At 38.7% G+C, this 72,089-nt stretch overlaps 3 protein-coding genes, 2 long non-coding RNA genes and 1 pseudogene across 7 annotated transcripts; 3 read left to right on the top strand and 3 right to left on the bottom strand.

The window, feature by feature from the left end:
* Positions 1-16,731: 16,731 nt before the first annotated feature.
* LOC110925719 lies at positions 16,732-18,715 on the top strand. Its single transcript, XR_002584688.2, has 3 exons — positions 16,732-16,763; positions 16,870-16,971; positions 18,606-18,715. It is a non-coding gene; the product is annotated as an uncharacterized LOC110925719 (long non-coding RNA).
* Positions 18,716-20,109: 1,394 nt separating this feature from the next.
* LOC110921741 lies at positions 20,110-21,080 on the top strand. Its single transcript, XM_022166088.2, has 4 exons — positions 20,110-20,292; positions 20,371-20,454; positions 20,568-20,756; positions 20,867-21,080. Exons 1-4 carry the CDS (start codon positions 20,143-20,145, stop codon positions 21,029-21,031), a joined length of 588 nt encoding a protein of 195 aa, XP_022021780.1. The 5' UTR covers positions 20,110-20,142; the 3' UTR covers positions 21,032-21,080.
* A 1,119-nt stretch (positions 21,081-22,199) lies between these two features.
* On the bottom strand, positions 22,200-26,375 carry LOC110925528 (annotated as a pseudogene).
* Positions 26,376-37,943: 11,568 nt separating this feature from the next.
* Positions 37,944-40,235, top strand: LOC110922020. Of its 3 annotated transcripts, none has more exons than XR_004886919.1 (8): positions 37,944-38,061; positions 38,170-38,252; positions 38,328-38,599; positions 38,771-38,861; positions 38,968-39,235; positions 39,416-39,552; positions 39,722-39,791; positions 40,017-40,235. It is a non-coding gene; the product is annotated as an uncharacterized LOC110922020 (long non-coding RNA). The 3 variants fall into 3 exon arrangements; XR_002582785.2 differs by having other exon boundaries at positions 39,722-39,932; XR_004886918.1 differs by having other exon boundaries at positions 38,968-39,286; positions 39,722-39,932.
* A 231-nt stretch (positions 40,236-40,466) lies between these two features.
* Positions 40,467-41,708, bottom strand: LOC110924072 (uncharacterized mitochondrial protein AtMg00810-like). Its single transcript, XM_022168114.1, has one exon. The coding sequence runs from the start codon at positions 41,706-41,708 to the stop codon at positions 40,467-40,469; it is 1,242 nt and encodes a 413-aa protein (XP_022023806.1).
* A 25,823-nt stretch (positions 41,709-67,531) lies between these two features.
* On the bottom strand, positions 67,532-68,464 carry LOC110924073 (zinc finger MYM-type protein 1-like). Its single transcript, XM_022168115.1, has one exon. The coding sequence runs from the start codon at positions 68,462-68,464 to the stop codon at positions 67,532-67,534; it is 933 nt and encodes a 310-aa protein (XP_022023807.1).
* Between the last annotated feature and the right edge of the window lie 3,625 nt (positions 68,465-72,089).

Here is a 72,089-nt window from a genome sequence, read left to right as displayed (position 1 = left end):
TCAATACACACTTTTACGTATTCAGTTCGTTTAAACTGATTGTTTGTTTGTTTGCCGGTGATTCAAGGTGATTTCGTTTGAGCAGGATAATTTCGTTTGAAAGTAATCTTGTTTGAAATCTGTTACCGAAACATGGATAGTGATGACGGTGATACTGAATACTATGCTAAACAAACGAGAGATCATTTGAAGATGATGGCTGAGAGTGATAGTGAGGATGAGAAAGCCAAGAAGAAAAAGAAAAAGGTAAAGACACCGGTAATCAGTGATGATGAAACAGTACCGGTGGTAAGAAGAAAAGTAAAAGAAGTTCCAAAGTTCGAGATTGATGAAGAAGCTGTTGCAAAGAAGAGTCCAGTAACTTGTGAAAATTGTGAAACTATAAAGAAACAAAACAATTCATTGATCCACAATATGAATAGATTGAAAGAATCATATGATGTGTTGAACAAAGCGATGAACATGTACAATGACACTAGTGAAGAGCAAGCTACAACAATGAAAACGCTTCAAGGAGCATTCATGATCAAGCAGAAAGTTGTGAACAATTACATCGAGAAGTGTGCTGCTTTGGAACAAAAGCTTGAGTTACAAAGAATTGAAACTGAAAGAGTTAATCATTTGTTGAAAAGTTACTCATGTACTTCTTATGTCATTGACAGGATCTATCCTACCATTGAAGGAATGAAGGTATTTGAAGAAGATGAGGTAACTGAAGAGCAGAAGATCACTGATGAAAAGACTCCTGAAAAGAAGAACAGTGACACGAACAAAAAGTCTGACAAGAAGAATTCTGGTAAGAAACAAGGTGTCAGTTACAACAAGTGTCCACCCCCACTGGAAAATGGATATTTGCCCAGAAATCCAAATTCTGAAAGGGTCAAAAAAGCTACAAACTTACAATGGGAGTCAGAGTGGTCAGTCAATTTGCTAGAAAACATTGATGTCATTTTTACATCATCTGACAATCTCAATTGATGAAGAAAGTAGTGGATCATGTGTTAGATAACGATGAGACAGAGGAGTCAAATTCGGAGTCTAGTTCAGAGTCAAAGTCTGAGTCCAGCATTCCGGGTCAAACAGAAAAACAGGGCAAAATAGTTTATAACAAAGAATTCCTGTTATCAAAATCTAATTTGGATGATGAACCGTCTAAAGTTGCTTATACTTTGAATGATTCGGACAAATTATATTCTGATGAGGAATTTCTAATAAGAGGTGTCAAAACTGAAATGATTAAAAAGGTTTTCAAACTAACAGAAATTAATATTTCTGAAATAAAAGATTTAAATCTTACTGATAAACCTAAAAAATACACCTCAAGAGTACAACAAAGATTATTCAAGAAAAAAGGTTACAGTTCTGGTTCTTCTTTTCACAAGAAACCAAACCCTAACCGTAATTTCAAAAAGAAAGGTCTTGGTTTTACTCCAACAGAAAAACAGAAAAATGAAAAACATGTTCGTGATTTTAAAGCAAAAATGACATTTATTTCAGGAACTAGCTCAAAAGAAGAAGAAAAGAAAGAATTCTGGAGGCAGTCAAACAGTGAGTTCCTTGCAAAGAAGCAAGATGACATGAAGAAGATGGCTGAGCAGAAGAAGGATACGAGAATCTGTTTCCAATGCAACAAAGTTGGATATATTGCCAGGGAGTGTTCAAAATCAAAACAGGGAGTATCTCGTAAACTAAAAGAAAAAGTGGTTGAGTTTGAACCACCAATTGACAGAACTAAATTGTTTAAGAATTCAAAATTTGAAATTGGTGAATGTTCAAACAAGTTTTACAAGAAAAGAGCTAAATCTGACAACCAGAAATGGGTTGTTAAGAAGTTTGGTGGTAGCTCTAGCGATGATTCTGATAGGTCAAAATCAGAGGAGCTATCTTCTGGCAATGAATCTGATTCCACAAAATCAGAGGAGCCACAGATTGTTTCAATAGGTGAAAAATCAGTTTCGACTGTGGATGATGAGAATTTTCCACCACTTCGGGCTGAAAATTTTAAAAAGAAAATTGGTAAAGTTGAGATATCAAATCAATTTTATGATGAAAAAAAGGTTTTTGATGTTGAAAAGGCCTTTAACCCCAAGGTAAAACATATCTTTGGTAAAATGATTGATCGAAAAGTCAAAGGGGTTAAAGAGTTCTATGAGAAGAAGAGGAAAGGTAAGAAACCGAGTGATGATGACTCGGTAACACCCAAGGCTGGTCAGGCTTGGGTGGATATTTTCTTTGAATAGAAAAACCTGACTTGCCGGAGCTCCCAGGTTGGTAAGCGAGGAGCAGGAATCGACATCTTTCTTGAGAAATTTACTTCGGTAATTTCGTTCGTACAAGTGGTACAAAGGTTTGATTGTTTTTACATGCAAATGGTAAATCAAGGACATTAATCTGTACTTGCATTTTCCTACAAATGATTGAAAGACGATATGATGAACCACATCCCCGAACCTTCCCATAGTATACCTACAAGTGGTAAAATCAACCAAACTTATTTTCCGGAAAAATCATTTTGATTAAAACAAACTTAAGTGTTTTGAAATCTAAATGAGAAAATAGTTTGTTGACAGGGGGAGTTCTGATTGTGTATGCCAAGTGAATGGCGAATTGAGGCGATTTGATATCGGTTGTCAACTTTCTGTATAGTTTGTTTTAAATTTGTTTCTACTTAGTGGGTAAAGAGTTTAGTTTTTGTTTTCAAATTTCTTTAAATGTGTTTGCATTTTAGGAGGAGTAGAAAATTTCAGAAAATCCAAAAACATTAGAAAATTTAAAAAGCCAAAAACATGATAAAATCAAAAATGAGTTTTGTTGTAAAAGAGGATATGATAGTACATCAGTGGACTGTCACAACATGCTAAAGAAATGGAAAGTTAAAATGTGATAAACAATCTCACTGCGGATATGTCAGTAGGTTTTTATACATTTAGTAGGTTGTGATGAGATATAAACCTAAATTCAAACTTGCTTATATCGTGGGGAACAACTTCTTAGATATATGGGTAACCCCCGAAATCTTGTTTGAAAGGTCCCTCTTTCTGAGATACTAGGTCTTTATGCTTAGTGATATCTGGGGTATTATCCCGGGACTTCTGCTGAATGGAAATTCTGACCTAGTCCCCGCATAATACTTTCTGCAAATGCTTGAAACATAGCGCCACCCTCAGCAAATTGACGAAACAATAAAATTGATAGTCATTGCTGTTGAAACAAAAGATCCTCTAAAGGGGACACACCTAAAGTCGAACCGTCATCTCTCTGCTGAACGGAAGTTCTGACCTGAGCTCTCACGGTTTTGAACCTAACCCCTTACATATATCATCTAGGTATACTCACTTGTAAGACTGAATATTGGGATCTGGATACGGGAGTATATTCAAGTAGTGGGACACGCGAATAAGTTTAAGTATCTAAGACATTAATATCGTATCTCGGATCAGTTGAACTTTGTGTGAAAATTTAAGTGGATCAATATACTGACAATCTAGGTGAATTGTTTAGAACTTAAAATGAACTGAAGCTTAACGGTGTTGGTGATTTGTCTCATAAACTGATATGATCCTCTTACACAAACTCACAAAAATATTGCCTGTAAATATTTTTTTTACTGCATTTCTTTCTAAACAAAATTCCAAAAATATTTTTAGTGTGTTTTAGCATAAATTTTGAAGAATTTAAAAAGATTTTAGACAACTGGTGTTGGAGAGCTGATTTTCAAAATTCCGAGTGCTGAACATGATGAACAGGTTTGGGAATGTATGTTTTAAAGTTGTGTGAAAAGAAAATTTAATATACATGCAAGTGGTTCATCAGATATTACTAATGATTAATCATTTTCAGATTGTGTCTGAGTGAATTAAAGGTTAATATCATAAAACTTATGTTTTGGGTAGAGAATTTGCAAGTGAGCCAGGTTACGTTGCTTGAATCTGTAAATTGCCAGACTGCGATCCTGAAGCAGATGATGCTGATGAACTTAAGGAATGCCAGCACATTGTTAGGGGGAGTCTGTTGATGTTGATTGGAAAGAAAAGCCTAAAGATTGATAAAGACTGAAGATGAAAAGACTCGACACTGAAGACTCGTCACATCTGAGGGGGAGTCTGTTAGTGCATACATCTGTCGACTTCGTCTTGTATCGAGTCTTACACTAGATATGTTAGATCGAGTCACGTAGTTCAGGAAAATAGGGTTTTAATGTTGATTTCCCACGAAATGGTGATTTCCCACGAAATGAACATTGCATTTTCGTGGGGAATCAGAAACTCTATAAATAGGCTAGTGATCATGTCATTTGGTGGGGAATCAGGATATTGTACCGAAGTGCTGCCGATATTTCTTGTAACTGTAAACTCTGTCAATTCAATATACAAGAAGGTTAAAGTGATATTCAAGTTGTTTCGAGTCTATACGTCTGTTTCCGCCTTTCGTATAGTCTAAGAACTCTTCTGAATAACTCGGTTGGGTCACAAAATTTTGCCCTTAAGATTTGGAGACATTACCTTTATGGTAGTAAGTTTACAATTTTTACAGATCATAAGAGTTTAAGGTATGTTTTTGGGCAAAAAGAGCTAAACATGAGACAAAGACGCTGGATGGAGATTCTTAATGATTATGATTGTGATATCCAGTATCATGCAGGAAAGGCCAATGTAGTGGCTGATGCTTTAAGTCGAAAGTATCACGAAAAGCCGAAAAGGGTACGTTCTCTTAAATTAAATCTGCAAGTAGATTTAAATGATCAGATAAGAGAAGCACAAGAATCGGTAATCAAGGATGATACTGAAAAATTAAAATGAATGATTAAGGAATTAGAACAAGGAACAGATGGAATTTGGAGATTCCACAAAAAGAGAGTATGGATACCTAAATTAGGAAACCTACGTCACCATATATTAGAAGAAGCCCATAAATCTAAATATACAATGCATCCAGGAAGTGATAAGATGTACCAGGATTTAAGGAAAAAATTTTGGTGGATAGGAATGAAAAAGGATATAGCAGCTTATGTTTCTAAGTGTTTGACCTGTTCACAAGTCAAAGCTAAACACCAGAAACCCTCAGGATTGCTGCAACAGCTAGAAATGCCAGTTTGGAAATGGGAATTGATAACAATGAATTTTGTTACTAAATTACCCAAAACAAGAAAAGGTAATGATACAATCTGGGTGATTGTAGATAGGCTAACCAAGTCAGTTCATTTTCTACCAATGAAGGAAACTTTTAGTATGGAAGAATTAGCCAAATTGTATGTAAATGAAATTGTTTCATTACATGGAATTCCTTTCTCAATTGTTTCTGATAGGGATAGCCGTTTTACCTCTCATTTTTGGTCAAGTTTCCAAAAAGCAATGGGAACCAAGCTAAATCTAAGCATCGCTTATCATCCTCAAACAGACAGACAAAGCGAAAGGACAATTCAGACAATGGAGGACATGCTTAGAGCTTGTGTAATTGATTTCGGAGGTAATTGGGATGATCACTTACCTTTAATAGAATTCTCTTATAATAACAGTTATCACACAAGTATCAATGCTGCACCATTCGAAGCACTTTATGGACGAAAGTGCAGAACCCCAGTCAGTTGGGCAGAAATTAGGGAAAAGCAACTATCTGGACCTGAGATAGTGCAAGAAACAACCGACAAGATCATTCAAGTCAAGGAACGACTGAAAGCAGCACGTGATCGACAGAAGAGCTACGCTAATAACAGACGTAAGCCATTAGAATTCCAGGTAGGTGACAAAGTATTGTTAAAAGTCTCTCCTTGGAAAGGAGTGGTAAGATTCATCAAACGGGGAAAGCTAAGTCCCAGGTATGTTGCACCTTTTAAGATTATTAGAAGAATATGACCTGTAGCTTATCAGCTACAACTGCCAGAGGAAATGGCAGGAATACATGATGTATTTCATGTATCAAATCTCAAGAAATGCCAAGCTGATGAATCACTTGTAGTGCCTCTTAAGGACATAGAGGTAAATAAGCAATTAAATTCGTAGAAAGGCCTCTACAGATTGAAGACAGGAAAATTAAGAATCTCAAGCATAAGAGATTAGTTTTGGTCAAAGTGAAGTGGGACTCCAAAAGAAGATCTGAGTACACATGGGAGCTTGAATCAGAAATGCAAAGGAAATATCCACACTTGTTCCAATAGATCTCGAGGACGAGCTCTAAAACAAGGTGGGGAGGATATAACAACCCTAAATAAAACCGACACCCTCATAATTTTTCTGACGTCTTAATATATTTTAAAATATCCCATTACGTCCCTAAAAACACCCCAAATGCGAAAACGGGCCCCGAATACCTTAAATATTAATAAAACTAATTATTACTGATTTTTGGGGTTTAGGTGGGTGATGTAGGGTAAAATATACATATTTGTCCCGTGTAAAGTGTATAGTTTTTGTATAGTTTTTATTTGTATTATTTAGTTTTTAGTACTATATTCCATTATTTGGTGTTCTGGCAGGTCCTGGTGCAAATGGAGCAAAAACGAGTAATATGGAAATGACCAGCCAGTTGGGCAAAGTGGTGTGCCATGGACCGAAGTAAAATTACCGTCTGAAGTTTGGGCTGCTAAGATATCCATTAGACGACGAAAGCTGCCATTGGTATTATTATTATTATTATAAATCAAGAAGTCAACATCACAAACAAAGTCTTGGACGAAAAGGAACATGGCAGACAATCATAATTAGAAGAATTCTAATTGGGCCGTATATTCAAAAATATAAACACATCAGACTTGGGCCGTGAGAATGTTCAGCAAATTTCAATTCAAAACATGCTAGTGGGCTTTTTACATTGATGGCTATTATGATTATTGTTTTCGAACACAAGAGGAGATTGGCCTATTATTTTTAGGTCTGACATACATAAAAAAGGAGGCGGCCCTATTAATTTTGGTGGCAGATCTTGGAAAAGTTACATGGCCCATCACAATTAGCCAAGGGAGGCCCTATGCTACCTACTGCCGTAAGAGACAAGAAAAGAAAAAGTGGGGGGAGACGCAAATAAATTTGGAGGGCAGCAGCAACAATTGAAAAAAAAAGAAGGAAAGAGGCAGCAAGGAAGAGAGCCGCACGAATTAACAGGGGATTGAACGACAACATCATCTTTCAAATTTGAAGTTTCAGGCGACTAACAGAGGCTGTTTGAAGATTTTGGGAGTGCTCGGAAGCAAGGAATCATCTAGGAAGCTCGGGAACACTCGGAGTTGAAGATTTTCGGGTTCTATACTTCCGTTTATCTTTCGGTTTCGTTTATTCTTAGTTTTTAATTATGAATTCTGAATTAATATTGATTGTTGACATGATTATTGGCTAAAACTTCATAAACTACCTAGGTGATGACAAGACTTAAATAAAGTTTGAATCTTCATTCGATTTTTGGCGTGGTTGTGGATTTTTCTTGTATTGTAAAAGCTTTGGGAATTTAACTTGGTGCGTATGTATGCTTGTGATTATTTTATTATTGTTTATTGCTTCGTTCGATTCTTGGTGACGGTCTTTATCACGGAATAGAGTCGGGCTAGGGTTTTAGGTTTTGGTGAGTGTCTATATCACATAATAAATCTTTGATCCTTTAGGGTGAAAATCGAGTAAGTAACCTTAGAAGTAATAATCGGTAATTAAATAAAATCAAGTGTTCTGCTAGACTTGTCGCGGAAAGGCTCGAGGATATTAATAGGTCTCGGTTTAGTTATAAGGACTTAACATTCCATTGTCTATTAAGCCAAGATTAAAACCCGTAGTTGCTTTAGACGTTCGCGCGGCAAGGTAGAGCGTCTTACATAGGCACTTTCAAGAAACTAGAGGACGGAAAAGAAATCTAGAAAACCGGTAAGCGTAACAGCCTAGGTAGTGCCACAAGAATGGCCTTGAGAGTGTTTGAGGGGCTTAGTGGTGTCTTAATAGGTTTAGTATCTAAAGATCCCGGTTCCACACCACAAAATCATCGAATAGAATCCATTCTGAGTTTAGCTTGCGTCTAGCCTAGGTAGTCTTCATTATCTCTGGTCAAAGTCTTCGTCCACATTCGGGTTTAGTCTTTTCTTTGATTTTTCTAGTTTAATATTTTATTATATTTTTAGGATATTTAGAAACCCCCCCCCCCATCAAATAAACAATTAGTTAAAGTCCGTGTCAGTCTAGGTCTAGATCGAGTCATTAGCGTAATTTAGTAGAGTCTCTTGGGTTCGATACTCGGACTTCCTTAGGCTATACTACACCGATCGGTACACTTGCCGGTCGTGTGGTTTAGGGTTTAGAGAGTCTTAGTTTTATAAATTTAAAACTTAGAGAGTCTAGTTTAGGGTTTAATTTAGTTAATTTAGTTAAACCACTTTCAGCACATCAAGTTTTTGGCGCCGTTGCCAGGGACTCTTGGCGATTGCGTTGATTACTTTGTTTGGACTTAATTGACACATCCGTGCTATTTTTCGTGTGTTTGAGTCGTAGGAGTCTAATTGTCCGTGTCTTTTTTTTTTCTTGAGTCTTGTAAATATGTGTGAAATTTGTGGAGGACCTCATTTTACTGTTAAATGCCCCCAATATGAGGGGTCCTCTACGCCATATTATGCTAACCCTTTTGTGCAGCCGCAACCATATTTTTCACAGGGGTATTCTCTGCAAGGTTATGATCATCAGCCATATTACAATGATCTGTATCAGCAGCCGCAACGTAACCTGGTTCAGACGAGCGATAGAGGTTTTGAGGGTAGTATGAGTAGGATAGAAGAGATGTTCGCTCAGACAATGACACAAATGGCGCAGTTCATAGCGCAAAATCAAGCTACCCTGGAAAGCATGGCTGAATATACGGAGAGAAATAAAAAGAGAGTAGAGGAGTTAGTTCGAGAGCGGGGTGAGCTAGAGGAAGTAGAAGAAGAGTCAGATGAGGAGATCATTCCAGTCACGGAGACGATAATGGACGACGAAGTCCCACCTCCGGTCCAGAAGGGTATTATATATGACTTCGGGAGTGACTCTGATGATGAAATAGACGAAGAAGAATGGGTGGCGTATCAAAGATCGTTAGTGAAGAAAAAAGTAATTGAAGAAGAAGTGGAATTGGGGGATTCCACTGGTTGGATGTTTGATGAAGTGGAAAAAGAAAAAGTGATAGAGGAGGAAGTAGAGTTAGGAGACTCAATAGGGTTAATGTTTGGTGCAGAGGAAGAAATTGAAGAGGTAGAAATTAAGTCGTCTGGGGAGGATGAGTTTTTAGAGTTAGAATTAGATGGTTTACCGGCCTATGAAGAGGTAGGAGTGTTGGATCCTGATGGGGATATAGCATACTTTGATGCTCTTCTTGAAGGTGAATCGACAGAGGTGATCGAACCTGCCCCAGACGAAGAGACTAAGTGTGGGGATCGTTTTTTGAAAGTGGTGGAGGAAGAAGAACACCACAACTGGCCCATGGTATTAGTGATAGGTGAACCTGAAAAATCAGAAAAGCCACGGGAGAAGGCAAAGAAAAGAAAGAGAAAGGATCTAAACCGGAAGAGGATCGAAGGTTGGGGCGAGATGGAAAAGAAGAAGCCATTACAATTCACGCACGATCAGTCTTCTCCCTACATGTCATGCATTCGGTTTCTTCCAGGTAAGTATAAAGTTTGGTGGTCTGACCCGTTTGAAAATTTTAAAATATTTTATAATTCCACCAATACATTTTTGAAATTTTTTGAGGTTCGGGTGGAATTAAACGGGTTGGACAGGGTCCAGGTCAAAGAGAAGCCTCCTGATTAAATTCAAGTGTGGGGAGGTTTTGTAGAGTTTGTAATTTTATATATTTGGTATATTTTTGGTAGTTTGTATAGTGAGTAATTTATTTTGTATATTGAGTCTAATTTAGTAGTATTGAGTCAGTCGTTTGTGTCAAGTCGGTATTGCTTTGGTTTTTGCTTGTTTTTGTCTATGCAGGTTTAAATCGTACCACCCGTACTCAATCTCCATTCGGGTGATTTTGGAGCTGTTTATTCAAATTTCAGGCATTTATCAAGTATACTAGTTAGAGTCAAGCCGATCGCGAATGAAATGCTATACGATCGAGCTGGATTGGACGAGAGTTTTGGAGCTTATGCGTCATATTACCAGCTAAGTCCTTTCCAATTTGCCCTTGGTCTTTTATTTCTTATTTATTTTTAGTCTTTTGAGTCGGTTTCCATCTTACATTGAGGGCAATGTAAAATTTAAGTGTGGGGATGGGAACTATCGTTTAGTGTCTAGTTAGTAGAGTCTTGAGTCATAAAAAATAAAAAAAAAATACAAAAAATTAAAAAATTAAAAAATCCAAAAAAAATTGAAAAAAAAAATCAGAAAATGTCTTTTGAAATAAGAAGTTTGCAACTAAAAAACGGAAAATGATAGAAAAGTCGAGGTTTTTGTTCGGGTTCAAATAATGATAATATGAGATGAAATAATTGAGCTTGTGTCTAGTTTGGGATATGCGGGTAGGCCTGGTTCGGTTTTGAGTTCCTTTGATCTTAATATATTTAATGTCGGTCTACTAGTGGGTTCTCATCTAGGGAAAGTGGGGAAATTGAAACCGCCAAAAATAGTATAAGGGATGCCGTTATAAGCTAAGATCATTAGAGTTTTTGGTCATTATCTCGTGAAAAAAAGAAAAAAAAATAGAATAAAAGTGAGCTAGAAACTAAATGAAAGTAGCCACTTCTATGTAGTCTGGGTTGGGGATAGCAACTCTACAGCCGGATTACCGCTAGGGTGTGTGAAATCGACCGTGCAAAGCAATAAAAAGAAAAAAAATAATAAAAGTACCGAAACTAAGTAGTCTGTGGTTGGGGATAGCGACTCTACAGCCGGATTGCCTCTTGTGTCGGGAAAGCACCGTCTAGACTCACGAAAGAAAAAAAAAAGAAATCTGATTGTGAACTTTCTTGGTTTTGATATAAGACGGTTGGGAATTGGTCCAGTGATTGTTCTCTTTGTCCTATAAGTTTGAGGTGTGATTAGATGGGCCTGTGATTTCTAGTGTGAGACCCTAGGTAGATTGACCGCACTTGAACTAAACATGCATGATAAGGGCTTGGAACCGGGTTTGGGTTTAAGAGGATCAAAATACCTTGCAATCGCGGCTAACACAAGTTTCGGTTTTAATAAGTAATTTAAGCTTTTGTCCCGTTCGACTACCTCGACTATGATTCCGTTTGCATAATTCTTTTTCGGGGACGAAAAAAGGTTAAGTGTGGGAATATTTGATGTAGGGTAAAATATACATATTTGTCCCGTGTAAAGTGTATAGTTTTTGTATAGTTTTTATTTGTATTATTTAGTTTTTAGTACTATATTCCATTATTTGGTGTTCTGGCAGGTCCTGGTGCAAATGGAGCAAAAACGAGTAATATGGAAATGACCAGCCAGTTGGGCAAAGTGGTGTGCCATGGACCGAAGTAAAATTACCGTCTGAAGTTTGGGCTGCTAAGATATCCATTAGACGACGAAAGCTGCCATTGGTATTATTATTATTATTATTATTATAAATCAAGAAGTCAACATCACAAACAAAGTCTTGGACGAAAAGGAACATGGCAGACAATCATAATTAGAAGAATTCTAATTGGGCCGTATATTCAAAAATATAAACACATCAGACTTGGGCCGTGAGAATGTTCAGCAAATTTCAATTCAAAACATGCTAGTGGGCTTTTTACATTGATAGCTATTATGATTATTGTTTTCGAACACAAGAGGAGATTGGCCTATTATTTTTAGGTCTGACATACATAAAAAAGGAGGCGGCCCTATTAATTTTGGTGGCAGATCTTGGAAAAGTTACATGGCCCATCACAATTAGCCAAGGGAGGCCCTATGCTACCTACTGCCGTAAGAGACAAGAAAAGAAAAAGAGGGGGGAGACGCAAATAAATTTGGAGGGCAGCAGCAACAATTGAAAAAAAAAAAAGGAAAGAGGCAGCAAGGAAGAGAGCCGCACGAATTAACAGGGGATTGAACGACAACATCATCTTTCAAATTTGAAGTTTCAGGCGACTAACAGAGGCTGTTTGAAGATTTTGGGAGTGCTCGGAAGCAAGGAATCATCTAGGAAGCTCGGGAACACTCGGAGTTGAAGATTTTCGGGTTCTATACTTCCGTTTATCTTTCGGTTTCGTTTATTCTTAGTTTTTAATGATGAATTCTGAATTAATATTGATTGTTGACATGATTATTGGCTAAAACTTCATAAACTACCTAGGTGATGACAAGACTTAAATAAAGTTTGAATCTTCATTCGATTTTTGGCGTGGTTGTGGATTTTTCTTGTATTGTAAAAGCTTTGGGAATTTAACTTGGTGCGTATGTATGCTTGTGATTATTTTATTATTGTTTATTGCTTCGTTCGATTCTTGGTGACGGTCTTTATCACGGAATAGAGTCGGGCTAGGGTTTTAGGTTTTGGTGAGTGTCTATATCACATAATAAATCTTTGATCCTTTAGGGTGAAAATCGAGTAAGTAACCTTAGAAGTAATAATCGGTAATTAAATAAAATCAAGTGTTCTGCTAGACTTGTCGCGGAAAGGCTCGAGGATATTAATAGGTCTCGGTTTAGTTATAAGGACTTAACATTCCATTGTCTATTAAGCCAAGATTAAAACCCGTAGTTGCTTTAGACGTTCGCGCGGCAAGGTAGAGCGTCTTACATAGGCACTTTCAAGAAACTAGAGGACGGAAAAGAAATCTAGAAAACCGGTAAGCGTAACAGCCTAGGTAGTGCCACAAGAATCGCCTTGAGAGTGTTTGAGGGGCTTAGTGGTGTCTTAATAGGTTTAGTATCTAAAGATCCCGGTTCCACACCACAAAATCATCGAATAGAATCCATTCTGAGTTTAGCTTGCGTCTAGCCTAGGTAGTCTTCATTATCTCTGGTCAAAGTCTTCGTCCACATTCGGGTTTAGTCTTTTCTTTGATTTTTCTAGTTTAATATTTTATTATATTTTTAGGATATTTAGAAAACCCCCCCCCATCAAATAAACAATTAGTTAAAGTCCGTGTCAGTCTAGGTCTAGATCGAGTCATTAGCGTAATTTAGTAGAGTCTCTTGGGTTCGATACTCGGACTTCCTTAGGCTATACTACACCGATCGGTACACTTGCCGGTCGTGTGGTTTAGGGTTTAGAGAGTCTTAGTTTTATAAATTTAAAACTTAGAGAGTCTAGTTTAGGGTTTAATTTAGTTAATTTAGTTAAACCACTTTCAGCACATCAGTGGGCCGCGTAAGCCACCCCTTAAGCTTACGGCGGGCCGCGAGAACTTAAAACTTGGCGAAACCCTGGGGCCAAGTGGCCCAACACCCGGCAGACCTATAAGCTGACCCAGCCAAGCTACACCGTTGACCGGGTTTGACGCGCGCCACGTAAAAGCTGTAATGTGGCCCTATATAAGATGGCCTCGGGATTTCACTTTCCGTCGCTCAAATATTTCTTTCTTTCTCTCAAATCTGAATTGTAGGCATAATCTACGGGTATTATACACCCCTAAATAGCGAGGTTCTGCTCCAATGTAAGTATCATAACCCCTGGAGACGTATTAGATACTCTGCCCGATTGATCTAGGGTTCCGTAACGGCTGTCGTGGTTCTGCCCGACGTAGTCGTTGGAATGCCGTCTCCGGGAGGGTATTACTAATGTTAAAATGTGTTATTATACTAACACGCGTGCATTTGTGTAATTTATAGATTATCACCAGGAAACCATAAAGGATAATCGAAGACAGCAATGTGAGTAATCCTCTTTTTGTTAAATGTTTTTACAAAACCTCACTTAATTAATTATATATTAAACAGTTATTGAGTATTTGTAAGGATACAATTATCATGAGTATGTTGGGGTTTTGTATACAAAATTTGTTACCACCTAGTCAAGGAGTAACATTTCCACAAGTTGAGTATGACGATACCATGGATGTTAATTGGTATAACTTGGAAACAAATGTAATTGCGAGATCGCCCTCAATACTGTACAATGGTTTTTATTAAAACTTGATTAAACTGGGATTCACTCACCAGTATTTCCCACTGACAAAATGTTTTTAAACGCATTTCAGGTAACAAAAGGTGAAAGCCAAATAGAAGCCAGCTGGACAGCACTGAAGGCTTGGAAAAGTGGCATTAAAGTTACCTAAAAATAAATAGATGTTTTATTAAATAAAATAGGGTGTATCCCTATGAAAATGTGTCTACGGAAAACTTGGGTTTTATCCCATGTGTTTAATAGTATGAAAGTGTGGTATTTTATTCTGATAAAATATTTCCTAACTACGGTCCTGATGAAAATTCCGCTGCCAAATTAGACAATAACAAGATACCACAAGAACTGGCCGCGGCCGCCCGTTCCCGGGTTTGTACCAGGGGGACGGGGGTTGTGACACCCTTACCCCCACAAATTATGGGTACTGGAAAGCAATGCTTCAACCTTTTTTAATTACCAGCAACTTGTATGATTATGTTATTGTAGCCATCCCTTGCCCAGATCCTAAAATCCGAATCAAACCATTCAAAGATGGCTGAACCTCCACCACTGACAGCCCTAATTACCTCAGCCTTGTCGAATATAGGTGAGCCGATGAAAGATAAAGATTTGGCCACGCTTACAATTTCTGGTTTACTTGATGAATATAGTAGGTTGAAGTCTAACCTTTTGGAACGCCACCCACCAATCACCTTTAATGGACTACACAAATTGCTTTCGGATCATGACTTCATGTTGCACAAGTTACTGCCAGATGCTTCTGGTACATCTTCTTAGGTTTTTCTACCATCACAGGTAACTCTTTTACTACTCCTACTTATTCCCTTACATAATTGCAACAACTGGCATCCCAATTGTGCGATCAGTTAAACCCTATCAGCCCATCATAGGCCCTTTATGCCTCACGACCCGCACCGAAGTGTAACAACCATAGGGGTGCTAACCACGGACATTATCGTGGCACCAATAGGGGGCATGACAATACTAGGGTTGCCACTCATGACAATTTTTGTGGGCCTCAACGTAGAATATGGTACATGGTCATTGTAATCGTTATGGAATTAGCCCCATACCATCCCAATGCCTAAACCAATCTGCTGCCACTTCTCGTTCTGCTCCTCAAGCAAATTTTGCCTCCTTTTCAATGATTGGATCCACTTTTGGGACTACCTTGTTCCTAGACACGGGTGCTAATGGCCATGTTACTCTTGACTTGACGAATATTGACAACTCCGAGGTCTATTCAGGTAATGACTCACTCCACGTTGGTGACGGTAATCCCTTCCTATTTTACACATTGGATCTTCCAAAATTTTCTCACCGAATAATGCATTTGGAGTGTCTGATATTCTTCACATACCTGCCATTCAAAAGAACTTACTATCCGTTAAACAATTTTGCTTTATAATGATGTTTATTTTGAGTTTTACTCTTCCTTTTTTTGTTGGGAAGGACGAGTCTTCACACACTAACCTTCTATTGGCTCCGAGTGATGATGGTCTCTACTCGCTTCGCCTTCCACAACTTAAGTACATTCCTAAGCATGGCTTCACAACAACTAAAGCTTCCTCTACCATTTGGCATCACCGTAATCATCAACTTGTGGAACCCGAGCTTACCCTCCTTGCCCATTCTTACCTACCACAATGATTCGGGCACTTTGCATCCAAAACCGTTGTCTATCTTATTAATCGCCTTCAATCCAAAACCTCGATCTTCCAATAAATCTCCCTTTTATCAAATTTTTAATCGCATACCAGGTTACTCCTTCCTCCATGTTTTTGGATGTCAATGCTTTCCCTATCTACGTGCGTATACTCATCGCAACAGAAAAGATATATATAGTCAAACATGTGTGTTTCAATAAACATTCTTTCCTTTTCAATTCCTGTTTTCCCGCCATCCCCATCATCTGCCACACCTATCTCTCCTTATTTCTTTCCATTTTTCTTGAACCCATTCCACATCACACACGTGATCCACTAAACACCACCGACCACACTGATCCTTCATTTACCACCGCTATTCCTTCGACCTTTAAACCATCATCACCACAGCCTTCTACTCGGTCACAATCCACATCATCACCATCTTCACCTGACCCACCTTCCCCACCCCTAGTTCCTCTACCCCTCAACAAGATATGCCCACTCCACTTCCACCATCTCCACGACCTCGTCCAGCTCACCGACACCAAAATCCTAAACACACCATTCCTTGTAACCCCTCTGCTTACACAACAGCTACCTCTTTTACCATTGCCAGCAAATCCCCGGAGTGGTGTCTTGCCATGACCGAGGAATTTGAAGCACTTCGCAAGAACGGAACATGGTCCTTGGTTCCCTATGTCCCTAATACCACTACAAGAAAAGACCAGTTTTAGCGGCGACACCTTTAGCGGCGACAGGCCATTTGTCACCGCTATTGGTCGATCTGCGTCAAACCCAACCCCAGCCGTTGATCATTATTCTGATCTAACGGTTGGGGATAAAAGAGGCAATACCGGCGACGCGTTAGGGTTAATAGCGGCGACACCCTGTCTCCGCTAAAGGTAGGTGTCCCACTTTAAACCCCAGCCACACAAATCTTATCCTGGTTAACCCTGGTTAACCCAATACCGGCGACAAAAGAACCAGTAGCGGCGACAAGGCGTCGCCGGTAAAAGTCTTTCCGTAAACTCCCTATACAGCGCCATTTCTTCCCTCCTTCTTCACTTTTTCCCCCAAACTCTTCACCTTACCGCCGGAGAACCACCTTTTTTCACCAAATCGGTTAGTTTAACTTGTTTTTTTTGTTAAATCTCTTCTATATTTTGTTATCTACATGTTATAGACTTTAATTTTTGCTCGTTTTTGTGTATACTTATGTTTATGGAAGAAAATTCGGATCACCACCATCACCTCTCCGGTCACCACCATCACTTCTCCGGTCACCACCTCGTCTCCGCGGTCTATATCTACTTGAAAGCTTGAAATTACGGTTAGTTTTATATGAGTTTTTTCAAAGTTTAGATATTGTATAATTTTTTGTTTAGTTATGTAAATGTATATGTAAGAATATATGTATGTATGTAAATGTTTGTGAAAATGTATAATGTAGGTGTATTTGGTGAAAATGAGTATATGTAGGTGTATGTATTTGTGTATGTAGGTGTATGTAAAGACGTATATTTGTATGTAAATGAATTATTGTTTGTGTTAACGTATAGTGTAGGTATATGTTAGTATGTCAAATGTATAATGTAGGTGTATTTGGTGAAAATGAGTATATGTAGGTGTATGTATTTGTGTATGTAGGTGTATGTAAAGATGTATATTTGTATGTAAATGAATTATTGTTTGTTTTAATGTATAGTGTAGGTATATGTTAGTATGTCAAATGTATAATGTAGGTGTATTTGATGAAAATGTGTATATGAAAATCTATGTATTTGTGTATGTAGGTGTATGTAAGCATGTATGTGGGAATGTAAGTGTATGAATGAATGTATGTATGTAGGTGTATGTTAGTATGTTGGTGAAAAATGTGTATGTTAGTATGTATAATTTTGACGACTTATGTTAGTATGTATAATTCTAAAATGTGTATGTTAGTATGTATAATTTTTAGTTTAGGATGTAAATATGTTTAGAAATTGTATAATTTTTAGTTTAGGATGTAAATTGTATTGTTTTTAGTTTAGAAATTGTATAATTTTTAGTTAAATGTATAATGTAGGTGTATTTGGAGAAAATGAGTATATGAAACTCTATTTATTTGTGTATTTAGGTGTATGTAAGAATATATGTGGGTATGTAAGTGTATGAATGAATGTATTTATGTAGGTGTATGTTAGTATGTTGGTGAAAAATGTGTATGTTAGTATGTATGTTTGTATAAAGTATGCAAATGTGTATGTAAGGATGAATGTTTGTATGTCAAATGTATAATGTAGGTGTATTTGACAAATATATATTAGTTAGGAAATGCCCGCCAAAATTGAAATCATCATTTAAAACATAACGAACATAGAAGTATAATATAGGTGTATTTGACAAATATATATTAGTTAGGAAATGCCTCTTTATATTAAAATCATCATTTAAAACATAACGAACATAGAAAATACCCGCCAAAATTGAAATCATCATTTCAAACATAACGAGCTAAGAAAACACCCGATCGAAATTGAAATCATGATTTAAAACATAACACTCCGCCCAAAATTTAAAACAATCATTAAGAACATAACAAGCTTAAAAAATTGTGCCCGTGTTTGAATTAATCATTTTAAACATAGCGAGCTTAGAAATACCCGCCCGAAATTGATTTAGAAATTAATTTCGGGTTGTCCCCGTTTTCTTGGGACTGCTTTTTGAATACTTTATCTCATTTAGGATGTGAATGTGTATTACATGATTGTTTGTTTAAGAAGGATCCGGTTATCATTTTCTCTTTGCTCCTCGGGTATATATATCATTACATATATACTTGGGAGCTAAGAGGAAATGCTGCCGAATTTTTCTTAAACAAACAATCATGTAATACACATTCACATATGAGATAAAGTGTTCAAAAAGTGGGTTTAGCAGCCTACCCTTGTCTTGTTAATCCTAAATTAGATTTTCTTTCAGTTGCATAATGCCTATCGATAAAAGTTGGATTGATTCCCCACGTCATTCACCTCACTACAAGCAAGGACTCGAGTCATTTATCGAGATGTGTGAAAGAGTGATAAAAAACCACGATGAAGTTAGATGTTCGTGTACCCAATGTAAAAATTCCGGCTTAATAACTATGGCAGAAATGAAATACCATTTGCGTATTAACAGTTTTGGAAGGAATACACTTCGTGGACCTATCACAGGGACACGACTCCAATTGCACAAATAAACGATGTTGCGCCACAAGACGGTATGGTAAACGTTATTGAAGACATTAGGGGGGAGCGTATGGAAGAAGATACATACCTTAACCAAGAGAACTCGAATGGAGATAGTAGCGGTGTTGTTGATGATTTTGAAGACCTGATAAAGGAAGCTGAAACAGAATTATATCCTGGTTGTACTAAGTTTTCTTCTATCGACTTTTTAGCAAAGCTTTTGAATATAAAGGATACGTACCATTTTCAAAATGAAGGAGTAGATCGACTCCTCTCGTTGTTGCGAGAGTCAATGCCAGAAGGCAACAAGATTCCCCCTTCGTATTATGTAGCTAAGAAGACATTTAAGAAGATTGGTTTGGCATATGAGATGATAGATGTGTGCACAAATGATTGTGCTCTCTTTTGGAAAGAAAACGAGTCCTTGCAAAATTGTCCCGTTTGTAATGAGAGTCGATGGGTCGATAAAGACACAAAAGGCACGAAGGTGGCTCGTAAGGTGTTGCGATACTTTCCTTTGACGCCTAGACTACGACGTTTGTATTGTTCAAGGCACACAGCGAAAGATATGATATGGCATAGTACCGGACGATCGGAAGATGGGACTATGCGTCATCCAGTTGATGGATCTGCATGGCAAGACTTTGATAAAATGTACCCAAACTTCGCGATGGAGCCACGAAATGTTCGCTTAGGGCTTGCAGCTGATGGTTTTAATCCCTTTAACAACGGTAGTGGATCCTCGACTCATAGCACGTGGCTGGTTATACTAACCACATATAATCTGCCTCCCTGGCTATGCATGCGAGAGTCCACATTCATGTTGACCTTGTTGATTCCTGGCCCTAAATCACCGGGGAAAGACATGGACGTTTTCCTTAGACCGTTAGTGGATGAGCTTAAGCAATTGTGGCAGACAGGTGTACCTACTAAAGACGCAACAACAAACACATACTTCACAATGGATGGGATAACGTTGAACAACATTACAAGGATGCCCTCATGAACCACTTACGGGTAAATAACTTATATGCATAAAATTTTATTAAATATTTAAGCACATGCAAATCTAATTTATATATGATATTTTAACTTTTTTATTTAATTTGTAGGAAAATTTCAATTTTGATGAAGTGGAACGTGATATAGAGGCCAAAAACTTGACGGGTGGCATTAGGGCTGTGCTTATGAAGCGGTACTCTGACCGCAAGTACGATGCTAAAAAATTATTTAAGAGCAAGGGAGGATACAATGATCTTGAGAGTGCAAGGGCATTCCATCCCAAGGATATGCCCTATGATAACTGGTTGAGAACCATCGAAGGTTTCCGGGAAGAAAAATATATTAAAAGAAGCAAGGCCAACACACTAGTACGCGAGAAACAACAATTCCCATACCGTGGGGGGACATCTTCGTACGGTAGCACCGCCTATAAAAATGTAATGTTTTATGTATGTGTGCGTGTGTGTGTAAGCTTTTGTTTATTTAATGTCTAATCTAAGTTTAATGTTAAACAGGATATGGATTGGGTACCTACGTATGCTAAAACCCACACGGACAATCAAGGGAATTGGGTTGATCCGGTTGCTGAACAAAATTACGTAAGTATTTCTTTTAAGTATTATTTTCTATAACAAATATATATATATATATATATATATATATATATATATATATACACATACATATATTTAATCATCTTCGTAAAATACAGCGGAACATACAACATGCCACTAGTGAATGGAGCGGTGAGGGTCCGCCAATTGCCCCGTATCAGGAAGCGTTGGGTGAGCGGCGAGGATGGTACCGCGGGATGGGGCCTAAACCTTCTTCCAACACGTCCTCGCACTCGTCATCTAACATGTCGTCTTCGCAAGCTCGGACGCAAGAACCCTTTTCCGAGGTAAACTGCGCAATTTAAAAAATGACAAACGAACGCATGTTTCCTTGTTAAATATATGTTGGTAACGTTAATTAATATGCTAATATACGTTTTGCTATCTATTATTGTAGGATTTTGTTAACAGCTTGTTCCAAACCCCGTCATTTTTGAACCAACTTAACAACTATCTTGCTTCACAAGGAAAAGGAAAAGGAAAGTCAAAAGACTACGATTCTGACAACTTATTCGATAATGAATCCGACGATGAACCCAACGATAACGATGACGATGAGTGACTTGTTTTTAATGTATGCTTTGGATTTAATTAAACGTTGTAGGATATAATGTACAACTCAATTAAACGTAGTTTTTAATTATATTACCTTTAGTATATGTTGATTATGTTCATTGCGTATGCTTGCGTTGTTTAAAAATAGGCAGGTTTTGTTTTTTCGGCCGTAAAACTGGCTGGGCAGCTGTATATACAGCTGCTGTATTAAAAAAAAAACAGACTTTTAGCGGCGACACGTGTCGCCGCTATTGCTCTTCTCCCTTTACCGACGAAAGTCAACACCGGCGACACTGTTAGCGACGACATCTGTCGTCGCTAAAAGTGCAGCATCAATACCGGTGACAGCAATCATTACCGGCGACAACCGGTCAATAGCGGCCCAGCAATACCGGCGACGCTTTACCGGTGACATGTCGCCGCTAATATCAATAGCGGCGACAAAAGGGGTCAATACCGGCGACAACCGTCGCCGCTAAAGGTGCCCTGTTCTTGTAGTGTACAAATGTTGTTGACTGAACAGGTTGAAGACAGATCGCCACAGCGTGGTTACTAGGTATAAAGCACACCTTGTTGCCAAAGGGTTCACGCAACAACCTATGTTGACTATCATTAAACTTTAGTCTATCATCAAAGTCACCACTATTCGAGTTCTTTTATCTCTTATGTGACAAATGAATGGTCTCTCCGTGAGTATAAACGCAATCATCAGTTGCCTTTATATATATTTTTTTCCTTTTTATGCATTTTTTTCTTAATTATCAACTTAAATGTTATACTTTTCTATGTTAATAATAATCTGAATACATGATAAAAATTATTATATTATATATAGGAATAGGAATATGACTTTGGTTTTAGTAACTAAAATATATATTGATATATTTTGTTTATTTTTTTAAATTAAAGATTTTCTCTCTCTCTATATATATATATATGATTAAAAGAAATCATATTTTTATTGTTTTAATATAAAAGAGAAAAAGAAAATAAAAAAATATAGTTTTAACAGAAAAGATAAACCCAGTTAGCGAATTGGATAAGAATGACAAAAATTGCCAAAAGTGAAAGACAATATGACACAAAAAATCATTTTGGATGAAACTAACAAATGTGTCCAAACCTTAGGGACGATTTTGGTCATTTACTCAGTATAAAATCAAATGTTACAATCTGGACCAATGAAAACATATCCAAATCAAAGACCTTAATCAACTACACCTCAACATCACTATAACCAGAGCACAAATACTCATTCAACCACTCACTTTGTCCAAAGCCCTATTTAAATGCCCCATTCAGTATGTTCAAAACCCAGCACCAAAAGTCCAATACATTCAAACTCCAGCTCCAGTAGTTTCATCCAGTCACTTAATTGCTCAGCAACAGACTTTCTTTACCAAGGGTATGTTTAGTGGAGTAGCCTATCTGATAAGCACTTGGCATTGATGGCTTTTGAAAATGATGCTGAGGAAACAAAAGAGTCTGTAATGATGGCCTTGCAAACAACTGATGCAACAATCTCAACAACAGTCCAACAACTGCTTTAGTTGCTCAAAGTACACATGCGTCACCAAAAATACCTGAAAAACTATGTAGTAAACAATGTAAGGAAGCTTTTGTTAACATAAACCAGGCAAATATTTGTTGAGAGATTAGGTTGCACAACTTAAATTGATTTGAAAAAAAAAATCATATGTTGGTAAAAAGTTGAAGTCACAAAATGAAATACAAAGGTTAATGGTCAAAAGTTGATGAAAAGACACCATATCTACACATTTTTAAAGCCAGCAGGAATTCATTAAACCAAATAAAGACATCCAGAAATAGGAAAATGGTACATCATCCCGGTGGTAACGTTCTTAAATACTAAACTAAAACATATTGTGGTAGAAATTTCAAGGCATTAAACTGAACTGATTATCACTTAACAAGAGAATAAAGAGTTTTTTTAGGTTTGATGATGTGATTTTATTTAATAGTAATATGGCATATTGCATATGATAATTATCTTCATCTCTCTTTAACCCATTCAATAAAATTGCTAAGGTTTTTGTGTGAGCAACCCCCTTCTATGACGCTACTTGTAACCTTTTCTTTAATATCCAAAGCCTTAACTTTGTATGTTTCACCGCTGAGCAACTCCTCCAACTTACTTTTTATTTCTCCTCGAGTAATGATACCAGCGTCATCCTTTGCCATCCTTAACCCAGTCTTCCACATGTCACAAATGTAAGTCTCATTGTGAAACTGATCAGCAAAGTATGGCCAACACAGAAAAGGAAGTCCGTTTGTGACACCTTCTAAAGTAGAGTTCCAACCACAGTGACTCATGAAGCATGCTACTAGGGTGAGCTAGGACTTTCTGTTGTGGTGCCCAACTCACAATTCTTCCTCGAGAGCCTACTCTTTCCGTATATCCATCTGGATAACTAGTTGTAGTCTCCTTGGTCATACCTGGTCTCACCACCCACAAGAATGGTCTGTTGCTAAGTTCAAGACCAAGTGCCAATTCCTCAAAATGAGTTTGGTCGAAAATAGTGAAGCTCCCAAATGCAATATAAATGACTGAACATGGTTGTTGTTGATCAAGCCATGTTAAACAGGTTGAGTCCTCTTGCCAGAAGTGGCCTGCCTGGTCAGCAAGTCGGTTGCTTGCCAGAAGAGGGCCTATTGGCATTAACTGCGAGTACATGCTAAATGCTGCAGCCTCCAGGTCAGTAGTTGAGTTGCATATAAACCATTCTGTCAATCTATAAGCCTCTTCAGCTTCTTTTACAAGCTGGAAGCTGGCTTCTATGGTAGCTACGTCCATAAAGCACGCCCATGCGAGGTTCTCAGATTTTATAGGAGGCATGGCTTCTGATAGCTGAATTGTATGATCTTTTAGAGGTATGCCTACATAAACGTTAAAAAAGATTATATTGACATCTTTGATTCTCTTTTTTGATGAAATATATTGAAGATGGCAACACGCATGTGTGGCAAGTTAGGTAACGAGTTCAGGTTGAACTGGGTCTTTTTAAACATGGGCTGAAATGAAAAAGATCGTGTAGATTTGATCAAGCTGTTATAACTCATTCCATTCTTTTCTATATAAATAATAAATACGTTAAGAGTTAATTGCCAAAATCGTCCCTGAGTTTTGGGCAGGTTTGCCATTTTCGTTCAAAATGATATTTTTGTACCAAATTGCCCCCAACGTTTGTAACTTTTTGCCATTTTCATCCAAACCACTAACTTAGTTTATTTTTCTGTTAAGTTGATGATATTTAGATGAAACTGACAAATATAAAACCACAGGGACGATTTTGGCAATTTATTCAAACTCTTTTAAATTTCTTTTATTTAATTAATTTTGTTACATATATAATAAAAAAAGAATATACATGCAATTTTTATATGAAAAAAAGAATAGTTTTGCCACATATTTTTTATAAATTTTCATTCAACCACTAACTAAGTTAATTTTTCTATTAAGGCGAAGGATGTTTATAAACTAAGAAAGAAATTAATTTCTAATTTTTTATATAGATCAGTTTTATAAAAATAAAATCTACTTAATTTATCATATGTACCAAGTTTGTAATTCATCTTCTACTCTTTTAAATTCGCTCCTAAGGAAAAACAGAAGCCATTGCCTCCCCCCTTCCCATCTATCAAACAACGTATCGTTACCAAACCTTAAAATTACCCACCAAATTATAATTATAATGCTATGAATCAAAAGTTTCTTACTCAAGCCACTCAGAATAAGTATTAATTAGTTACCCTCGTAATCTTAATTAAATAAATATTTTATTTCTACCAACATATTTCCTAGGTGCTCAACACATTTAAAAATATGTAACGTTTTACAAATTTTTTTCTATCTCTACAACTGATAAATACTAAAAGTTGTAATTGATTGCTAAGTGTTGCACACCAATGACGTTTTTTCTTTATAAAACTGATTTATATAAAGAAGCTGTAAATTAATTTCTGTATTAATTTATAAAATTTAAAACATCTTTCACCTTAACATAAAAAATAAACTGAGTTAGTGATTTGGATGAAAATTTATAAAAATTATGTGACAAAACTATTAAGTTTTTTTTTCTAAAAACTCCATGTGTATTCTTTTTTATTATATATGTAACAAAAATAATTAAATAAAAGAAATTAAAAAGGGTTTGAGTAAATTGCCAAAATCGTCCCTGTGATATTATATTTGTCAGTTTCAACCAAATATCCTCAACTTAACAGAAAAAATAAACGAAATTAGTGGTTTGGATGAAAATAGCAAAAAGTTACAAACGTTGGGGGCAATTTGATACAAAAGTGTTATTTTGGACGAAAATGGCAAACGCACCCAAACCTCTGGGACAATTTTGGCAATTAACTCATACGTTAATTAAGAGGTTGTGTGAATTTCAAATAAAAATTCGGGATCCGCCATTTCTTTTAACTCATTTGTCTTGTTTCCCTTAAGATAAACACAACACAGCCTAAAGTTAAATAATCTATAAGTAAATGAGAGGTGATTTGTGCATGATTACAATTACTATGTACACCATATGTTTTAATATGTAATATAATAAAATCTGTACTATGTATAGTTCATGTTGTATAAAGTGGATCAAAAACTGTCACCTATATATAACCACGCATGTCTCACCTTTTTCGTTTATAATGCCATCATCAATTAGTTTTTGAAAGGAAAAAATGGAGGCCAATGTAGCAACTGAGGCAGGCCAGAAGGCTGCACTACCAATTCCCATCTTCTTCGCCACTTGTATGGCCCATGCCATACAATCATCAGCAATAACACAACTAACTTTACTGCTCTCTTCTTTGTTAATGGTCTCTATTAGTTCTTCAAGCTTGTGGGGCATGGTTTGCATTATTGACAAGGTCAACTTACAAAGGTCACTCCTGTCCTCCCATGGTTCTAAACCATCAGAGATAGAGACCATCTGCATCAGACCCCCAAAACTGCCTTTGTCTAACCAATTGCTGGCCACGCCCTTCTGGTTAAAGTCTGTGTTGACAAATGTAACTCTGATTCCTTGCTGGACTAATCGTTGAGCAAGCTCCAAGAAAGGAATTACATGGCCTTGTGCAGGGTAAGGTATCACCACCACATGAGGTTTTGCCATGATTACTTGGTGACGTTTTCTTGGGAGTTACTACTACAAACTGTTGGTGTATCTATACTTGATTGCCAGCTTGCTTTTATAGAGAGAAAGGGCCTTGTTTATTTTAACCATTTATACTATTGATGGGGTTGTTTTGACATATATGGTGGATTGCATTTCCATTTTCTAGTCTCCTTGTTGGTGTTGATCTACCTCATAATAATCAATTTTTGTTTGTTCCCGTTGTCTGAATCTGGACTCCATAGTTGTGTATGGATTTATACTGTTAACTTATATAATCAGTATAGACTTCTAACATATGGTTACATTATTGTTGTTGTTTTTATTATTATTATTATTATTATTATTATTATTATTATTATTATTATTATTATTAGTATTATTACTATTATTATTACTATTATTATTATTATTATTATTATTATTATTATTATTATTATTATTATTATTATTATTATTATTATGTCACCGAAATTTGCTAAATGAGTCAAATCAGTTAGTATCACCAAACCCCTCTACAAAGGGTCTATATGTTGTGATTCAACTGGGTTTGCAGCGGAATTGAGAGGAGTGTTTGGATTGATATTCATGATGAACAAGAACAAGTGCAGATCAGTGAACGAATGAAGGGCAACAATGAGAATAAGAAATGGACAATTCGAATAGAAATTCAGAATGTCTTGGTGCCGGACATTGTTACGGACATCACATATATATATGAGATATTTTGGTGGTTGTTTATGGCGCGAATAACCGCCATAAACGGTTTGAACTTTCACCCGCTTATCTCTATGTTCATAAGTCATAATACATATCGAATATATATAAGTAGCACAATAAACACTAACATAATTAGGTTTCCATATCTAATACATCCCCCTAAACTTGATTATGCTTAGAAGCATACATGAGAACACTCCGGTTAGCTTCGTCCACGGTCTTCATTGCTTGCTTGAAATCGAATCGACGGCGTTTCTTCTGCATTTTCATTGCTCCTTCCCAGTCGTTTCCTGCAAATAAGGCATAGTGATGGATAGCTTTTTCGTCTTGAACATCTCCGTCGCTCTTCCTTCTTTCGTGACAGAAATCCGATGGACCTTCATCTTGTTCAACCACTTCTTTATCGATCACTATTCCTTGCACCGTTTTGAACTTGTAATAGTAAACTAAAACGTCGAGATACATCGCGTACATGATTCTCATAAACTCACCATTGTGATATTCATAAGCCATATCCTTTGCAACTACAGCCCATAGATTATTATCGGTTACTTTCCTGTATCCTCCATCATGTTTGACCACCATGTAGAGACCGAGCAAGTCAACTTTTCTGTTATCAGATGCGCATATGGAGGTATAACGCCCTAACATGTTTTAACTGAAAAGACGCAGTGGAAATACGTACCATAAAATTTCTTTCATTACACACGTCTTAACTTACTTGAAAGTTCATTTTAAAAATATCTGTTTTACAAAACAAAAGCATAACATCCGTTTGCTAAAGTACATACTCAATTAATCCCGTACAATCTATCTTGTGACTCAGTCTTCGATCTCTATTCCTCGCGATAATCGTCCGTGATTTGCAAACCTGCACTTACCACATACAATCATAACATTAGCACACAATACATAAACATAATTTATTCCTGTACACTCCCCCTTTTCATTATCTTTCTAGCTTTAAGCATTTCACCTGTGTATTCGTATCCTGGTGAGGCTTCATTAATATACATGCATTACTTTTCATCCTCAAGGTACACCATTAATAACGTATTACTCAACGCATCTAAATCATGCATACTTACATTTTTTTATGCATACATCCACATCTACATACGTACATGCCTTCCTATACCTCTACACATACGCATACACTCACACGCACCTTCATGCATACATACATACACATTTACATACGTACCTACATTTCTACATCTCTACATACATGCATATACTCCTACGCATCTTCATGTATACATAAATACACAAATACATACGTACATACATTCCCATGTCTCTACATACATGCATACACTCATACGTACCTTCATATATACATAAATACACATCTACATACGTACATACGTTCCTATGTACACGTTCAATAACTTGTATACCTCTTACATACTCATACATTAATCACATGGGACTTAGACTTAGATTTATAACCCATATGCATCAAAGGAACGATAAAAATCATGTTTGGGAGGCCCACCGTAGTCCACGGATAATGTACCGAAGCCTACGATGCCTAAATCACATAAATAATATTTTTTTCACAGAACCTTCACTCGGTCGTGTCAGCTAATCACCCGGCCGTGTCAGCTCTGCACTTTTCCTAGCCATTAGTTCTTACCGAAACGGACAAAACTATCTCATTTTTTATGCGTTTTGCGTCACGTTTCTTCCTACGTGATTGTAAATTAACATTCTATCATGTGGACTTGAAATCCCATATCCGGATTAAGGAAATTCCTAGCTTACGCACTATCGGCTTATTACTAATTTATGATTTATTCGACCCGTTCATGTATTTAGCAACATAACTTGTTGGTTTGACCTTAACTTCATATGAACTTAATAATTTCTAGGTCATCTATCATAAAAGATTCATTCCCGGATACCTTACACCTTTTTCCATCCATTTTCGCTCAAAAGCTTATTTTGACCCGTTAAGGTGTTTGCGCATTAAATGGTCTATGACTTACAAAACCATACTCCCCACTTTCATACTTGACCAATACATTACACTAATCGAATAGCTTGTTTCTAAACTACTTTTAAGATCGTTTGCCCAATATACCCGTCAAGGGCGTTTTAGTCAACTTTAATCCCATCATTTACGACGAAAGACTTCAACACATATTTGACCTCAAACATCATGTTTAATTAATTAAAACATTTTATTTCTCAAACAAACTAAGAAGTGATTACGGAAATCACTTACCTTAAGCGTTCGTGTTCAAGCTTGCTTCCTCGCCTCCTCTTGACCCGTTAGCATTCCGTCCTTGAGTCCATGCTAATGTGATCCCTATCCTTTCATGTCATTACAATTACATTATGGTTAGCACAAATGCTCATTCATACTAACATTCATTTCCTTCCATTCATACAAAACTTGCATTTTTTATTAACCATATACCACATACATAAGGCATAGACTAAAAGTCACCTTGTTCCGTATTCACGCGACTCAATTATCATCATACACGACACATAGATCATCTACTACGATACACATAACTTCTCTACTATCACAATCATGTCCGAAAAGCTAACCATGCTATACATTCGTTGTTGACTTTCAGGAAATCAAATGTCTTATTTACACACTTTGAACTTATGAACATGTATCCATCTTAATAGGGTAGACCATAATATTACATTATACGCATTACACACTTGTATTGTATGACATCTACAACTACATGATCACTTACTTATATACACATACACATATACATACATAATCCATTCTATCCACACTTGCATTCTCATATTTACACAACCAACACTTTAACCCATACTAAGCTAACCCAACATTGCTTCAACATAATATCCACATGAACTATATCTAAAACACACTTCTCATGTTAGTTTACTATCAAATACCTCATTTTCACATTCCACATATATTCATCTTTTACTTACATACAATTTCATTTATCAAGCTCACCTAGGCATTTCATTAAGCACTTGGTGTGCGTACCACTATCTTAGCACAATGTACAACCCATTCATGTATGATCTTCCATGTTCTTATCTTCATTCATCAAATTCAACTAAACATTCATTTATTTCATGTCCTAATCAACTTATCTAAAATAATTCATCACATACAATATACTACATCACAAATTACACAATTATTGAACATGGTGATTCACTCACTTCATCATCCCAATGGGTTTTACTTCAAAACATGAAATTAATCAAAATCATGCACAACACATGTTCCATAAGATGATTCTAACACATATTCATGCTAAATCTCATACAAATTCGTGGATTTGATCATAACCCACTTCATCAACTCTCATTAAAACTCATAATTTGACTTACCTTATGTTCAATGTACATGGATTAAAGAGGAACTAAGTTCATGCATTCGATTCTTGCTCCATAACACCTTCAATTGCTGGATTTTCTTGTGGTTAGGGTTTACACCCCTTCTTCCCCCTTTCCCTTGTGCGACCGTACGCACACACACACACACACTGTGTGATTTTTGTTTTAATATATTAAGTTCCCTTTTTGGCCATCTTAGCCCCTCAAGTTTACCATACTATCATAGTTGCCACAAGTTTCATTCCCTAACTTCTTATTAGGCATTTAACTAGGTTTATTTACTTAGTTGTTGTATTTCATTTAATTATACATGGTAACCTACTAACGAATTTAATTATTCGACTTTTGGGGTGTTATAAATCTACCCCCCCTTAAAGAAGGTTTCGTCCCTGAAACCTACTCCATCGATATCGGTTTATGCATTAGTAAGGTCATAACTTTAAGAACATTATTTATAGAAATCCTTTCTCCATCTCGTTCAACAAATCAACCTACCTAGATTTGTATGTAATGTGTCTTATACATCAAACATATAGTCTATCCGACCCGTTCATCACGGGAAAAGTTTTGACCATTACCATAGCCCATCATGCTTTTCTTAATTGACCCATCCATAACGGGTCAATACAAACCTTTTTCATTATCATCATAAATTCATCCCTACCGACCCAATACAACGAGTCACTACTTATACAATTTCTTTATTATGCTTTCTATATCCCATTGACCCGTTCGCAACTGGTCAACTACATATACTTACATTTCCATTCTTTATCAATTTCTTCTTAACTTTTCAACTCATCACATTATCGTACTTAAACTAAAGTGTGCAAAATAGTAGCATCCTAAAGAGTCTAATACCATGGTTCACATTACAACGATTTGAAGTTCTTAACAACTTACTAACACCCTTCACTATTACTATAAGTCCTAATAGTTTCACTTATATATGGAGTTTTTTATTTCTACCTCCCTACTCATTCACACACTGCTTACTCCATAGGCCTAAACCCAAACTCATTCTTAATCAACTTCTAAAAGCCAAACCTTCCTTTTTATAACACATTATGCGCTACATTATTTCGTACGAAAGTACTTTTTCAACCATAGCTAAAATATTACATTCATATATTAAACAATTTGCTAACCTTATTACTTTGGCGCAGTACATCAACATGTAGCAACGAGCCGGTCCTCTTCGTCATCATGCATACCATATTTCGGATTGACCTCATTCCTTCGTGTGACGAGCTTTCTCTTATGAGCATTCTTTCACTGGCCTTGCTACGTTTATCACATCCTGGTTCCTTATTTATATGCTAATGCTTTCTCAATTCCTTCGTAAGACCTCAGTGCGTTAACCTGCTCAAAACAGATCAATACTTGACCATTTCTTAACACATCATTTTAGTTGTTTGACCCGTTCACGACGGTTCAATACATAACTGTTCTTTCGCAATTCCTTAACTTATTTATCAACTTCTGCAGTTTGACTTTTCACATCAAACTGCCACTTCTTTCCTATTATAACTACGCATGACAAAGTACACGTTTGTATTCCTCGTTAATTTAAGCATAGATACGATTTCATCGCTTCATGTTTCAGTGCTTCTTACAATTACTTATCCTTCCCATTAAAACTTAAGCCTCCCGCCTGGGTCGTAACCCGTCATTCACTTTGACTCTCTAGAGTCGAGTCATAAGCTCGTTTCAAAAGTATAACCCTATTTATACATACCTAATGCAAGTGAAATCCATTGATTCGTTATTCATACCTTACGATGGTCCTTTCTTTCCATTTAGTGGCATTGCGTGCCCATTCATCAAGCTTACCTATGCGTATGAAACTTAACAGATCAAAACAATAAATACCGAGTTCAAATGGCGATCACCATCTGACCCGTATGACCCATTTATCCTTTCAACCATTCTTGCATATAATACATGAGCGTAATTATATTCATATATATATATATATGTTCAAAACATAACTTGGAAAATATCTGCTTTGTAAAGAATATTTACTCATTTGATCAGTAATTACTTACAATTTTGAACAGTTCATTCTTGTCATTCATTCTTACTTATTTGACTCGTACCTACTTACGAATTTCAGACTTTTTCATTCTATCATTCATTCCCTTCTATGTTTTGAATCCGTCTCGCGGGTTCAAACATTTCTTTCATACTTTTATTCCTTGAATCCGTCTCCTGGATTCAAACATTGCATTCACATTTTTCATTCTTTGAATCCGTCTCGCGGGTTCAAACATTTCTTTCATACTTTTCATTCCTTGAATCCGTCTCCCGGATTCAAACATTGCATTCACATTTTTCATTCTTTGAATCCGTCTCGCGGAGTCAAACATTTCATTCATATACTGTTGACCCGTACTTTCTTACGGGTTCAACATTCTTCATTCTTATCACTCATACCTTTTATTCTTATGTAGTACTCTCAATTTCCCGAGAGTCTTACTACCCACTTCACCCGCACGCCCACCTGCTACCCAGTTCTACCGGACATACCTGCGATAACTACCACGGTCTCACGAACGTCATATGCTTCTTGCGTACTAGCCAGGTGCGCAATCCACATACTAGTTTCGTGCCCTCGTGTGATCATCGCCTTATGTCCGAGAAATGGGTTTCAGTTTCGTGCACATCTCTAAAATTTCCCCAAGACCATATCAATGTCTTTCGTTTAATAATTGCCCTCCCAAGGAGATTTCTTCCTTTTTCTTTTAACATTGGTACCCATATATATTAATAATGTGTACCTGGGATTCATTAGCCTATTTGCATCTTTGCCAGCCTTGGTATTCGTCCTATTCTGCGTCCACGGACCATCCTCTTCAAACACTTATGCTTACCTTGCACATACAAAACCGTTAGTTTCTTTATTCACATGCATAAGTGCATACTTACATTCGCTTCTACTCTTGGATCTTGATCGAGTCTTAGATTGTACGGGTTCCTTATCACAAGAGCACACAGGTTTGAGTTCAAGTATTTATCTTCCCATACTTGATTTCACTCAAACCATGGCTCTGATACCAACTTATAACGCCCTAACATGTTTTAACTGAAAAGACGCAGCGGAAATACGTACCATAAAATTTCTTTCCTGACACACGTCTTAACTTACTTGAAAGTTCATTTTAAAAATAAATGTTTTACAAAACAAAAGCATAACATCCGTTTGCTAAAGTACATACTCAATTAATCCCGTACAATCTATCTTGTGACTCAGTCTTCGATCTCTATTCCTCGCGATAATCGTCCGTGATTTGCACAACCTGCACTCACCACATACAATCATAACATTAGCACACAATACATAAACATACTTTATTCCTGTACACTCCCCCTTTTCATTATCTTTCTAGCTTTAAGCATTTCACCTGCGTATCCGTATCCTGGTGAGGCTTCATTAATGTACCTGCATTACTTTTCATCCTCAAGGTACACCATTAATAACGTATTACTCAACGCATCTAAATCATGCATACTTACATTTTTTTATGCATACATCCACATCTACATACGTACGTGCCTTCCTATACCTCTACACATATGCATACACTCATATGCACCTTCATGCATACATACATACCCATTTACATACGTACCTACATTTCTACATCTCTACATACATGCATATACTCCTACGCATCTTCATATATACATAAATACACAAATACATACGTACATACATTCCTATGTCTCTACATACATGCATACACTCATACGTACCTTCATATATACATAAATACACATCTACATACGTACATACGTTCCTATGTACACGTTCAATAACTTGTATACCTCTTACATACTCATACATTAATCACATGGGACTTAGACTTAGATTTATAACCCATATGCATCAAAGGAACGATAAAAATCATGTTTGGGAGGCCCACCGTAGTCCACGGATAATGTACCGAAGCCTACGATGCCTAAATCACATAAATAATATTTTTTTTTTCACAGAACCTTCACCCGGCCGTGTCAGCTAATCACCCGGCAGTGTGGGTTCCCTTAACCAAGCCACTGCCTATGAGTCGCCGGCTCATTCTTCAACAAGCACGCATACTATGTGTAATGCTTCACTCATTTACGATAAATAATAAAGAAAAAGGCCTCAGCTCTGCACTTTTCCTAGCCATTAGTTCTTACCGAAACGGACATAACTATCTCATTTTTTATCCGTTTTACGTCACGTTTCTTCCTACGTGATTGTAAATTAACATTCTATCATGTGGACTTGAAATCCCATATCCGGATTAAGGAAATTCCTAGCTTACGCACTCTCGGCTTATTACTCATTTATGATTTATTCGACCCATTCATGTATTTAGCAACATAACTTGTTGGTTTGACCTTAACTTCATATGAAGTTAATAATTTCTAGGTCATCTATCATAAAAGATTCATTCCCGGATACCTTACACCTTTTTCCACCCATTTTCGCTCAAAAGCTTATTTTGACCCGTTAAGGTGTTTGCGCATTAAATGGTCTATGACTTACAAAACCATACTGCCCACTTTCATACTTGACCAATACATTACACTAACCGAATAGCTTGTTTCTAAACTACTTTTAAGATCGTTTGCCCAATATACCCATCAAGGGCGTTTTAGTCAACTTTAATCCCATCATTTACGACGAAAGACTTCAATACATATTTGACCTCAAACATCATGTTTAATTAATTAAAACATTTTATTTCTCAAACAAACTAAGAAGTGATTACGGAAATCACTTACCTTAAGCGTTCGTGTTCAAGCTTGCTTCCTCGCCTCCTCTTGACCCGTTAGCATTCCGTTTTTGAGTCCATGCTAATGTGATCCCTATCCTTTCATGTCATTACAATTACATTATGGTTAGCACAAATGCTCATTCATACTAACATTCATTTCCTTCCATTCATACATAACTTGCATTTTTTTATTAACCATATACGACATACATAAGGCATAGACTAAAAGTCACCTTGTTCCATATTCACGAGACTCAATTATCATCATACACGACACATAGATCATCTACTACGATACACATAACTTCTCTACTATCGCAATCATGTCCGAAAAGCTAACCATGCTATACATTTGTTGTTGACTTTCAGGAAATCAAATGTCTTATTTACACACTTTCAACTTATGAACATGTATCCATCTTAATAGGGTAGACCATAATATTACATTATACGCATTACACACTTGTATTGTATGACATCTACAACTACATGATCACTTACTTATATACATATACACATATACATACATAATCCATTCTATCCACACTTGTATTCTCATATTTACACAACTAACACTTTAACCCATACTAAGCTAACCCAACATTGCTTCAACATAATATCCACATGAACTACATCTAAAACACACTTCTCATGTTAGTTTACTATCAAATACCTCATTTTCACATTCCACATATATTCATCTTTTACTTACATATAATTTCATTTATCAAGCTCACCTAGGCATTTCATCAAGCACTTGGTGTGCGTACCACTATCTTAGCACAATGTACAACCCATTCATGTATGATCTTCCATGTTCTTATCTTCATTCATCAAATTCAACTAAACATTCATTTATTTCATGTCCTAATCAACTTATCTAAAATAATTCATCACATACAATATACTACATCACAAATTACACAATTATTGAACATGGTGATTCACTCAGTTCATCATCCCAAATGGGTTTTACTTCAAAACATGAAATTAATCAAAATCATGCACAACACATGTTCCATAAGATGATTCTAACACATATTCATGCTAAATCTCATACAAATTCGTGGATTTGATCATAACCCACTTCATCAACTCTCATTAAAACTCATAATTTGACTTACCTTATGTTCAATGTACATGGATTAAAGAGGAACTAAGTTCATGCATTCGATTCTTGCTCCATAACACCTTCAATTGCTGGATTTTCTTGTGGTTAGGGTTTACACCCCTTCTTCCCCCTTTCTCTTGTGCGACCGTACGCACACACACACACACCTTGTGTGTGTGTGTGATTTTTGTTTTAATATATTAAGTTCCCTTTTTGGCCATCTTAGCCCCTCAAGTTTACCATACTATCCTAGTTGCCACATGTTTCATTCCCTAACTTGTTATTAGGCATTTAACTAGGTTTATTTACTTAGTTGTTGTATTTCATTTAATTATACATGGTAACCTACTAACGAATTTAATTATTCGACTTTTGGGGTGTTACAGGAGGAATGGGTCGAGTAGTAATTCCCAGTTTGACGTTTATAAACCATGTTAACATTTCTTCAAACTTTATCTCCAATTCGTGTTTATACTTAAACACGAATTCCCCATCTTCTATCATATCCAAAGCGACTTGCTGTGAGAAAATTCATGAAATTCCATAGCATGAATGATCATTTGACTCCAATCGGGTTCTTGTGAAGATAAATTCAGATCTTCAATGTATGAATTGAGATAATTCTCCTTATGTTCATCATTTACTGCACTTTGATCGATCACCCTTTGCTTTTCTTTCAAACCAATTTCTTCCTCTTTGGTTAATCCATTTATGTTGTTCACCGAGTTTGTGATTGGTGCTGAAAACATCGGATATATTTTGCTTGTATCACCGGATTTCTTAACCGTATACCCTTGTAATGTTAATTGATCCATGCTTAACACATTTCGATCAAGTTCCGGTGCATAAAACACACTAGCTTTGTATTCGTAACATTTCATTCCCTGATCTGATCTCTACAGCCCCGGTTCCCCGAATAAACAGAAAATTTTCTTCCCCTGTTTTCATTTCTACCCCAACTAAGTGTTTAATTCGTTTAAACATGTTTAGATTATCGGCAAAATGATGAGTAAACGTTGAACTTACATACCATCTGTTCCGGTAACGATCATTTCTTGACCGTTGACAACTTCATCATCATGTCTCTGAATTCCAGTGCTTATCTCTTGTTTGATTAATTGAGTGGACTCATCTTGTTCTTTCGCTTTGCACGAATAAATTTGATGACCGGGTTGATGACAGTAATAACACAGCCTTACACGAGGAAATTTCTTCTCCTTTTCATGTTTTTCATCAAGGCAATGTTTGCATGGCATCGTCGTTGACGTTGGATGAATTTCTTCATTCTTTGGAACCGTGGCTCTGATACCACTATGTTGTGATTCAACTGGCTTTGCAGCGGAATTGAGAGGAATGTTTGGATTGATATTCATGATGAACAAGAACAAGTGCAGAACAGTGAACGAATGAAGGGTAACAACGAGAATAAGAAATGGATGATTTAAACAGAAATTCAGAATGTCTTGGTGACGGACATTGTTACCGGACATAACATATATATATGAGATATTTTGGCGGTTGTTTACGGCGCGAATAACCGCCATAAACTGTTTGAACTTTCACCCGCTTATCTCTATGTTCATAAGTCATAATACATATCGAATATACATAAGTAGCACAATATCAATACAAGAAATATGGTCAATACTTGCGACACCTTTAGCGGCGACTTCGGAAATGTCGTCGCTAAAGGGTCTATCCGTGTCCAACTTTTGAGAACGAGTCCCTGACCATTGATCATAAAGCAATCTGACGACGGTCCAGTTTTATCATCCTTAAAGGTGATTAAAACCCTAGGCGGGCAACCATTCTTCCATTTCCCCCCAAAATCATTCCACTTGCCTCTCCCAAACCCCACTATGCCGCCTCCAGCAGAACAATATGTAGTCCAGCCGCCACCACCAAAACCTGCTGTCACCTTCTCGCCGCTCCACAGCCTACGCTGCACCAGGTTAGTTTCATCTTCCTATTTTTTGTGGAAAGATACCGGTTTCGCCCCCAACAGGTTATAATTTTCACTTATAATTTTTGCTCAATTTCACGCCGTTTCGTATTCTAGGGTTTCTATTTCATCAATAGAAGTTCAAACCCAGACGATGATCCTTTTAAAGTTGTAGATGTAGATACCGAAAAGATTAAAAGGTATTGGTTTTATTGCATATTATTTTTTTATCTGTTGATGCCTGTACATATGTCCTAATGTTTACCTTGCTGTAGGGAGTAGGTTAATGAGGAAGAAGATTTGAAAACTATAAAAATGATATCCATCTTTCGTTGTTAATTCTGTTTTATAAGGATTTTATAACACAAAATAATTGAAAAAAGTGTTGGTAAGGCCTATTTAAATCACTAATATGAGTATTCCAGTTCAATCGCTTTTTTTGTTTGATGTTTGTTTAAATTGATTTGCAACAACGCCATCGTTGAATTAAGTTTTGCTTCAACAGAATGTTATCCCTAAACCTGATGCATCTAAACTCGATGCCAAGGTATGTGATTTTAAGTGGATTTTCATTAGGTTGATTGATTTCATTGGCTTTGTAATGATTTGTGGCGAAGACAAAATTGATAAGGTTATTTACCACAACAAGTTTACCATTGGCACAATATTAAATGTATAAAACCATGACGTGTGCCTTTAATGTCTTCGATATGTACAGGTTTGGGATGCTAAAACAGGCGCCAACTTATTCTACTTGAAGGGCATGATGCACCTGTTAGTTCTACATGCCAACTCATTCGTCTTTATAGGTATTGCTACATAAATAGAGTTGTGGCAGTAGTTGAGTTAATATCTTTCTACTGAGTGATCAAGGTAAGCCGGACCTCTGATTTTGTTTGTTTCTTTCTTTTCGAGCGTGTGGAAACCGAAGAAAGTTTATGATGGGTCAACTACATAAGTCGGGTTTGAGTTTGGGTCCAACTATCCAACCTGCTAACCAGACACAATCGACAGTACCGCGATATGTCTACATGGATTTGATGATTTCATTTTTTTTTAATTTAGCATAGTTGTTGAAACAGGTGGAAGCATATTTTGCACAACTGTTGATATGCTAACTATATAAGTCGGGTTTGAGTTTGGGTTCAGCGGTCGCCACACCGTTCACAAGGACTCTGATACGGTGAGTATGCAGTCAAATCTGGTATACAACATGTTTGTTTGCAAAGATCAGGTGCATTTCATTCTTCTATTGTTGACTAGCTTATGTTCTTGTTTGTTTTGATGAGTAATGATGGGATCATACTAAAGACTTCCTTCTGCACTAAAGGAACATGTTTTTTACCATTTTGTATTTTTGTAGGGGTATACATGTTTGTTGACATGGATGGGACGCACTTTCGGCGTGTTTTATATTGGTTGAGGGACGGCGTGGCTCCCAACTTGTCTGATGTAGAGTGTTTAGAGCTTTCGTGGGAAGCAGAATACTATTAGCTTTTCGTAAGTCATTTTTGTTAGTGCTTTCTGCTATACATTAGTCTGCAAGTAGGGGTGTAAACAATTCTTCAAGTGTGATACTAATTGTTGAGGTCTTGAATAACAAAAATACATTTGTTTATCTCAAAATAACAAACCCCAATCCTAGTCTTGTTTTTTTCCACTATTTCAGGGACTTGTGGAAAGGATAAATGAGGAGGAAAAAATGGATACTGACTTAACACACACTAAGATTATCAAATGTATGTAATGATATAGAATCAAGTTTTAAGTTTTTTCAATGGGTATAGTTTCCCTCTTTTCTTTCCAGCGTGTCGGTTTTTCGAAAAGTTAATCTGGCGACATCAGTGAGTTTTAACTTAAAGTCTTAGATCGTGACATTGGTAAGTTAATAAGAAAACTTGGGTTTGTATCTCAGTTAAAAGTGTTCAAATGGGTCAACTAATAATATATGTTTTATTTTGTAGGATTATTTTGACGATTCGTTTGAAGACCCGGGATTCATGGAACGACTCTACCGAGCTGTGGATAAGAAGAAGGGATAAAAAAAGCAACGAAAATGACACGGACAAGGTAGATTAATGATGTATTTGCTTAGAATTTAAGGGTTTCAAAACTTTAACTTAACCAAACAAAATACTTTTGTTATAGTTTTATGTTTAAAATTTGGTGTCTTATGTTTACAACTTGGTGTTTTATGTTTGAAGTATTGTTTGTATAATCAATGCTGAATCAATTTCTTCTATGATTTTACAATAACAATGAGAGGTACATAAATATACAAGAATGAGAGAAATATGTGGAGAGAAATCTTCCACATTTACAACAATAGGAGTTACATAATAATTACATTTGAATGAGTAATATTGACTAGAGGGATTTTAAGCTGAGACTTTGTGATGGATTGATACCCCCCGTCAATGCAAGGATGGAGGTGGTCCGACACGAAGCATTGAACGAAACTTGTCGAACAATGGTTGTGGGAGACTTTTTGTGAAAATATCCGCAACTTGTTGATCGGTGGAGATGAATTTAGTGTCGAGTTGACCAGAAGTAACCAATTCATGAACAAAGTGATAATCGATATTAATGTGTTTTGCTCGTTTGTGTGAGATTGGATTTTGGCTTAGGAACAAAGCACTCTTATTATCGCATAATAAGGTTGAGCGAGTTTGAGGCAAGGCATGAAGCTCACTTAGTAAATTTGTCAACCAAATTATTTCTGCAGCGGTGTTAGCCATAGCCCTGTATTCGGATTCACAACTTGAGTGAGAAACGGTGGGTTGTTTCTTTGCACTCCAAGAGACTAAGTTTCCTCCCAAGTAAATGCAGTAGCCATAGGTGGATCTTCTAGTGTCTAGACATCGTGCCCAATCTGCATCAGAAAAACCTAGCAAAACAGTGTTAGGTGGTCGATCAAAAGTTAAACCTTGAGATAATGTTCCTTTGACATATCGAGGAATTCTTTTCACTAATTGAAAGTGAGTAGTGGTGGGTTGTTGAAGAAATTGACTAGCTTGATTAACGGCGTATGAGAGGTCGAGACGAGTGATTGTGAGATATTGGAGTGCGCCTACGAGAGATCGGTAGAGGGTAGGATCATGAAATGGTTGCCCTTGGGTGGTGAAAGCATCTTTTGATGTTAGAGGAGTGGAAACGGATTTTGAGTCAAGAAGACCCGCACGTGATAAAATGTCGTAAGCATGTTTGGATTGGTTTAGAAAGAGACCAGAAGAAGTATGAGTAACTTCCAAGCCGAGGAAAAAATTTAGTAGGCCGAGATCCTTTATTTTGAACTCCTTGTGTAGACGAGATGTAAGCATATTAATGAATTTTTCGTTGTTTCCTGTCACAACGATGTCGTCTGCATAGACATGAAGATAAATTAAAACCCCGTGATGATTGTAAATAAACAATGATGGATCGGCTCTACTATTTTGGAAACCAAGAACAATGAGAAAGGTGCTTAGACGTTGAAACGAAGCTCGTGGTGCTTGCTTTAGACCGTATAATGCACGATTTAGTTTGCACACATGAGTTGGTTGTTTGGGCTCTTCAAAACCCGGAGGTTGTTCTATGAAAACGGTTTCATCGAGATGGCCATTTAAGAAAGCATTATTAACATCAAGTTGTCTTAATTTCCATTGATTAATGGTCATGAGACTTAGAACAACTCGAATGGTGGATGATTTTACAACCGGACTAAATGTGTGTGAGAAATCGAGACCCGGTATTTGAGAGAATCCTTGGGCTACAAGTCTCGCTTTGTAGCGATCGTTGGAACCATCAAATTTATATTTGATTCGATAAATCCATTTGGAACCAATGATATTGGTGTTGGTTGGACGTGGAACGAGTGTCCAAGTGTGGTTACCATGTAAGGAATCAAGTTCGTTGTGCATGGCTTTGACCCATTTAGGGTCTTTGAGAGCGGTTTTGATTCCTTTGGGAACATGGCTAGAGAAAAGAACATAATGAGAATGATTAGCAAGATTTACAAAATGCTTGGGTTTAAAAATACCATTTTTGGACCGAGTTTGCATGGAATGTGTGTTTGTGGGTTGGGTTTCGGATTGAGAAGAGGATGATGATTGGGTTTCGGTTTGGGCCGAAGGTAATGTATCGGCCGAGGGAGATGTTTGGGCTGAGGGATATGTTTGGGCCGAAGTGGAGATTTGGTTTGATGTTGAGGTAGGGGGTGAAGGTGATGTTTGGGTGGATGTTGATTGTTGGGCCGAAGGTGAGTTAAGTGTTCGGGTGGATGGAGCGGATGAGGATTGTGTGGATGAAGGTGGTTGGTTTGTGGATGGAGGGGTCAGTGGGTTTGTTTGGTTGTCGGATGGGTTTGGAGTTAGATGAAGTAAAGGTATGGGTAATAGAGGGTTGTTGGGTTTTATGGGGTTGTTAGTTTGGGTTGTGGATGGGTGAGAATGGGAGGGTGTAGTGGGTGTGGGTAATTGGTCTTCAAAGTTTGTAATAGGTAGAGAGGAGATATTTGTAGATGTAGAGGGTGTTTGGAAAGGTAAAATGTCTTCGTCAAATTTTGCGTGTCGAGTAGTATAGATACGACCCGTGGTTAGATCTAGACATCTAAACCCTTTGTAGCGAGGACTATAGCCAATGAAAACACATGGAGTACTTCGAGGAAGAAGTATGTTTTTGACATAGTCTCTAGGTATGGATAAACTCGACTTCCAAAAATACGAAGATTGGAGTATGTGGGAGGTTGTTTAAACAATATTTCAAAAGGTGAGAGATTGTTTAACAGCTTTGTTGGAAGTCTATTGATTATTTATGTGTCCATTGTAAAAGCATCAAACCAAAAAATTGGTGGTGCGTGGGCATTAAACATTATGGCCAACCCGGTTTCAGTGATGTGACGATGTTTTCGTTCCGCCCTTCCGTTTTGTTCCGGAGTGTGAGGGCATGAAACTCGATGATGAATGCCATTTTGTTGAAAACACATTTGTACTTGGTGGTTTGTGAATTCGGTTCCTCCATCGCTTTGAAAAACCTTAACATTTGAAGAAAATTGATTTTGAACAAAAGCTAAGAAAGTTTTAAGAATGTTAGGAAATTCCGATTTTGCTTTTAAATGATAAAACCAAGTAAAGCGTGAATAATCATCTATGAAAATGACATAATACCGGTATCCATCGGTGGATGTGACCTGTGCGGGTTCCCAAAGATCACAATGAATGAGGTCCAAAACATGGTTTGCACGTTTGTGGTTTTCAAGAAAAGGTAAATGTTTAGCTTTTGCCATTTCACACAATTACATAATCCCGGTTTAGGTAACAAAGATGTAACAAAAACATGACCGCTTTTATTTAAAGTTGAAATAGTGTCAAAGGAGACATGTCCAAGACGACTATGCCACTTATTGAAAGAAGCACGAAGATGCGAAGCGGAAAGAGCGGCAACAAGAGACTTGTGACTTTGAGTGAGAACATAAAAGCCATTTTCACACGTGCCTTTAGCTAGAACTTGAAAATAATTGTTAGAAAACAATACATCAACGGGAGAATCATTAGTTAATCTACTAATGGACAGTAGATTTTTTTGTGAGGTTAGGCACGATTAAAACATTTTGTAAAGGAAGATTGTTTTGAATATGAGTGTTACCAATATGGGTAACTGTAAAGATTCCCCGTTCCCAAAAGTAACTCGTGTGTTACCGTTTTGAGGTTTAGAATTAATTAAACCAACGGTTGTAGGAAGCATGTGAGTGGTAGCACCTGAGTCTGCAGTCTAATCCGGAGTATCGTTAGCAACATTGCATTGGGCAAGGAAAACTTCGGCTAGATTGGCATCAAGAGATGTCGCCTTTTTGGCATAAGAGGCGAGTTGTGGGCAAGTGGTCGCATAGTGACCATCATGGCGACACAGTTGGCAATGGGGTGTTCGTTTGGTGTGTGTGGTACCACGACCACGGTTTGAAGTTGTGTTACGACCTCGACCCCGTGACGTGGTAGGCCGATTGGTAAAAGGTTTGGGTTGATTAGCATAAAATGCGGCTTGGGGTGTTGAGGAACCATGAATTTTTTGAATAAACATCTCTTCATTTTCAGCATTTGCGAGAAGATCCCGAAATGTCAGGGCAGGGGGATAGTTCTTTGGGATGTTGAGAAGTTTTTGATGGTTACACCGAGCCCACAAAGAAAGTTGTCCGATAGCGGCGAGTTGGTCGGTTAACGCCTTGAACTTGCGACCAAATTCAAAAACGGAAGAAGTGCCTTTTTGAATGTTGCGAAGAGAGTCTTGAAGGTTGTGAACACGTTCAATTGAAGAATTACTGTAGGCGTCAGCAAGTGCCTTCCAAACTTGAAGAGTCGTGGTGTGACCGATAGTTTCGGCCATGACTTCTTCAGAAAGGGTCAAATTGAGCAGCAAGAGGACCTTTTGGTCGGCTGATTTCCAGGGTGTGTAGGCCGGCTTTGGTGTTGTTTGGTCATTTGTGGTGATGGTTTGGGAGGGTGGTGGGTTAGAACCGTCGATGTGGTTTAGGAGATTGAGACAAGCGAGCACCAGAGTAACTTGCTTCTCCCACGGTAGGTAGTTATTGGAATTCAGTTTGATGTTTATGAAGTAGCTGAAGGAGTGAAGGGGAATGGCACTGAGATCGTTGGTGGTGGACATGGTGTGGTGAACGAACAGGGATCGGAATGGGGACTAAAAAGAATCAGAACAAGGGAAGAAATAGAACTGGAAAAAAAAAGAACAGAGACAGAAGAAAGGTTTCCGGTGAAAAAAAAAGGAGAAGGAAGGATCGATTTACGGTATGGCTGATACCATATAATCAATGCCGAATCAATTTCTTCTATGATTTTACAATAACAATGAGAGGTACATAAATATACAAGAATGAGAGAAATATGTGGAGAGAAATCTTCCACATTTACAACAATAGGAGTTACATAATAATTACATTTGAATGAGTAATATTAACTAGAGGGATTTTAGGCTGAGACTTTGTGATGGATTGATAGTTTGACTGCTGAAAACGGAAAGAATAGCAAGTTATTGTATTCGGTAAAACTGAGAATTGCTGGTAAAATTTTTTTCCCAGGTTTTGACTTTTAGCGACGACAATTGTCGTTGCTAGAACATGCAATGTTGCCGCTAATAGTGTACTACCTTTAGCAGCGATAAAGATCTTTAGCGGCGACATACAGCCTTTTAGCGACGGAGCAATAGCGGCGACTCATTAGCGGCGACATGTCGCCGCTAAAACCTTTAGCGACGACTTTTGAGGGCATTAGCGGCGACTTTTGTCGTCGCTATTGCGCAGATTTAATATATAAACACCAACATAATTAAGTTTACATATCTAATACTATATATGTATGTAATGTAATCTAAACAAGTGTGCTGAAATCTAATACACGAAATTGTTAAATCTGTTTATTCTTGTTTCTCCCGCAACTTTTCTCATTCAAGAATAGATCGTTTATCTCCAACATCTACTCCATCATCAACTGAAGCATAACTGCCACCATTGATGTTCAGTGGCTTGTAAAGTCAAATATCACACCTACGTTCTACAGTGATAACCTAAGTGTTATTCATTAATCAGCTAACCTAGTTTTCCACTTTTTAGCATTGTGCTTCCACTTTTTAGGGTAAAGGTTTAAGAACCGTATAGTTCTGTAACTGTTCTGTATTCTGTTATTGATAAAAAGAGGATACAAAGCAGCCCATTATAGGGGGCTAGAAGTTAAATTTTAGACTCCTCTAGAATAATAAATATAAGTCTCTTGGACTAACGTTTATAATAACTGTAAGACTCTTAGTCTAACATTTTCCACGCAAGTTGAGACCGGGAAACGACTTGCAACTTAGACCTTAAACACAAAATGCAGTGGCGGATCCGGAATTTTTTTCAATGAGTTCAATTTTTTAGACACTCTAATATGAAAGGACCGGATGTAAAAAATTCGGGTAGGTCTGGCAGTTCGGGTCGGGTCAAATTAATCACATAATAAAAATAATAAAAATACGATACAACAATAAAAAACATGGTCATTAGAAATAAAAAAACACGTAATACAAATACGAAGGTTCTTACAAATTAAAAAAAAACATACCTATAATTGTTCCCTTCGAGTTTTCATCTTTTGAAAACGTTGCATTACATCTTCGACCGAAACTTGTTGAAAGAACTCCTTTTCGATGTAACAAATGCAATCATCGTTCATATATCCATCACCCACCCTATTACACAATTCCGTCTTCACATGCTTCATTGAAGAAAATCTTCTTTCCACACTAGCCGTTGCAACCGGTAAAACTAGTGATAACTTTATTAAACGATAAACCAATGGATAATCAATGTGTATGCTTGTTTTCACCATCGTTTTGGCAAGATCACTTACCCTATTGTAGGTCCGGCTAGGAGGATCTAGTCGCCTAATCCTTGTGTACAAACCAACCCGGTTGTGCGGAATCCAACCGGGAAAGCAAACCGAGATAGAACACGCAAATAAACAACACACAATATTCACCGATTAACACCTCTGTATTAATACGTATGAAAAGATCAGTTACAAGCTCAATGTTTACAGATATATTCTATAAACTCTCTAAGTTCTCTCGTGTGTGTGTGTTTTTGCTCTCTGTGTTCAACCTTAATCTTATCCAGAGACTGACTGACTATTTATAGTCACAGCACCACGAAACGGAACTGTTTGGCGAATCACAATCACCAACGACGAAATGCACGACGAAACTAAAAAGGGGCGACGAAAGGGAGATCATGTCGACGAAACATTCTGTTTCGTCGACTTCCAGTCATGTTTCGCCGAGATTGGGCTTTGGCCCAACTGATGAGGCCCAAGCTTTTGTTTCGCCAACTTGTTAGCCCAAAGATGCTCTTGTTTCGCCGTTCAGCTTTCAGCCCAAGGAACTATGTCTAGTCTCTTCATGTCTTGACCCACTTGAAGTCTTTGAAGCACACGACGAAGGATTGTCGTGTCTTGAGCCAAGTTGCGTCGCGTCGAGTCGCGTCCACAAACCATGTATCAACAAACTCCCCTTTGGACGCTACTCGCGAGATTCGCCTTTCATGTCTTCTATGTCGGAGGATCTTCAATGTCTTCACGTCTTGAAAGCAGAAAGTGTATCAACAAACTCCCCGTTTCATGTAGGAAGTGTGTTGACAAACTCCCCCTTAACATAAGCTCCCCTTTGAGTTATGCTCGTGAATGACTTGATCATTAGTGCTTGAGATCCTTGTGGTGTTGATGATGGTCAGCGGTAACTCGATCATCTTCATCATTTGAGTGCCTTCACGTCGTGTCTTCATTCCGAAGCTTGTCATCGACCATGTTCTCCTTGCCTTTAGAATCTGCACATGCAAGAAATCTAAACGCGTAATGAGAACAACTGCTTGGAATATAGTTAGTATAAACAAATGACACACGAATGACCATGTCACAATCAAACACCGTCCGACAGCTTGAAAGTTTAACAAATTTATCAATTTTAGTTCTTAACTTTCAAAAATTGCAAATTTCGACCGTTTATGAAGATTTAGTCAATTCGGTTTTCGTTTAGGTTTCAGGTAACGAAGACTTGAGCTCCAACATCGTACGATCGAAAATAAGATAGAGATAAAATCTTTTTGTCTTTTATAAAGTTTATATTAAAACACACCTAAAATCTTTTTGGTATTTTTGAATATTTCAAATGTATAGACAGAAAGCAGTAAATAAATATTTACAGACATTCTTTTTGCGAGTTTCGAGGGTAAGAGAATCATATCAGTGTACGGTCACGCCAAAACGCTCTTGTTGTTCAATTAGTTAACATTAAGATAAGCATCCTATAACAATTATCAGTATTGTTGTCCACTTAAGCTCAACTTATCAGATGTAATCATGGCGAGGGGATACGTTAAGGTATGATTTATACTTACCGACCGGTGTTCATCCACATCACGACACATTCCCGTATCAAGGTATGCACGAGAGTTCATCTTACCGGTGAGTATACCGATTATCATCTGTTTGACCGTATATGATGTGAGATTCTCACTTATTTTGATTTTGAAAACAAGCCCTATGTGATAGAATCACTTATTGATGAGGAACTTGATTTCATATGCATGAGGGCACAGGAGCAAGTCCGTGAACAGGTCAGTACTTTCGTACAGCAGAGAGACGAACTTGACTCCCGGATAAATGTGATATTTTATCACTTATTTGTTTGGACATGTTATTGTTTATCACTTATTGAGGTCGTATGCAGTATGTACACGTATGTATAGTATCATGGAAGATCTAGACTTGCGTCCCCGTTATTTTTCAGTAAAAGATATAACCATGATACCCAGATGATAAGCAGCATAAAGACCGAATATCTCAGAACCTCGGCAATCTATCAAACGAAATTTCGGTACTAAGACCATATGCCAATGAATGGTTCCCACCTGGTCTTCAGTCGATTTAAGTTTATATCACCCTGCACACTTTAAAATGGTTGTGAGCCTACCGATACATCTTATATAGAGCTGCTTATCGTTTTTCATTTAAGGTTTAAAGAGGTTTGGATAGACCACTGATGTACTATCATTTTCTCTTTTGCTCGCCAGGAAACTCATTTTTGTTTTTCTATTGTTTTTGTGTTTTTGAAATTTTTCGATGTTTTTGGATTTTCAAATTTGGATTTACTCCCCCTAAAATCAACAAACTAAGATAGATTTAAAACACAAAGATATTTACAAAAATGATTTTCCGATGTTGGTTTTACTCTAGCTTGACCTTAATGCCGTTTACCAATAATAAAAAGTCAAATCTTGATTTGTCAAATGCTTTGGTAAAAAGGTTGGCACGTTGGTCATCGGTGTGGACCTTAACAACATCGATTAGCCTTTTATCAAAGCAATCACGTATGAAGTGATATTTGATTTCGATGTGTTTGGTCTTTGAATGATGCACATGATTTCTAGTGATCTGTAAAGCAGCAGAATTATCAACGTAAATAGGAGTAGTTAGGAATTCAAAACCGTAGTCGCGCTATTGTTGTTGAATCCAAAGGACTTGGGAGCAACAACTTGAGGCAGCAATGTATTCAGCTTCGCATGTTGATGTAGCGACGCACGTCTGCTTCTTGCACTGCCAAGTGACTAGGCGATTTCCTAAAAACTGACATCCAGCCGTTGTGGATTTGCCGTCGATTTTGCATCCGCCAAAATCAGAATCACTGAAAGCGATCAAGTCAAAGTTATTATCCCTAGGGTACCATAGACCGGTGTCAGGGTAACCCTTCAAATAACGAAAAATCCTTTTTACAGCTGCAAGATGTGATGCCTTCGGGTTGACTTGATATCTGGCAAGCAGGCACGTTGGGTACATTATATCTGGTCTTGATGCTGTGAGGTACATAAGAGATCCGATCATTGCGCGGTAGTAGAGGGGCTGACAGCTTCACCCTTCAAGTCTGGAGTAATTCCGTGATTTTATGGCAATCGGGTACCAATGGGCGTTGCATCAGACATCTGGAACCGGCTCAAGATGTCACCAACATATTTAGTCTGATGGATGAATATCCCAGACTCAGTTTGTTGCACTTGTAGGCCCAAAAAGAAAGTCATTTCCCCCATAGCACTCATCTCGAATTTATCCTGCATAATGCGCTCGAAATTCCTACACAAAACATCATTAGTAGAACCAAAAATAATATCATCAACGTATACCTGTACCAGTAGAAGATCTCCATCTTGTTCTTTGATGAAGAGAGTATAGTCGATTAGACCTCTGTGAAAACCATTCTCCAGTAGATAATTTGATAAGGTTGCGTACCAAGCCCGTGGTGCTTGATGAAGACCATAGAGAGCTTTGTTGAGCAACCAAACCCGATCGGGATGGATAGGATCTTCGAAACCTGGAGGCTGTTCGACGTACACCTCTTCTTCAACCACACCATGTAAGAAAGCACTTTTGACATCCATCTGGTAAACCTTGAATCCTTTGAATGAGGCATAAGCCAGAAAGATCCGAATTGCTTCCAGACGTGCAACAGGTGCATAGACTTCGTTGTAGTCGATCCCTTCAATCTGACGAAAACCTTGAACGACTAATCTTGCTTTGTTTCGGATAACAACTCCACGGTCATCCTTTTTGCATTTGAAAACCCAACGGGTACCAATCTTCTTGTAACCAGCAGGTTTCTCTATGAGCTTCCAGACACCAAGCTTCTGGAATTGTTGCAGTTCTTCCTGCATTGCTTCAACCCAAGAGTTATCTTTCATAGCTTCTTTCCAAGTTCTTGGTTCTTCCTGTGAGACATAACACGCGAAAGACCAATCATTTTGTTGACCAGATTCTCGAATCGCTGCATACAAGCCTGCATTGTTGTTGTTCCGCAACATGTTTCTTGTTTGAATGCCACTTTGCACATTTCCGATGATGTTTTGTTGAGGATGGGTATTATGAATCCTTGTTTCAGGATTATCTTGAACTGGAATATTTGTACCCATATTGTTGAGATTGAGATCAACAACCAATTCAATGCCCGGAATTGACAAAGAGGATGATGCAGTAGCTTCAGCTGTTCTAGGGGCATCCACTGGAGGAGTACCCTCTGAAGTACCATGAACTGTTGTTGTTGGAGCTTCTTGATCTGCATCGAGAAATTCATCATCCTCTGAAGATTCGTTCAATTCGGTTGCATCGTGAAAATCCTCATTGTCGAGAGCATTATTGTTCACTGAAGATGGCTCTTGATTAATAAGAATTGGACGAACCACCGGTGAAACTGTTGCATTGTCACTCTCAAAAAACATCCTTGCCGCAGCATTTTCTTCAACTGCTTCAACATTGATCGAGTTGAAAAAGTCATCGTACTCAAACATCCATGGCTGACCAGGACATTTGACTGGCAATGTGTGCCTTTGTACTCTGACCTCAGACCATTCCTCGACCCTTTTTGTCTCTAGATTCCAGACTCTTAAGTTCGGGGTGGCATACCCAAGAAAGTATCCCTCAATTGCTTTTGCCCCAAACTTACCATTAGGATCGATAATTGTGCATGGAGCTCCAAACGGTTCAAGATACGACAATTCTGGTTTCCGTTTGTGAAGAAGCTCATAACAGGTCTTGTTGTGCCTTTTGACTGTAAGGACTCGGTTCAATGTGTAACATGCAGAGGCCACAGCTTCACTCCAGAATGGAATGGGCAACTGCGACTCTACCAACATAGTCCTAGCAGTCTCGATCAATGTGCGATTCTTACGTTCAGCGACGCCATTCTGTTGAGGAGTATAAGCTGCACTAAACACGTGAAGAATACCTTTTGAAGTGCAAAACTCCGCCATGGCATGATTTTTAAATTCAGTACCATTGTCGCTGCGTATCCGCCTAACCTACAACTTATACAAATTCTCAATCTGAATGATTAAGTTTTTGATAATACCAAAGGTTTCACTCTTGTGTGCCATGAACGCCACCCAAGAAAATCTTGAATAATCATCAGTTATCACGAGGCAATATTGATCGTTCTGAAGGCTTTTGTGCTTGACAGGACCGAACAAATCCATGTGTAAACGTTCGAGCAGAACGGCCACCGTGTTGATTTTCTTTGTAGGATGTCGTTTCTTCGTTTGTTTTCCTTTCTGGCACGAAACACAGACGTCTTGTAGATGGAAATTTTTAAGAGGAACACCATTCACCAATTCATTTGACACCAAATGATTCATTTTGCGTAAGTGAATGTGACCCATTCGTCTGTGCCAAGAGATTGAGTCTTTTTCTGTGGCTTTGGAAACGAAACATGTTGTTTGTGCAGACGTAGTGATAGCTTGGCTCATATCAAGGACATACAAATCATTTATCCTTGGAGCGGATAAGAGAATCCATTCTTTAGGAATTTTGAAGCCGGGTTTCAGCACATAACATCCATTAGCATCAAAGTGTACTGAGAACTGCTTATCACAGATTTGTGAAACCCTGAGAAGATTGTGATCAAGTTGTTGCACGAAGTTCATCTTATCAAAGCTGACAATCCCGTTGGATATCATTCCTTCACCCGTAATATATCCGCCCTTATCTCCAGCAAAAGCAACATAACCTCCTCTAATAGATTTGACGTCGTAGAGAAGCTTCATGTCGCCTGTCATGTGCCTGGATGCCCCACTATCAACAATCCAATGACTACTGATAGTTCCTCCTGGAACACCATGCATATGAACTCACATGATTAGTTGGAGATGGGGACCCAAGCCATTGTGGTCTTGGGTCTTCCATTTTCATCAACAACAATAACTTCTATCTTTGATGATTTGTAAATTGTGATGATCCCCCTGATTCTTTAACCGTTTTTGGCTTCCAGGTCTGTTTTGTTTTACCAGTGTCATTCTTTAAAATCTTAACTTCATGGTTGTCTGAAGTTTTTGAATTTTCTGGTTTGACAGAAACAGAGGTTTTGCTAACCACATCGGTTTTAATTGCCTTTTCAATTTTCTTGACCTGTTGGCATTTCTGTTTCTTTTCCCTTACTTTTACAAGGCGGGGATCTTGTTTTACAGAAACAGATCGCTTACAATCAGTTTTGTCACGGGGATCATCAACTTTGCCTTTTTGTTTATGAAGATATGGACAATTTCGAATTACATGTCCAACTGTACCACATTCAAAACATGATCTTCGTTCAACAAACCCCGAAGTATCATGTGATCGTCTTGTCGATGATGAACTTTGTGCTCCCGAGGTACTAGGTTTTGAACTGTTTGGTTCATTTCTTTTCAAAACTGTTGCTTGTTTAACAAAATCTAAGTTAGATTTGTTTTCAAATGTTTCGATTTTGTCTGTTCCCTTAGATTTCACAAAGTCCACCTGCTTGTTCTTCTTTTGGGTCTGTTTCTTCTGACCCTGAGTCGGTGTTTTTCTCTTTGGTTTGGAATGAATTGGCTGCTTTTTCTCTGTTGGTAATTTCTGATTGCCATATTGTTTTCGAACTTCGGCCTTTGGAATAGGAGGACACTGTGTAACTGTAACATGTGATCCTGTCTTTCCCAAAAACTTACTTGTCGAGTTTTCAAAGACTTTACTGATTAAAGATTGATTAACATTCTTAATAGGAAAATCTTTGTCTGTGTAAATTTTATCATCACCAACAAGAGTGTATAGCAAATTTACACTCTCCGACTCGTTTGCAGACGAGGACTCGATTGCAACAGTCTTAGCGGGTTTTGCAGGAGGATCACATAGAATATGATTCTCAAGAGGTATGTCCTCTTCTTTGATTTCCGCATTAGACTTTGCTGGTACAGTATCATCAGATTCATCATCAGAAGAATCAGCATCCTCAATGATAACTAGAGGATCCTGATTCAGTTCAGCAGAAGACACACATGTATCTGCTGATACATCTGAATCTGATGATACTTCTTTCTTATATCCGAGTCCTGTTGCAAATTCCTTAACATCTAGAGGAACAGATGGTTCAAAGAAAGTTATATCCTCCTCGTCAGGCATGGCATCATAATTGTGTCTCACAGGTGGTGGACATTTCTTGTAACCTATGCATGTGACATCCCGTTTCTCTTTCTGAATGTCAATGATGTGATCCAACACATAGCTAGAGCTCAAATAACTGTCTAGCTTGAGCTGGATCGCCTCACTTTCGGTTTTAACACAAGCCATTTCCTTTTGCATAATCTCAAGGCGAGTTATATACAAATTAATGTCAGTTTGCTTTCTGGAAACCATTTTAGTTAATTCGGTTTTATCTTTCTTTAATTTCTCAATTACCGATTTAAACTCCTTTTCATGGTTTTCATAAAACATGTTTGCTTCAGTGCACTTTGAAAGATCCACGGTCAATTTCTTATTGTGGATGAATGTGTCACACCCCCAAAAATCCACATGCGGAGTATCACCGCTTGGGAGCGTGACTGACCAGGATCAAGCCACCAATCATATCGAACATAGCATTTAATAAAAGTAGATAATGTAATTCATCACGACATGATTGATGTTCAAAACCAAACTTTGTTTAAGTAGCGGAAGCATGTGAATAAACCCAATATAGTTAATAGTTTGAAATGTCATAAATGTTTAACAAACATTCACGAATCCTTGTCCACAACGACCTGCTCCTCCTTGTGCAAGCTCCATAAGTACCTAAGGTCCTGCAAGGCATGCAGCAGAGAGTCAACAACTAGTTGAGCGAGTTCACAGTTAATAGTTGAGTAATAGTATAGTGTGAGTAGTAGTGTGTTCGTTCGTTATGTCATGTATCGTATTAGTTTCCATCAAGGCCTCCCAGGCAGGTATGCGAAGATATCAGGGGATGTTTTTCCCACGTATTCTAGACTAGGTTTATTCGTATCGCGGCCCCCCCAGGCAGGTGTGCGAAGATTAATAAATTTAGTTCGCGGCCTTCCTAAGGCAGGTGTGCGAAGTCAGTCATAATATCGCGGCCAACCCTTGGCAGGTGTGCGAAGATCAGTTCAATAAGTGTTACTAGTCTAGCCGTATCTTGTCGTTAGGTTCTATCATCCGAGTATATACAATAAGTCATTCAATCCCATTCCCACCCGGGAACCCCATGCCTTGGCTGTGTGAACTCACCTTGGTTTGCTCGGCAGATACACAAAGTTCGATTAAGCTATATAGTGATCAACCACGTCCTAGCATGGTTACCATACGAGTTAGGTTCGTATTCAAGTATAGCACGTATGTTCTACACGTAATGTGCACAAGTAAAAATCATGGCATGCACAAGTATTTCATAGCAGTCCAACAGCAGACACGTAAACAAGTCCAAGTATCCGGCCCAATCAATTGGGCTCGTAACAGTGAAAGTCCAATAGTGTGCAAGTGTTCACGGTCTCGAGTCGAGACTAACGATCTCAAGTCGAGACTAGTCGGTCTCGAGGTGTACTGGTTTCGAAGTCTCGAGTCGCAACAAAGGAGATCTCGAGTCATCATGGTCTAGTCGAGACTACACGGTCTCGAGTCGCAACCGGACCCGCAACCGTGGTCTCGGTTTGTGCTGTTCTGTGCCGGTAATGTGGTCTCGAGTCGAGACTAAGGGTTCTCGACTCGCAATCCGTGTCGAGACAAAGTGTAACAGATTTCCTGATTTCCATAATTTGCAGCTCAATCAGTTCCGTAATATTAGCAAACAGATTTAGCAGTTTCACAATTCAGATCAATCAACATTCAATTCAGAATTCAAACACATTCATATCAATTAACAAATTTCCAACCATCCGATTAGCATACCATCGATCAAACAGGGCATTTATCAACTGATTCATAAGAACCCTAATCATAACCAAAGCATTAACAATAACTACAGCTCATATGATTCGGTCCATCATGCAGTCAATCCGATTTACAACAAGAACAATAACAAGGATAGCAAACTTCGATGCGGTTATCATGCATACGCATATCATACAACATATCATACAACATATGAACCGAGTTACTAGCATAAACCCTAACCGATCATGTAATCCGATTAATAACAATATCACATATAATACAAGCCGATAATAAGACACTAACCGGATTAGAGGATGAACAAGAAAGGTCTCGGGTGAACAAGGGAGTTGTCGCCGGTTTCAAGAGAGAGAGAAGGAGGGTGTGTAGGGTTTGTGAACTTGTGTATGTTTGGTAAAAATGTGAGATGTTTACAACACCTCATGTGTTATGCGATTAGGGGGATGGGCCAAACCCATCTTTGGGTTGCCTCTTGGTCTCGAGTCGGCCAAACATACATGGGCCGAGTGGGTTGTGTAGTCGGATAAATATTCGGTTCGTGTAAAAATATACACAATCACATATCACGCATTCATTCAATTATTAAAGTTCACATAAACACGTAATGTAACACAAGATAAGTTCGAAATACGAGTTGTCACATTATCCCCAACTTAAAAGAAATTTCGTCCCGAAATTTGGTACGCACTCACTGGGGAAGCTAGGTAGGTTATATCGTTCACTGGTTTTCCTGGGGTGTCACATCCTCCCCCCGTTGATCTGGAATTTCGTCCCGAAATTCCGCAGTAGTAGCTTCTGCCTCAGTAGTGGTTGCATTGGTTTCGAATAACTGGGGATACTTTTCTGTCATCTGATCTTCGCGTTCCCAGGTGTACTCTGAGCCACGTTTGGAGTTCCAACGAACTCGGACAAGAGGGATTCTCTTGTGTTTGAGGATCTTAACATCCCGGTCCGTGACTTCTACAGGTTCCTCGACGAAGTGCAACTGTTCGTCGATAGTGAGCTCGTTCAAAGGAATTACGAGGGTCTCATCTGACAAGCATTTCTTCAGATTCGACACATGGAAAACGTTGTGAACTGCATCGAGTTCAGCTGGTAGGTTTAATCTGTAGGCTACTTTGCCTATTCTTCCTATGATTTCGAATGGTCTGACATACCGCGGATTGAGTTTGCCCCGTTTCCCAAAACGAACCACACCCTTCCAGGGTGAGACTTTAAGTAAAACCCGGTCCCCGACCTGAAATTCCAATGGCTTCCTACACTTATCCGCGTAGCTTTTCTGACGGTCGCGCGCTGCCGCCATACGTTGCCTTATCTGTGCAATCTTTTCCGTGGTGTCCACTATAAGTTCTGGACCCGTGATCTGACTATCCCCCACCTCTGCCCAACAGAGATGTGACCGGCATTTACGCCCGTGCAATGCCTCGAATGGAGCGGCTTGGATGCTGGTGTGGTAACTGTTATTGTACGAGAACTCCACCAAAGGGAGATGCTTTTCCCAGCCGTTGCCGAAATCGATAACACATGCCCGAAGCATGTCTTCTAGAGTTTATATCGTGCGTTCAGATTGTCCATCCGTCTGAGGGTGGTATGTTGTGCTCATGTCTAGCTGTGAGCCAAAAGCTTTGTGCATTGCTTGCCATAGTTCTGATGTGAATCGCGCATCGCGATCCGAAATGATAGAGATGGGCACCCCGTGCCTTGAGACTACTTCCTTCAAGTATATGTCTGCAAGTGTGGAAAACTTGTCCGTTTCTTTTATTGCCAAGCAGTGTGCAGACTTTGTGAGTCGATCCACGATCACCCATATGGTATCATTCCCACGTTGGGATCTGGGTAAGCCTGTAACAAAATCCATGGAAATTTCCTCCCATTTCCACTGTGGTATCTTTGGTTGCTGAAGTAAGCCTGCTGGTTTCTGATATTCTGCTTTGACTCTTGCACAGGTCAAGCATTTGCCGACATAGGTGGCAATGTGGGCCTTCATGCTAGGCCACCAATACGTTGTCTTGATGTCGTGGTACATTTTATCCGACCCTGGATGTACCGAGTAGCGAGATTTGTGAGCTTCATCCATCACGAGTTCTCGTAAACCGCCATGTAGTGGGACCCAAATTCGCCCCGTTACGTAATAGGCACCGTCTTCCTTCTGTTCTAGCCGTTGCCTTGAGCCGCGTAAGGCTTCAGCCCTGACGTTTTCTGGTTTCAATGCTTCTACCTGAGCATCTCGTATCTGTGCAGGAAGATTAGACTGAATAGTGAGCTGTAAGGCTCGTACGCGCCTAGGTGTAGTATCTTTTCGACTGAGGGCGTCAGCCACAACGTTGGCTTTGCCTGGATGGTACTTGATGGCGCATTCGTAATCGTTCAGAAGTTCGACCCATCGACGTTGACGCATGTTCAATTCCTTCTGCTTGAAGATATGCTCGAGACTCCTGTGATCGGTGTAGATAGTGCACTTGGTACCGTACAGGTAGTGTCGCCATATCTTAAGCGCAAAAACAACAGCTCCCAGCTCTAAATCGTGCGTCGTGTAGTTCCGTTCATGAACCTTGAGTTGGCGCGAAGCGTAAGCAACGACCTTGTCACGCTGCATTAACACACATCCAGGACCCTGGATGGATGCATCACAGTAAACCACGAAGTCGTCTGTGCCCTCTGGCAATGAGAGAATAGGTGCACTGCAAAGTCTATCCTTTAGGTGCTGAAAAGCAGTTTCCTGAGTGTTACCCCAACGGTAGGTGACACCCTTCTGTGTCAGTAGTGTAAGCGGCTGAGCAATCTTTGAGAAATCCTTGATGAACCGTCTGTAGTATCCCGCCAAACCCAAGAATTGGCGTATTTCCGTTGGTGTACGCGGTGCAGGCCAGTTCCTGATCGAATCTACCTTGGATGGATCAACATGAATCCCATCCTTGTTTACCACGTGGCCTAGAAAATGGACTTCACGAAGCCAGAAGTCACATTTCGAGAACTTGGCGTACAGCTGTTCCTTTCGAAGAAGTTCCAAGATAAGACGCAAATGCTGCTCATGTTCCTCCTGACTCTTGGAGTAGATCAGAATGTCGTCGATGAATACAATTACAAACTTGTCTAAGTAGGGTTTGCACACCCTGTTCATAAGATCCATAAATACGGCAGGCGCGTTTGATAACCCAAATGGCATGACTAGGAACTCGTAGTGGCCGTAGCGAGTTCTGAATGCTGTTTTGGAGACGTCCTCATCCCGGACTCTCAGCTGATGGTATCCTGACCTCAAGTCAATCTTGGAGTAGTAACTCGACCCTTGCAACTGGTCGAATAAATCATCTATACGTGGAAGGGGATAACGGTTCTTCACCGTCACCTTGTTCAGTTCACGGTAGTCAATGCACATACGGAAAGTACAATCCTTCTTCTTCACAAATAATACTGGAGCTCCCCAAGGCGAAGAGCTAGGACGAATAAAGCCCTTTTTCAAGAGCTCTTGTAGCTGCTTTGACAGTTCTTCCAGTTCGGTTGGAGCTAAACGATACGGTGCTCGAGCTATGGGTGCTGCTCCTGGTGCGAGCTCGATCTGGAATTCAACTTGGCGATGAGGAGGTAGACCAGGTAAATCTTCAGGAAACACCTGAGGAAAGTCGCGTACAACTGGAATGTCCTCTAATCTCTTTTCCCTCGCTGATGCATCAGTAACGAGTGCCAAAATGGCAGTGTGCCCCTTTCGTAAACATTTCTGAGCCTTCATGAAAGAGATGATGCCAACCACAGCATCACTCTTGTCGCCTTGGACTTCGAGAAGTTCTTGACCAGAACGGGGAATGCGAATTATCTTCTCCTTGCATAAGATTTCTGCCTGGTGTTGGGATAACCAATCCATACCAATGACAATATCAAAACTACCCAAAACCATGGGTATGAGATCGATGGAGAAAGCTTGACCGGCTAAGACAATATTACAACCCCTGACTACATGTGTGGCTTCTAGACTCTTACCATTAGCTAACTCTACTATATGTTTGGTGGTTAAGAGTGTTGGTGCACGTTTTAACATTTTACTGACTTTCAACGATATATAACTTGTATCCGCACCCGAATCAAATAAGACAGTAACATAAATATCGTCGAGAAGAAACTTACCCATCACCACATTGGGATCGTTCATTGCATCACCTCGACCTAGTACGAAAGCACGTCCCCTTGCTTCGTTGCCATTGTTGTTGTTGTTTCCTCCATTGTTGTTGTTCCCATTGCCCTGGTTATTGTTGTTGCGATTCTGGTTCTGGTTTAATTGAGGGCAATCACGTTTGAAGTGGCCTTCAGCCCCACACTGGAAACATCCCCGGTTTCCACGCTGTGGCTGCTGCTGCTGGTTCTGTGGAGCTGGCGGTGGGAGTTGCTGGTTCTGATTTGCTGGCCGTGAGCTTCTACAATCCTTAGCCTCATGACCCATCTTGAGGCATCTTTGACAATGTTCCCTGCGACATCTTCCACTGTGGTGTTTGTTGCACCTACTACACCATGCAGTGGAGGATCTAGAAAATCCTTATAGGAGCAACGTTTCAAAGAAAAGAGGTAGCAAAATTGGAAAAAAAAAACGTCAAATTTTCCAAAATTCACACTACCGTCGGGGTATCAAGGGGCAACGTGAGTTACCCCTTGTTAAGAGGTAGATCCGCCCCTGACACCATGGGTGAATTCCCCGATATCCACCCTGACTGCCTGATGATTGCTGATTCGGACTCTGGTAGTCATTTGTCTTGCGCTGCTGTGCTTGAGACTGAACAGAAACTGATCCCTTGCTTGAATCCCCCTCCCATTTTCTCTTGTTGTCACTGGGAGTAGCAGAAATAGTGACAGCAGTAGTGGTAGCACTGATGCGTTTGGGCAGCTTGTTCTGTTCCATCGCCTGATCCGTAAGGCGATGAGCAAGACGCTGAATGTCTTGGATATTGTCGAGGTTTGCCGATGTAACATGGCTCTGAATTTCTGATGCTAGACCCTTGAGGTACAACTCGATACGCTTGATTGGAGGGTCCACCATGGTTGGACACAAGATGGCCAGTTCTTTCGACCGTTTCATGTAGGCTTCAATTTCTGACCCCGTCATTTTCAGATGGTAAAACTCATCTTCCAACTTGTGGATGTCATCCCGCGTACAGTATTCTCGTTTGATGAGTTCCTTAAAATCGTTCCAAGGGGTGGCGTTAGCAGCTGCCAATCCTAGAATCTGAACTTGCGCGTTCCACCAGGTTAGTGCGATCCCTTCCAACGTGCCAGTGGCGTACTTGACCCTGCGAGCCTCAGGGCATTCACACATCTCGAATACTGACTCGAGCTTCTCAAACCAACGGAGTAGTCCCACTGCTCCTTCCGTGCCACTGAACGTACTTGGACGACAGTCCATGAAGTTCTTGAAAGTGCAAACTGGTAGCGGTGCGTGTTGACCTATTGTGTACGAATAGGACAAGGTTAAACACAAAAGTTGGTTTAGGAGTGTAGGGTCTAAAGATCCTAGTGTGCGTTATGACTACAGGATATACCTCCTGCTAGTGCGGCTGCAAATGCCGTAGCAACTTGTTCGTTAATGAGAGCCGTCAACTGGGCTTGAGTCATGTTAATTCGTCCAGACATGATCTTCACAGCAAAGATAACATCGGTAAGAGAGAGGTTCGCGTAAAGTGCGATGACAGAAGAGTGTAAGCACATAGGCATTCTCATGTAATAGGGTCATGTGTATCTAAGCATACTACGAGCAAGTTCTATGAAATTCTAGCAAGCAGGTAATAAACATAAACCATATTACCTAGGATGTTGAGTCTTGCACGTGGAGCGAAGCGTCGTTGTGGATCGTTAAGAGCACTGTTCTGGTTATAGTCTGGTTTTAATAAAACGTTTTTCCATATTAAAACCTAGTTCTCTATAACCTATGGCTCTGATACCAATCTGTCACACCCCCAAAAATCCACATGCGGAGTATCACCGCTTGGGAGCGTGATTGACCAGGATCAAGCCACCAATCATATCGAACATAGCATTTAATAAAAGTAGATAATGTAATTCATCACGACATGATTGATGTTCAAAACCAAACTTTGTTTAAGTAGCGGAAGCATGTGAATAAACCCAATATAGTTAATAGTTTGAAATGTCATAAATGTTTAACAAACATTCACGAATCCTTGTCCACAACGACCTGCTCCTCCTTGTGCAAGCTCCATAAGTACCTAAGGTCCTGCAAGGCATGCAGCAGAGAGTCAACAACTAGTTGAGCGAGTTCACAGTTAATAGTTCAGTAATAGTATAGTGTGAGTAGTAGTGTGTTCGTTCGTTATGTCATGTATCGTATTAGTTTCCATCGCGGCCTCCCAGGCAGGTATGCGAAGATATTAGGGGATGTTTTTCCCACGTATTCTAGACTAGGTTTATTCGTATCGCGGCCCCCCAGGCAGGTGTGCGAAGATTAGTAAATTTAGTTCGCGGCCTTCCTAAGGCAGGTGTGCGAAGTCAGTCATAATATCGCGGCCAACCCTTGGCAGGTGTGCGAAGATCAGTTCAATAAGTGTTACTAGTCTAGCCGTATCTTGTCGTTAGGTTCTATCATCCGAGTATATACAATAAGTCATCCAATCCCATTCCCACCCGGGAACCCCATGCCTTGGCTGTGTGAACTCACCTTGGTTTGCTCGGCAGATACACAAAGTTCGATTAAGCTATATAGTGATCAACCACGTCCTAGCATGGTTACCATACGAGTTAGGTTCGTATTCAAGTATAGCACGTATGTTCTACGCGTAATGTGCACAAGTAAAAATCAGGGCATGCACAAGTATTTCATAGCAGTCCAATAGCAGACACGTAAACAAGTCCAAGTATCCGGCCCAATCAATTGGGCTCGTAACAGTGAAAGTCCAATAGTGTGCAAGTGTTCACGGTCTCGAGTCGAGACTAACGATCTCGAGTCGAGACTAGTCGGTCTCAAGGTGTACTGGTTTCGAAGTCTCGAGTCGCAACAAAGGAGATCTCGAGTCATCATGGTCTAGTCGAGACTACACGGTCTCGAGTCGCAACCGGACCCGCAACCGTGGTCTCGGTTTGTGCTGTTCTGTGCCGGTAATGTGGTCTCGAGTCGAGACTAAGGGTTCTCGACTCGCAATCCGTGTCGAGACAAAGTGTAACAGATTTCCTGATTTCCATAATTTGCAGCTCAATCAGTTCCGTAATATTAGCAAACAGATTTAGCAGTTTCACAATTCAGATCAATCAACATTCAATTCAGAATTCAAACACATTCATATCAATTAACAAATTTCCAACCATCCGATTAGCATACCATCGATCAAACAGGGCATTTATCAACTGATTCATAAGAACCCTAATTATAACCAAAGCATAAACAATAACTACAGCTCATATGATTCGGTCCATCATGCAGTCAATCTGATTTACAACAAGAACAATAACAAGGATAGCACACTTCGATCCGGTTATCATGCATACACATATCATACAACATATCATACAACATATGAACCGAGTTACTAGCATAAACCCTAACCGATCATGTAATCCGATTAATAACAATATCACATATAATACAAGCCGATAATAAGACACTAACCGGATTAGAGGATGAACAAGAAAGGTCTCGGGTGAACAAGGGAGTTGTCGCCGGTTTCAAGAGAGAGAGAAGGAGGGTGTGTAGGGTTTGTGAACTTGTGTATGTTTGGTAAAAATGTGAGATGCTTACAACACCTCATGTGTTATGCGATTAGGGGGATGGGCGGAACCCATCTTTGGGTTGCCTCTTGGTCTCGAGTCGGCCAAACATACATGGGCCGAGTGGGTTGTGTAGTCGGATAAATATTCAGTTCATGTAAAAATATACACAATCACATATCACGCATTCATTCAATTATTAAAGTTCACATAAACACGTAATGTCACACAAGATAAGTTCGAAATATGAGTTGTCACAGAATGTCACATCATATTTCTCTTGCAAAGCCTCGTGTTTGCTTTGCAATTCACTCCACTTATCATTCAACGAAACATGTTTGTCTTGCAAGTCAAACAAACTAGCTTGTAAAGCATCATGTTTGCCTTGCAACTCAGACATGTTTGCCTCTAAATCGGCACAATTAACACTCATCCTAACACAATTATCACATACAACAGCAGTGGGTTCATCGACACATACCTGACTTGATAAACTGTCGACATTAGCCATAAAGGCTGAATGGAGAGAAGACGAAGAATAAGCAGCTTGATCCACCAGAATAGATCTTCTATTAGTTCCTGCTGCAGCTCCCTCCAAAAGCTCATCAATATCTGCATCGACTGACGCACTGATGTGTCATCCACCTGATCATCGCCTGAACTCGAGGATTCTTCATCTGAACTTCTACTGTCACCAGAAGAGTCTTCATCCTCAGAAGATTCACCACCATTGGCGGAAGATCCTCCACCACTGGCGTGAATTAAATCCTTGACAACTTCAGCAAAACAAGCGTCACCACTCAACTGGATTGACCAATCACAACCTTCATCTACTTGAACCACAAGTGCCTGGTTGGCATTTGATGGTCCTGCTTGACTTTGGTTGTTGACAGGTATCAACGTTCTTTCATTGTTCCTGTTCTGGTTTTGCTGGTTGCCTTGGTTTCTGAAAGGATTCTAGTTCCTATGTTGTGCTGGCCTTGTACATTCCCTTTTGAAATGACCCCGTTCACCACAGTTAAAGCACTTTACAGCTTGCTTGTCGAACCCATACTTGGTGTCTTTCTTGCTTTCCAAGCTGGTTCTGCCAGTTCTTTCCATGAAGTCATTTGCCCTCCTCACAGCACTCGCAAAGGCCCACTTGATGTCCATCAAATCCATCTCTTCCTTGTCAATCTGCTGATAGTCTTCTTGTGTCAGATTAATGTTGCCAATCTGACCTTCCACTAGCCCACAATACGCACTCACTAAAGTGTTAAGCAGCTCCATATGTTCTTTAGCTACTTCCACACTGACTTTAGAAAAGCTTGAGGTGTCGAGCCGTACGGTATTTGGCTTTGATTGCTGACCAGCAGATGATGTGCTTCCATAACACGCTTGTTGTTGAGCAGGAAGTGGATTCCCATATAGTTCAGTTGCTACAGTAGATGGCCGATAGGCTTGCTGTTGAGGAACTGGCTGTAGAGGATTTCCATACAAATCTGTTGTCGGAGCTGGCTTGACAGGAACCTGTATCGGATTGCCATATAAGTCTGTGCTCGTGACAAATGTCGTCTGAAGAGGAGCATGAGAGACTGGTCTTGCAGAAGAGGTGCTGGAGGTTCCATAATGCATTTCAGGATTCTGTGGCACTGGAACCTTCTTTGCCTTTAGAGTTTCTTCTTGATCCTTGTTCTCCAAAAGCTGCACGAAGTCGTTGATGTTGGTAGTAGCCAAAACCCCGTTGTATTTCAGAATCTCCAAGAAACTATTCCACTGGGGAGGCAACGCATCAGCAAACTTCTTTACCACCTCTACTGGAGTTGTCACAACCCTAAAATTACCCAACTCTGTAAGCAAGTGATAGAACCGACTTGTCATGTCTCCTAACGATTCCTCATCCATACACGTGAAGCCATCGAATTCTTTCTTGAGTAGATCGTGTCGCAATTGACGTGTTGCTTCATTACCTACCCCCCTGGTCTTCAACGCATCCCACAATTTCTTCGTTGTCTTGAAACTGACAAACTGATGGTAAATATCTTTGCTTAACGCCTGAGTAAGAATGGCGTATGCTTTCTTTTCCAGATCATACGTCTTCTTTTGATCTTCAGGAAGATCGGCAAACGTAGCAGCAGATGAAGCGGCAACCTCTATTGTTTGATCAAAATCTGTGGTGAAACGTAACCACAACTCTGTGTTTTGCCCCAGCACGTATGTGTAGAACCTATCAACCCATCCTGGATACTCATTTAAGTGCATCAACTTTGGAGGCCGATTCAAACTTCCGCTTTCGCTCTCGCTCAATAAAATGCTTTGAATGCTGGGCGTCTGATTTGATACGATAGCCCATTGACCAGTTGATATAGCGTTTGTTTGCGAAGAAGTGGACACGGGAGATTCGGCCCATGAAGGAGATAAACTAGTATTCCTGTACTTTCCCTCATCCGGAGACGGAGTTCCCCACCAACTTGGGTTCATGTTTTATAAAGAAAAGTGAATACCTGAAAATCACACTTAAAGTAAAGTGTTAAACCACAAATGCAAACCTTCTGTTAAAAATTTATAAGTGTTTTGACGAAACTAAAATTCCACGAAACAGACTTAGACTTTGTTATTTTTTACGAAACAGATTTTGGTTACTTTTGGGCTCCTAGACGAAACGGGCCCACTAAAGTTGTTCGGCGAAATAGATTTTGAGTTTTAGTTTGATGAAACTGATTCAAAAGACTTTTGGGCTTCAACGAAACAGGCCCAACCTTTTAGTTGACGAAACACATGAAGCCCAACTTTTGAAAAACAACAGGCCCACTAAGTGACGAAACAAATTCAACAATTTTGGGCTTTAACGGCGAAACAGAATGAAAGCCCAATAATGTAAAACCCAAGACCAACTTCGACGAAACCAGTCCTATGATGCACTCGACGAAACAGAAATGAAATTATGTTTCGTCGTTTAATATTTGGCAAACCAAAAATATTTGTTTCGTCGAGATTGATTTTGGCGAAAAGGAATTGTTTCGTCGGATGTCTGATTCGTCGAAAAGGTGACAGTGACAGTGGGTTGGTGAAAAAGTTGGTAAAAGCTTTCGGCTGATCTTATCTTCTTACTGACATACACCCTACTTTTTCAAATCATCTCCATACCCAATGTACCAACCGATAGGGTGTGAAACATTATAATCCTTATTACAATTTTCAATGCACTAACAACTTTCACAACTAATCTCAAAGATCAAAAAGTCAAGAACTTGAAGAACACTTTGAAGATTATATGAACACTATGAATTTTCCGGTAAAACTATGAGTTTTCCGGTGACCCGAAACTTTCCGAAACACACGATTTTGCTAAAATGTTTAATAAAAACCCAAAACTAGCATGTGAACATGAAAAACAACAAGGTTTTTAACAAAACACCAAGAAAAACACAAGATATAAACCCGATTTTAAGATGTTTTCCAGAAAATATGAAACTTTTCAAAACCCGAAACACACCAAGAACACCTCGGTTTTAGCAAGGAGAAGAGCCAAGGCTCTGATACCACTTGTAGGTCCGGCTAGGAGGATCTAGTCGCCTAATCCTTGTGTATAAACCAACCCGGTTGTGCGGAATCCAACCGGGAAAGCAAACCGAGATAGAACACGCAAATAAACAACACACAATATTCACTGATTAACACCTCTGTATTAATACGTATGAAAAGATCAGTTACAAGCTCAATGTTTACAGATATATTCTATAAACTCTCTAAGTTCTCTCGTGTGTGTGTGTTTTTGCTCTCTGTGTTCAACCTTAATCTTATCCGGAGACTGACTGACTATTTATAGTCACAGCACCATGAAACGGAACTGTTTGGCGAATCACAATCACCAACGACGAAATGCACGACGAAACTCAAAAGGGGCGACGAAAGGGAGATCATGTCGACGAAACATTCTGTTTCGTCGACTTCCAGTCATGTTTCGCCGAGATTGGGCTTTGGCCCAACTGATGAGGCCCAAGCTTTTGTTTCGCCAACTTGTTCGCCCAAAGATGCTCTTGTTTCGCCGTTCAGCTTTCAACCCAAGGAACTATGTCTAGTCTCTTCATGTCTTGACCCACTTGAAGTCTTTGAAGCACACGACGGAGGATTGTCGTGTCTTGAGCCAGGTTGCGTCGCGTCGAGTCGCGTCCACAAACCATGTATCAACACCTATTCAAGTTGTCAAACCGTTCATCCTTTTGCACATTACTAATGTAGTGCCCGACTTGATAGATAAGTTTGTCGTTCTCATCAAAAGTGAAATCATACGGATACATCTCGGCCAACTTTAGCAAGTTCAGTTTATTAAAGGCACTAAAATTACAACGCGGGCTCAACGATCTCATACACATAAACAAATTAGTAGTTACCTCGTTAAAACGATTTCCAATCTCTTGAATTTGCATATCGAGAACCGTGTTGAAATTCTTAACCACATAATGGTGACGATTGGTTATGTTGTTCTTCCTTCTTCGATATTTCGGGTCAATATACTCATCTTCCATGTTAACCATTTCAATCTCATACTTGTCACAAAAGGATCTGACATCTTATAAAAGCGAGTCAAAACCTTCAAGTCGATACCTTTGTAATTCTTCTTTGGTTGATCTAACCAACCCAACTGCATTTGTAATGTCTTGATCCTTTCTTTGAAGAGCTTCACACAAAACGTTAGTAACTCCCAAGATGTGCTTCATCAAATGTAGATAAAATACAAAATCAAAACTTTTCATGTATATATGAAGTCCTTTTGCTTGACTTTTGTGAGCACCATCAGATCCCGAAGTTTCTATATATTCAAGCACGTCAATAACAATAGGATATAATGCAAGCAAACGAAGAATCGTTTTTTCGTGAGAACTCCAATGTGTTTCTCCGGCTCTTGCAAGTGAGAGTTCTTGATTTTGACCACTTCCGGTTTCAACTTCCGAATTCAATTTCAAACTCTCTCTTTGACTCTCTTTTAACAAATCTATTCTTTTGCAAGATGCACCAACAGTATTTATTAAATCTATTACTTCTTTAAAAAATTTACAAATTTCCAGATGTTTGGTTGCAAATGATACAACAACAAGCTGAAGCTCGTGAGCAAAACAATGAACATAAAATGCTGAAGAATTTTCTTTTAAAATCAATGTTTTCAAACCATTAAACTCATCGGACAAGTTGCTTGCACCGTCATATCCTTGGCCTCTAACCCTACTTAAACTCAAAATGTAGCGAGCGAATAAATTATCAATTGCAGATTTGAGAGATAATGCGGTTGTTTCCTTAACATGAATAATGCTAATAAATCGCTCCTTCACAAATCGAACTTTATCAACATATCTTAAAACCACAACCATTTGTTCCTTTTTTGAAATGTCCCTCGATTCATCAACTAATGTCGAAAAGACATCATCACCAAGTTCTTCAAATATCTTCTTTAATACTTCTTCTGCAAAACAACTACAAATTTCTTTCTGGGTTGATGGCGCCGTCATTTGGTTATTCCCCGGGGCATTTTTTAATATAACCTTATCAATTTCTTCATTGGTTTCCCCTAACAATTTTAAAAACTCTAAGAAATGTCCTTTATAGAGGGATCCTTTAGACTCATCATGACCCCGAACCTAGGTTGAGCTGAGAACTCCAAAACTAGTGCCTCAGGTGGCTAACCTAGGTTGAGCTAAAAACTAGGTAGCCCGCCATTCAACAAACCTTTGGCAAGTATAACCAAAGTACTTAATCGGATTCAGTATTCTTTTTTTTTTGCTTATCAGTACGTGGTGCAAAGCCCACGTTTACAGCTTGAGCTTCATTAAGTAAGTCTTCCCCTTTTTGAAATGTTAGTTGTGAAAACTATTGCATTTACCAACATGAGTATCAAATCTTGAGATCCTATACCAACATTGTACCCCTTCTCTCACAAATGCTTCATTTTGTCCACTTTCCTTGAAAAAGTAACAATATAAGCAATACGCTCTATCGGTTATGACACTATATTCTAACCACTTTCTATGTTTACCATTGTACCATTCAGGTTTAAAACGTCTTAATATACCACCAAAATCTGTTTGTGGAAAATTATGCCCACTTAGTTGACATGGACCTCTAAGCAAATACGTCCGTCTACTTTCATCCTTTTGACTTGGGTGATAAGATGAAATTGGTTTTCTTTCGGAAGGATCCCATGGACGATCATTTAAATCTATTTTGAGAATTTACTACTTGATGATTACGATTCAAGGTTTGATGGTTGTCTTTGGAAAAAGTTGCCAATTTTCTTCATACCTAAATATCTAATTCAAGTTTCAACAAATTAACATCACTAATTGTCTAATTCATATACACATAATCATTCATGTTCAACAAAGTAACATAAACAAATTAACAATTCACAATTTTCATATAATCATTTTAGTTCAACTAACATATTTAAAACAGATTGCAATTTACACATATTGATTGAAAAGAATAAAAGAAACTAAAGAAATTGTAAGATTACCTTTCATTGTTTAAAGAATGTATACCAACTGAACTCGAAATCAGTGGCTTGTTTGAAGGATTCAGAATGAATTAAGTGTTCTCAATCTTTGGGCTATGAAATCGTGAATTCGATGTGTTCTTGACGTTAATTGGGGATTAATTTTGATGAGAGAATGAGAGATTTGGTAGGATCGAAGGGGTTAAAGAAAGTGACTGAAGTCTGATGTGCGTGTTTTAAAAAAAGGGGGTACTGTGGCGCTGTTGGTATAAGGTTAAAACCCTAGAAAGATTTTAGATTAAAAAAAACATGTAAAAAACGCCTAGAACAGGAATCGAACTCGAAACCCACATGTTGATAGTAAGCGCCTTAACCACCTAGCCATTCCTCACATTCATGAATGGGTTCATCCCAAAAATATTTTATGGGTTCATTAAACTTTTTCTATTAACACTAACACTAATAATTTGAAACCGAGTGGGTCCAGGCGAACCCGTACGTTTTAATGTAGATCCGCCCCTGACAAGAAGCGCGCGCTGAGAAGGAAGTGGCTTGGTGAAGACATCTGCTACTTTATCACATGTAGAAATAAATTGAACCTTTAGTTTTATATGTGCCACTTGTTCACGAACAAAGTAAAAGTCAACCTCAATGTGTTTTGTTCAAGCATGGAAAACAGGATTGGCAGAAAGATAGGTGGCTCCCAGACTGTCACACCAAAGGATGGGTGGCTTTTTAACTGAAAAGACCGAGTTCATGTAGAAGCGACTTTAACCAAATCAATTCAGCGACGGTATCAACAAGTTCCTTGTACTCAGACTTGGTTAAAGATCGTGAAATTGTTCGTTGTTTACGGGCAGACCAAGAGAAGAGATACGATAAGATAAGATTTGATCTAAGATAAATGGCAAACACTCTAGCGGATCGACGACCAATAGGGAAGCCCGCCCAATTCGAGTCAAAGAAAGCCTAGACCATGGACAGTTGGTTTTGCCAATGGACATTAGTAAAGACCTATAAGGAGGAGCCTGATGTGTGGCAGATAACAAGACTCAAATTGCTAGTCCCTTTTAAGTAGCATAGGATGTGTTTAACAGCCTACCAATGATTCTCTGTGGGGGCATTCAAGAACTGACATACACGGTTCACAACGAAAGCAATATCTAGGCGAGAGAGAGTGGCATACTATAAATCCCCTACAACTTGGCGATACCGCACAGGGTCAGAAAGCAGTGGGTTGTCATCAATGATAAGCACTTTGGAGGGAACATAGGGGACAACACCGGTTTGCAATCCCAGATACCAGATCATTGAAGAATGTCCAAAAAATACTCCTGATTTTTAAACCAGTGACCAATTGTTGTTGCACTCTAGCTTGTTTCTTGTTTCAACCAACAAATTATGTGGGGTTTTGTTTTCTCAGCAAAAGCAAAGAGTTGGTTGTAACTTGTAAGTGACATTAATATACTTACAATATCAAATGTTCAACGAAATTCTCTATGTCACACCCTCAAAATACCACCTAGGGAATGTCCCTACTAGGCGTGTGACGTACCAACAACGAGCCACTAATTACATTGAACCCATACAAGTTTATAATTAAAATCCTCAATTATTAATGAAAATACCATCAACAAGTTTAAATGAAAACCAACGTGTTCAGCGGAAGCAAATGATAAACCAAAGTAAAACAGTTTCAAAACCAATGTATAGTATCAAGAAATCAATCACATAAATCCTTCCAGTCGACCCATGACCACTCTAGCTACTCTACACAGCAAGTTCCAATCCAAGACATCTAACGACCTACAAGCATGCAGACAAGTGTGTCAGACGACGCTGGTGAGTTCAAAGTTTTGTTAACGCGTTTAGTTACCAGGTATGTGTATAAAACAGTTCAACCGTTCAATAGTTCAATACTTTTGATTTGATGTTGTTATTAACTCGATTACCGTAGATGGCTACAAGATGTATTTACCCAACCCTAATGTCTCTATCAAAACATTGGTCATGCTTTAAGGAAATTAGTTCACGCCCGTCCTCCCCGGTATGGTGTGAGGGTGCCAAACCTAATAGCGCTGTCAACTAATAACTTCGTTGCCTCCCCGACAACTATCGGTAGATGTAAGGGGTCTTATGTGATAGACAATGAGTGTAATAACAAGCATCCCATTAACCTGACGTTCCTCCCCGAAACATTACCCGATATCCCTCCACGGGATGCATGCTTGGAAAAGAGCAGTGAACTCACCTTTGATTTGCTCGGAAAGATTAGTGACTTGTTTTCTAGTTAATCAAACACGTACTAACATGGTTATCGGTAACGATCAGTTTTTGTGTGCACATAAGCCACATATCTCATGTACAATTAATTCGCGTATTCCTTGTTCACATAACCCACAATTATTGTATAAGTAATACACACTTATGGTTCAAATCATAACAATCAATCTATTAACTCAATATCAACAAGTAGTCACCTAGCATGTATTTGGTTCATAAGCGGGTTCATCACATGATTTCATGTTTACAAACATATAACACATAGTTTCTCCACACACAAATATGTAAGCCAATTCAGTTGATGATTCATCCAAGATTGGTATGACCTACTGCGACTCCTCGGCCCAGACTCAATTTAA

This window comes from Helianthus annuus, chromosome 17 (assembly GCF_002127325.2).
Source record: "Helianthus annuus cultivar XRQ/B chromosome 17, HanXRQr2.0-SUNRISE, whole genome shotgun sequence".
In the NCBI taxonomy this organism is placed as follows: Eukaryota; Viridiplantae; Streptophyta; class Magnoliopsida; order Asterales; family Asteraceae; genus Helianthus; species Helianthus annuus.
Note: the sequence above shows the minus strand (reverse complement) of the source record. Positions and strands in the feature narration are given on the sequence as shown.

Coding starts and splice junctions, on each gene's coding strand:
- LOC110921741 (XM_022166088.2), top strand. CDS start 20,143: ATGCCCTATGATAACTGGTTGAGAACCATCGAAGGTTTCCGGGAAGAA. Junction 20,455..20,567: donor CGGTTGCTGAACAAAATTAC/GTAAGTATTTCT, acceptor CGTAAAATACAG/CGGAACATACAACATGCCAC. Junction 20,757..20,866: donor CGCAAGAACCCTTTTCCGAG/GTAAACTGCGCA, acceptor CTATTATTGTAG/GATTTTGTTAACAGCTTGTT.
- LOC110924072 (XM_022168114.1), bottom strand. CDS start 41,708: ATGACCATTAATCAATGGAAATTAAGACAACTTGATGTTAATAATGCT.
- LOC110924073 (XM_022168115.1), bottom strand. CDS start 68,464: ATGACGGCGCCATCAACCCAGAAAGAAATTTGTAGTTGTTTTGCAGAA.